Source organism: Ranitomeya variabilis, chromosome 3 (genome assembly GCF_051348905.1).
Source record: "Ranitomeya variabilis isolate aRanVar5 chromosome 3, aRanVar5.hap1, whole genome shotgun sequence".
Classification (NCBI taxonomy): Eukaryota; Metazoa; Chordata; class Amphibia; order Anura; family Dendrobatidae; genus Ranitomeya; species Ranitomeya variabilis.
The window spans coordinates 677,656,703-677,728,791 of NC_135234.1; the positions used below are offsets into that span (position 1 = coordinate 677,656,703).

Sequence of the window (72,089 nt, forward strand, 5' to 3'; positions counted from 1 at the left end):
TTTCCCACGCTGCAGAGTTCATTGCAGTTCAAGCCGGAAGGGAGGGCAGACTATGTGACATCAGCACTAGTCTCTGTAGCTGCGCTGGCAGCATCTCCTCATTCCCCAGTAGTTTGCAGCCATGGCGGTTGCATTTCAGCACCGCTCCTAGTTGCAAACTGTATTTTCCCCAGATATTGATTACTGCGTGGGACAGAACGACTGACAGGTATGGTATATTGTTGGGTTTTTGTTTTTGTTTTTTTTTAATTACAGGAGAACAAGGGCGTTGTATGTATTAGCTGGATAATAAGGATGAAAAACTGTGTTTAGTGTTTTATTTCATTAAAAGACTTTATCCTGGCTGCGTCTTTATTGAACCTGTAACAACTATAGGATTAGCAATGGATAGGTGTCTTCTTGACACTTCTCCATTACTAAGCCGGGCTTGATGTGACCTTACAATATAAAGGTCACATCAACCCCCAAACTATTACCCCATATACCACCGATACAGGGCAGCGGGAAGAGAGAGGCTAAGTGCTGAAATTGGTGAATCTTAAAAATGTGACATTTCTGGGGAGGCTGAGAGCTAGTGTTTGTAGCCATGAGGGGTCAATATCCATGGCCCCTTCCTAGGCTATGAATATCAGCCCGCAGCTGTCTGCATAGCTTTTTCTGGAATTTAATTATAAGGGTACCCCATGTCATTTTTGGGGGCTACCCTATTTTAATAGCCAGTAAACACTAAAAATACAGCTGTGGGCTCATATTCATAGCCTGGGGAGATCCATGGGTATTAACCCCTTCTTAGGCTATAAACATTGGCCTCCAGTCGCTGGCTTTCCCTCTCTGGATTGGAAAATTATGCGGGAGCCCGCAACATTTTTTCCCCCCAAAATAATCTTTTATTAATTACATACATGTCCTCTAATTTGCACACACACTATACTAATTGTATTGATCACTGACATATACAGTACATATCTAACTATTCTGCATCTACTTAGTGTATGTAAACCATGTCTTCTATCCTGTCGGCTCCAGCAGTGATTTTAGAGAGGCTGACAAATGAATTACCGGCTATTCTTCTATGTATCTCTCTCTGCAATATAAAGACTATATATATACAGTGTATATATATATATATATATATATATATATATATATATATATATATATATATATAACCATATGCAAGAAGAAAGAGAAGGCACTCACCGATCTAAATTTCCCAACTTTATTTCATCTTAATGTTAAAAAAATTCCATGGCCGGGGGAGTGAGGAGCGGAGTTCTTGTGAGCAGGGATAGACGACGGCCGTTTGTGCTTGCGCTTCCACGGGTCAGTATTTTGTTAACATGAAGATGAAATAAAGTTGGGAATTTTAGATCGGTGAGTGCCTTCTCTTTCTTCTTGCATATGGTCATGGATTTTCGTGTATTTTCAGAAGAGCACCTATGATCTTGATGCATGGCTGATGCTAGGACTATTATTCATTAATACCTGAACCCGAAATTTTTGGATAACCTCGTTTCACAGACAGTGCCGTTCGTTTTTGGTCTTCTTGGCGTTATATATATATATATATACACACACACCCACTAGCTATTGAACCTGTTCTACGCCCGGGTGGCGAGCATTTGTATTGGTATATGGTCTCCATCCTGGTATGCGCCTCTTCCATCCTGCCCCCTAATCTTGTCATGTGCTGCTACCATCTTGCACCCCCATCCTGTCATACGCTGCTCCCATCCTGCGCCCCCTTCCTGTCATGTGCAGCCCCATCCTGTGCCCTCATCCTGTTTTGTGCGCCTCCATCTTGTCATGTGCTACTCTTTTCCTGTGCCCTCATCCTGTCATGTGCTGCTCCCATCCTGCGCCCCCATCCTGTCATGTGCTGCTTTCATCCTGCGCCCCATCCTGTCATGTGCTGCTCCCATCCTGTGCCCCCATTCTGTCATGTGCTGCTCCCATCCTGCGCCCCATTCTGTAATGTGCTGCACCCATTCTGCGCCCCCATTCTGTCATGTGCTGCTCCCATCGTTGATGGCCCCCATAAGATGCTCCATAGCATAATATGCCCCGTATGCTGATGCTGCGATTTCAAAAAAAAAATGACAGACTCACCTCTCGTCGCTGGGCGCCGAGTGCCTAAGCAGGCGGGAACACCAGCGCACTATGGGGGTCAGGTGCTGGAGTCGCCGCTGGCTAAGGCCCCCGGTGTAACAGCGTGTCCCTCCCCCGGCCTGTGTCCCTGGACTGCTATGTAATCAGGCTTGAGTCAACAACCAGAAGGGGGAGCTTTCCCTCATGGAGGGATGGATCCCAGGACACAGAACAATAGACTCATGTGTTGGCTGATTCAATTGTGTGGTGACTTGCGAAGGGCTGGGATCGTATGCTGAGGCGAGATCCTGGTGCCCGTGTGTGGAGGATTAAAAGCTGCCACGTGGAATGGTGTTGTGTCCCTCATCTGCTGGATCCAGTAAACCCATCCCAGGATTATTTTTCTTTTCCCTGGCTTCGGATTGCCAGGTGGCGCCCCCGGATCTGCTCCCTTTGTGTGGACTCATTGTAGACTAATTACGGACGCTGCAGAATTACTTTGATTTGTGTTGTCCCAGTTCCCTGTTCCGATAAATTTTATTGGATTGATTACTGGCGTGGTGTCTCTTCCTGCTCTGTCGCATGCCCCGTCACACCCGGCACTTGCGATATTCACCTGTCTCTGTTCCACCGCCGCGCGCCACTCTGTCATCCGTGTCCTCTGGCTGTGACTGTTGAGGCAGGGGGCGCGCACTGACCACGTCATCGCGCCCTATGACCTGAACGTCACAGCCAGAGGATGCGGAAGACCCGGCGGTGGAACGGGGACAGGTGAATATAGCATGGCTCACCCTCCCCCTTCATACTCACCCTCCTGGTGCGTCTCTGCTTCTCCGTTGGAGATAGCGGTATGCGTTCAGTGCTTACTCATACCGCGATCTCCTGGGCCACAATCCTCCTCCCCGGATGCGTCACACTGTGGGATCCAGACTGTGCAGACGCGTCGCGCTTGCGCAGTCTATAAAGGCTTTGGACAGAGTGACGCTATCAGCGTTATAATATATATATATATATATATACTGTATATATATATATATACAGTATATATATACTGTATATATGTATACACACACACACTCCACACATTTATTCTATGTGTATATCTCTATTCTATCGTAATCTAACCTGTCACTCTGATTAAAATGTACGTGGCTGATCATTTGCCGGCTTTTAATCTATCTTTCTAGAATATATACGGTATATACATTTTGAAGAATATTACGTTTTAAAACTATGTGTAAATGATTAATAACATTTCTGTATGTAAAATCTCATGTTAAAATCGCACTGCAGTCGGATGTAGATCGGGTGTTAGGTGTGAAAAGTCAGATTGTACTCGCACAAAAACCGCCTGACACTCACATGACACTTGCATTGCACTCGTCAGACTTTCCTAGTGTGTAAATCGCTCGTGTGTCTCCAGCCTGTGTATGTCATAGTGGTGTGAGATCAGTGGCCAAGGTCATTTAACCCCTTAAAATTCAGTTACTTATTCAAATCATTAAAATCAATGCCAACTTTGATGCCAATTCTCACGGCCAGAACCCATTTGGGAAAAGCTAAAGTGACATGAATTTCATGCAGGGCATCAAAATGCATGTAATAAAGGTGTCAGATCAGTGGCCCAAAGTCATTTAACCTCTTAAAAAATCACTTACTTATTCAAATATGTGAAAATGGGCTGTTTGCCCACTTTGATGCCAGTTCTGATGCCCAGTACCCATTTGGGCCAGGCTGAAGGGACCTGGGTTTGATGCAGGGCATCACTTTCTGTGTATTTTAAGTGTCAGATCAGTGGCCCAAAGGCAATTAACCCCTTAAAAACATCAGTTACTTATTCAAATCTGTGAAAATGGGCGATTTGCCCACTTTGATGCCAGTTTTGATGCCCCGAACCGATTTGTGCCAGGCTGCAGTAACTTGGATTTCATGTGGGGCATCAGTAGGTATGTAAATCAGGTGTTAGATCAGTGGCACAAAGGCATTTAACCCCTTAAAAATAGCTGTTACTTATTCAAATCAGTGAAAATGGGCGATTTGCCCCATTTGATGCCAGTTTTGATGCCCAGAACCCATTTGTGCCAGGCTGGAGTGACATGGATTTCATGTGGGGCATCAGTAGGTATGTAAATCAGGTGTTTAATAAGTAGCACAAAGGCATTTAACCCCTTAAAAATAGCTGTTACTTATTCGCATGTGTGAAAATTGGTTCTCTGCCCACTTTGATGCCAGTTCTGATGCCCAGAACCCATTTGTGCCAGGCTGGATTGACAGGAACTTGATGTGTGGCATCACAAGGTATGCAAGTCAGGTGTCAGATCAGTGGCACAAAGCCATTTAACACCTTTAATACCATACCTCAGTGCCCACTTTGATGCCCATTTTTGTGCCAGCCTTCTAATATTTTTATCTGTTTTTAAGTGTATTCACAAGAGGGCACATGACCGCATAATATTATATACTTACAATGGTTTATTTTTATTGAAAAACCTGAAAAAAAACAGAAAATAAAAAATAGCCGAATAAGAAACTGAACGAATAAGAAACCAACTTCAGCATCGTCCCTCTGGTGAAATTTCTGGGCATGGATACACTCCCCTTCTCGGCATGTAGTCACTCCCCGCTGCTTTAATCACCCCCCTTTGCAGAAATGAAGACGCCCTGAAATTTCTGAGCATAGTAACGCCCCCCTCCCTTTGTCACGCCCCCTCCCTCACTATTGTGGTTTTAACCAGGCCCCCAGGTGGCATAATCACGCCCGTCCCTGAAATTTTCAGGCATGTTGCCGCCCAGAGCCCCGCCCAGAGCTCCTCTTCTCTCCACCCTGCATCTTCAGCTGTTGCTTGGCCGTGATTGGTCAGTTTGCGGCACGTGACTCCGTAGCCTCGCCCATCCCTACTATCTACGACATGCCGACAATTTTCAGAACACCGGGAGTCACACAGGTCACTATCAGGCGCCGTCTCCCTCTGGGCTCCCCTCAGTGTACACTGCCCAGGCGCTCGGCTTCCGTATAGAAAGTGCAATCACGTGACCGCTGACGTCACGCCTCCTTCTAGCTCCTCCTCCCACAAGATGGCGCAGACGGTGAACATCACGGATCTGTCTCTGCAGCAGCTCGAGGGATTGAAAAGTCAGCTGGACCAGGTAGAGGCGCTGCTGCCGAGCGGCGAACGGCTCATGTGGGGGAGGATGTGCGCTGCATGCTGATACTTCTAGTTCCTCCTGCACGAGTTGTACTATGTCCCTGCATAGCCGCACCCTCTACACATTATACCCCAGCGGTAGTTTGCACCTCCCGACATGCTGAGCGTTATAGTTCTATAGGGTGTGTGGGTGGCACAATGTCCTGCTGTGCTGCGGAGGAGGCGGCGCCCTCACTTTGCAGACTCTTGTTTCCTAGCGATGGGGCGGTGAGGAGACGCGGAGATCAGGGCAGGAAGGAGGAGCTACAGGGAGGCAGTCACGGGGCGGGGCTTAGCTGTACCACGTGCCTCACACCTGAGTGATGGCTGCAATCAGTGATGGGTGTCAGCAAGTGCAAGACAGTGCCTGAGATACCAGACTATGGTGTCTGTATATGTAAGGTGTGCGCAGGGAGCGTGCTGCGTACGTGCAAGGTGTGCGCGGGGAGCGTGCTGCGTACGTGTAAGGTGCGCGCAAGGTAGGGTGCTGCGTACGTGTAAGGTGTGCGCAGGGTAGGGTGCTGTGTACGTGCAAGGTGCGTGTGGGGAGCGTGCTGCGTACGTGCAAGGTGTGCGCGGGGAGCGTGCTGCGTACGTGCAAGGTGTGCGCGGGGAGCGTGCTGCGTACGTGTAAGGTGCGCGCAAGGTAGGGTGCTGCTTATGTGTAAGGTGCGCGCAGGGTAGGGTGCTGCGTACGTGCAAGGTGCGTGTGGGGAGCGTGCTGCGTACGTGCAAGGTGTGCGCAGGGAGCGTGCGGAGTCCGTGCAAGGTGCGCGTGGGGAGCGTGCTGCGTACGTGTAAGGTGCGCGCGGGGAGCGTGCTGCGTACGTGTAAGGTGCGCGTGGGGAGTGTGCTGTGTACGTGTAAGGTGCGCGCAAGGTAGGGTGCTGCTTATGTGCAAGGTGCGCGTGGGGAGCGTGCTGCGTACGTGCAAGGTGCGCGTGGGGAGCGTGCTGCGTACGTGCAAGGTGCGCGTGGGGAGCGTGCTGCGTACGTGCAAGGTGCGCGTGGGGAGCGTGCTGCGTACGTGCAAGGTGCGCGTGGGGAGCGTGCTGCGTACGTGCAAGGTGCGCGTGGGGAGCGTGCTGCGTACGTGCAAGGTGCGCGTGGGGAGCGTGCTGCGTACGTGCAAGGTGCGCGTGGGGAGCGTGCTGCGTACGTGCAAGGTGCGCGCAGGGGAGCGTGCTGCGTACGTGTAAGGTGCGCGCAGGGTAGGGTGCCGCGTCCGTGCAAGGTGCGCGCGGGGAGCGTGCCGCGTCCGTGCAAGGTGCGCGCGGGGAGCGTGCCGCGTCCGTGCAAGGTGCGCGCGGGGAGCGTGCCGCGTCCGTGCAAGGTGCGCGCGGGGAGCGTGCCGCGTCCGTGCAAGGTGCTCCCGGCAGTAGTTTTCCCCCACATAGGGTATTGGCATACTCAAGAGAAATTGCACATCAAATTTTGGGGTCTATTTTCTACTGTTATCTTTGTGAAAATAAAAAAACTGGTTCTATAGTAAACATTTTGTGAGAAAAGTTTATTTATTCCTGTGAAGCACGTGAAGGATTAATAAGCTTCCTGGATATCTTTTTGAGGGGTGCAGTTTTCAGAATGGTGTCACTTTGTGTCACATAGGACCCTTCAAGTCACTTCAAATGTGATCCCTAAAAAAATAAAAATAAAGGTTTTGTAAATTTTGTTGGAAAAATTAAATTGCTGATGAGCTTTGAGCCCTTCTGACAAAAAAAAAAAAAAAATTTCAAATATGATGCAGATGTAAAGTAGACATGTGGGAAATGTTGTTTCGTAAGTATTTTGTGTGACATAACTCTGATTTAAGGGCACAAGAATTAAAAAGTTCTAAAATTGCAACATTTTCTCAGTTTCTGATATTTTCACAAATAAATGCAAGTCATATTGAACAAATGTTACCGCTATCATGAAGTACAATATGTCATGAAAAATCAGTTGTGGGAATCAGTAGGATCCGTTGAAGCATTCCAGTTATTACCACATAAAGTGACAGTGGTCAGAATTGTAAAATTTGGCCTGGTCAGGAAGGTGAAAACCTGCTCAGGGGGAAGGGGGTTAAAGGGTTATTGCTATTTGTAGAAGTTGAAAACGTGATTACTTGTTAATTGCTGTCCCCACTTAGGCTAGGTTGACACTGCGTTAGTGCAGTCCGTTCAACATATCCGTTAAACGGACTGCACTATTTCAAGTGCCGGCGCTTGCACAGCACTAGCGCAGATGGAGCTCCTGCTAGCTCCATCTGCGCTAGCAGTGACGGACCCGGAAACGCTGCAGCCCGCGTCTCGGGTCCGTCACTCAGATGACGGCACATCGCTAGCGCACGCCCATTGTGGGCGTGCGCTAGCGATGCGTTCGCCATTGAAAGTAATGGCGGCGTTAACGGACTACGTTACACCGCGTTATGCTGCGGTGTAACGTAGTCCGTTAAACGGGTTCACACAACGCAGTGTGAACCTAGCCTTATCCCGAGTACGGGGCTGTGAGATACCCAGTCTGAACTGAGTATTGGCCAGACATGCCCACCACTGCGCTACTCATTTTCTGTGGGATTACTCGAGATCGGGTAGGTTATAATATCCAATGATGGGAATAACCCTTTATGGTGCAGCTGCTAGAAGGTTTGATTGTGGTGGTTCCAAGGGATGAGCCCCCACAGATCTGGAATATGAAGGAAGGGGCTCGCTGAATGCTAATGCTCCCCACGGCTAGTCACTTTTAGTACCGACTCTGCTTGGTTTACCAGCTTTGTCCTATTACAACAGATTTTCAGAACTGAGTAATAGATGATATTACTGCAGACAAATGTACAGAAACCCTGTAGGGGAGAACCGTGCTGTAGGGATGGAAGACATTACTGTCTTCTAATAGTTGATGCGACATCGCATTCCATCCAGGACACTACGCTGTATTTGGAGTGGAGTACATGTCCAAACCAAGTATTAAAAATATAATTTTATTAAACAATCTTTAAGCACATCATAAACATACATTACAACAGCTTATCTTGGATGGAGTACATAGGGAGCTTCTGTGTAACAACTAGGGACACACAAACACCAAAACAGGACTAAATGGGCCAGCTGACGTCAAAAAGTTAAAGCCCATTGAAGCACTATACTATGGCAAGAAAGTGCATAGTGCAAAAAGTTAAAGTACAAGTCATACAAGCCAAAGATAAGACTGGGGAGAGGGGCTTGGTATGGAAGAGTATGTAACTCTCCAACTGTAACTGTACCCACCAGCCCAACTACACTGACAGCCTCCCCGAGGAAGCCCTATGCAAAACGCGCGTCGGGGCTGTGAGGACCCACACCAGCAGGCCTTATGGGTAAGCAAGCTGCCGTCTGAGCTCCGTTAGCTGCTAGGGTAATGTAGTTGGACTGATGGGTACAGTTACAGTTAGACAGAGTGTTACATACTCTTCCATACCAAGCCCCTCTCCCCAGTCTTATCTTTGGCTTGTATGACTTGTACTTTAACTTTTTGCACTTTGCACTTTCTTGCCATAGTATAGTGCTTCCATGGGCTTTAACCTTTTGACGTCAGCTGACCCATTTGGTCCTGTTTTGGTGTTAGTGTGTCCCTAGTTGTTACACAGAAGCTCCCTATGCACTCATCCATGATAAACTGTTCTAATGTTATATGTTTGTTATGTGCTTTAAGATTGTTTAATAAAATTATATATTTTTAATACTTGGTTTGGGCATGTTCTCCATGTTTTCTGTAGGAATTATACTTACAGGAGTGGCCTTGATCGTACTGATCTAGACGCTATGTATACGTATTGGACCTAATTTAGCATTTAATATGCATCAGTGGTTTTTGTTGCTAACTGTATTCGGAGTGAGTCTGCCATCTCTGCCCATGTATGTAGTCAGTAATCGGAGAGCCTCACATGGTGTAACTGAGGACCAGGGGCCTCTTTTAAGGTACCTTCACACGAAGCGACGCTGCAGCGATAGCGACAACGATGCCGATCGCTGCAGCGTCGCTGTTTGATCGCTGGAGAGCTGTCACACAGACCGCTCTCCAGCGACCAACGATGCCGAGGTCCCCGGGTAACCAGGGTAAACATCGGGTTGCTAAGCGCAGGGCCGCGCTTAGTAACCCGATGTTTACCCTGGTTACCAGCGTAAAAGTAAAAAAAAACAAACAGTACATGCTCACCTGCGCGTCCCCCATCATCTGCTTTCTGACACTGACTGAGCTCCGGCCCTAACAGCACAGCGGTGACGTCACCGCTGTGCTTTCACTTTCACTTTAGGGCCGGCGCTCAGTCAGTGTCAGGAAGCAGACGCTGGGGGACGCGCAGGTGAGCATGTACTGTTTGGTTTTTTTACTTTTACGCTGGTAACCAGGGTAAACATCGGGTTACTAAGCGCGGCCCTGCGCTTGGTAACCCGATGTTTACCCTGGTTACCAGTGTAAAACACCGCTGGTATCGTTGCTTTTGCTTTCAAACACAACGATACACAGCGATCGGACGACCAAATAAAGTTCTGGACTTTATTCAGCGACCAGCGACATCACAGCAGGATCCTGATCGCTGCTGCGTGTCAAACGAAACGATATCGCTAGCCAGGACGCTGCAACGTCACGGATCGCTAGCGATGTCGTTTCGTGTGAAGGTACCTTAAGACTACTCCATCTTTTTGTGACAAGGTGTCATTGTAAGGTGATCCTCAGATGCAAATTCCCCTGGCATTACCAGTGGGGAAGCCACCTTGATAAAATAATCTGCTCTAGTGCTGCTGCAAAGATCTCTGCTGGACCACAAGTAATGAAGTCACGACCACCGCTGAGGCCACTGATTGGCTGTAGGGTTAGGGATGTCAATTCTTCCGGTCCACTGCAGAATCTAGATGTGACATTGCTGGGAGTGGATTCTGGTGGTAATATTAGCTTCTTGTAGGAGGAAAGCTTTTCAATGGTAATTAAAAAACAAAACAAAACTGGGAATACCCCTTTAATGCTGCATTTGACCTTATTGATCCTGTTTTCACCTGTAGGAGGTAGAGTTCCTGTCCTCCTCCATTGCTCAGCTGAAAGTGGTGCAGACCAAGTATGTAGAAGCCAAGGAAAGCCTGAGCGTGCTGCATAAGAGTAATGAAGGTGGGTGCGGTGCATGTCATAGCCGGACATCGGTTTTGGATATTTACGCTGAATAACATTATACCTTTGTTTTGGACAGGAAAACAAGTGCTTGTACCTCTGACCAATTCTGTATCCTTTTCACTGGTTGACAATAAGAGCTTGAAGGGATGTGTCTGAAATACGACCGTCTGTCTACGCGCCTATAGTTTTCCTCTGATTGTGCCACTCCTGGTTTTGGCTTAAAAATACTGAGATAAAAAACTCACCAAATACAGGATGTGTGATTGTGAATCTCCTCTGGTATCTCCAGTATGAGTGAGATCAGCTAGAAAGGGTGGCCAGCAGTGTGAGCTGCCTCTTGTTACCTCTGGTATTCCAGTATAAGATCAGCTAGAAAGGGTGGCCAGCAGTGTGAGCAGCCTCTTCTTACCTCTGGTATCTCCAGCATGAGATCAGCTAGAAAGGGTGGCCAGCAGTGTGAGCAGCCTCTTCTTACCTCTGGTATCTCCAGTATGAGATCAGCTAGAAAGGGTGGTCAGCAGTGTGAGCAGCCTCTTCTTACCTCTGGTATCTCCCGTATGAGATCAGCTAGAAAGGGTGGACAGCAGTGTGAGCTGCCTCTTCTTACCTCAGCACTCACAGGGAGCTCCACATGAAGCACATGTTCCTTAACATGTAGGGAGGGGGGCAGCGCTGCCCACTACTCCTATCCTAGAGTCTGGAATGCCTCACTTCTGCCTCAGAGGTGGACAGCTCTGTTGACATCACATCGATATATACCTGGCTATTCATTAGAATAGGACACTGGCAACAATTCCGGGTGATCGTGGGTGTGTCATGGACGCGACATGTCCTGCACCACCTGTCTCTGATGCAAAAGTAAGCGGCGTTGGAATACCCCTCCAACAGTATAGCACTGTAACAAGGGGGAGGTCATTTTAATGTTCTATGGTGATATGCGCCTTAGACAAAACTAAGAGTGATTTTTTGATTAATGGTGTTTTGTAATCTATAATGATTTTCTTTTCTATTCCCGATAAACCCCTTTAAATAGCAAACAAAGTGCAGCTAGTCTAAAAAAAAAATATATAATAGATAAAAATAAAAAACACTGCAAAATAAATGAGGTGCCCTACCAAAGTAAGTCTTTGGGTGTACCTGCCATATGTTGCACTGTGTACAGTAATCTGCATGCTCTGATACAGTTACACTATGATTTCAGCTCTGAAGCTGTAACAAAAATATATTTATATATTACATTTATATGTTATTTTTTGGAAAAAAAACAATGAGTTTGTATATATTTCTTGTTTCAAAATAATTTTATTAGATTTTGATCTTTAAACATAGGTAGGATGAGTTAGGGTGGGGAGGGGGGGAGGGGGAAGAGGATAAGAAGCAAGGGGTAGGTGAATCCCCTGTAACATTTGGGGATTCTAAACAGGAACTATGTACAATTTTGAACAGTTCAGACTGACAACATTACTTTTATGTATAACATTGTATAAAGTTTGTTAGTTAGTTCTGCATTTATTAATGACATTCATAGCTATAATGAATATTACATGACGTAACATGGATAGAGATGGAAAACACAGTTTAACTAGTGGTTCTCGCTGAAAGTTTTGATAGATCCGTGGGAGAGTAAGGCAAGTGGGAATCTAATTTGATTGGTTGGTGAGTGTGAGTTTGGCAATTATTTTATGTGATAGGAGTAGGGAATTGTTGATCCCATCTTGCCCATTTCTTTGTGAATTTTTTGCATTGGTCATTGGCTATAGCAAAATGGAATTCGTGGGATCTGTGTAAAGATATTCTTGTATATATTTGTATATATTTCTTAACCAATTATTCCTGCAGATGTATGTGCCTGGTACACTTAGCGATGTGTCCAATGTGCTCATAGATGTGGGTACTGGGTATTATGCGGAGAAGGTAAGTCATTCCAGTCTCTGTAGATTCTGGTGACTGGCTATTTGTCAGAGAGTGGACAAGGCCAGGCTGAGATGTTTATCTTCATGTCGGTGAATAGAATATACCAACATCTCTTGTGCTCTCTGTCTCTTCTGTTTTTTGCGATGTCTTTGTCACATCTTCTTGTTTTCGATGTCTGTCCAGACTGCAGATGATGCCAAAGATTTCTTCAAGAGAAAGATTGATTTCCTTACGAAGCAAATTGACAAGATTAAGCCAGCACTACAGGAAAAACATGCCATGAAACAAGGTGATGCCATGTTTTGTATTGTGCTAGGTTAACGAATTCCCTAAAATAGGCTAGACTAGGAATGTAAACATGCTGGCTACATTTGGCAGACAAGAAGGTATCTACATGATGCTGCTGTCCACTAAGGTGCACTTTTAAGGTATGTGCAAACAATCAACAATTGCTGTGGGTTTGATGCTGCGTACTTATTTCAAGAAATCCCATGTCCGCTATGTGTCCACAGACACCCGCGGACACTGACGTGCTTGTCTTTCCAGACCGCAGCATGTTAATTTCACCCATTTAATGTATTGAACGCTGTGAAATTGCACAGTTCAGTGAATATATGTGCATCTGCCGGCATTCAGTAGACACAGCGAACATGCGCTGCTACTTCTGGATCGTTGGCACCGGGCCTTAAAAGTTCCATAACCACCGCATGGACATGATCCTGTGGGTGAACAATGACAGAACAGATGTTACGAGATTTGAAACGTGATCTCACTGTGTCTCAAATACATTGCATATATCTGTAAATCCTATTATTACATACAGTTTTGTGCAAACGTTGTAGGACCGGTGTGGAAAAACACGTGCTGCAATGTGATAAATAGAAGTGTTAAAAATAAACTATTAATTTTCTGACTGCTGTGAAATGAAAGTTGTTTGTAATCCCACTCCTCTCTTCTCTACTCGTGGCACTTTGTAATCACACACAGCCACTTGTGCTGCCCGTTGTTCTGAAATACATTAGTACACTATTTTGGACATGAAGTCCACTTTAAATATTTCAGTGTACTTCTTTGATTTAAACGCTGATCTCCAGGTTTGAACAATTTGTTTTCTTTTTTCACAAATGGGTGCTTACCCATTGCTAATAATTTTGGGGTGAAAAACGGTATTTATTATGTATGTGGGCATTAAAGGATGTGAGCATTGATAAATCAGATATACAGACGCTTCTCGCAAACTTAGAATATCATCAAAAAGTGAATTTTTCAGTTCTTCAATACAAAAAGTGAAACTCATATATTATATAGAGTCATTACAAACAGAGTGATCTATTTCAAGTATTTTATTTCTGTTAATGTTGATGATTATGGCTTTCACCAATGAAAACCCAAAAGTCATTATCTCCGTAAATTAGAATTCTTTATAACACCAGCTTGAAAAATGATTTTAAAATCCGAGATGTTGGCCTACTGAAATGTATATTCAGTAAATGCACTCAATACTTGGTCGGGGCTCCTTTTGCATCAATTACCGCATCAATTCTGCGTGGCATGGAGGCGATCAGTCGGTGGCAATGCTGAGGTGTCATGGAAGCCCAGGTTGCTTTGATAGCAGCCTTCAGCTCGTCTGCATTGTTGGGTCTGGTGTCTCACATCTTCATCTTGACAATACCCCATAGATTCTCTATGGGGTTAAGGTCAAGAGAGTTTACTGACCAATCAAGCACAGTGATACTGTTGTTTTTAAACCAGGTATTGGTACTTTCTCCTACGCCTCATTGGGGGACACAGGACCATGGGTGTTATGCTGCTGCCACTAGGAGGACACTAAGTAAACACAGAAGGAATAGCTCCTCCCCTGCAGTATACACCCTCCTGCTGGCTCTCAGTGAACCAGTTCTTGCTTAGTGTCTGTAGGAGGCACTTGGGTCTGTTTCAGACCCCACCATTTTTATTTTAATTTTTGATTTTTTGTTCTATTTTTTTCCTTTAACGGAGCGAATGGGGGCGACGGATCCTTTCTAGGCTCCGATCTCCCCCGAACCATCAACAGGCAAGTACGTGGAGCGTTCCTCCCGTATCCTTTCCTGCAACGTTGGATGCCAGCCCTGAGCTCACCATACGGTCGACGGTTCCTTCACGTTCCGATCTCCCCCCTCCATAGCAGGTGACCACATGGAGTAGCCCTCCATCTACCTCTCCTGGAGCCAGGTGCATAGCCGGACATGATATATATGGCGTCCGTGCAGACCCCTTCTGCATCACCACTGATATAGCGGATGACGCATGGCGGCAGAAACTCTCCCTGACTATGGCGACGGTGGATTGAGCACCGGCCCACTGCATCTACCGTGAGTGCACTGCGGGGGCCGAGGCGCTGGGGGGTCCTGTTCCCCGGGGTATGGGAGGTCCGCTCCTTAAGCCTGTGTCCATGGGTGGTCCGTAGTGCGGCAACCCCACGAAGGAGGGCAGCTAATGATGGCGCTAATAGCGGTCGCGGCGCTGCAGGCCGCAACCGTAGAAGAAAAAAAAAATTCCCTCAATACAGGCCGGAGTTTTGGCCACGCCCACCGGCAGTTACCCCCACCCACTTTTTCTGGCGCTTCTCGTTCCCTGTGATGAGCTCCCACTTCCTGGTCTCGACGGCCATCTTGGGACACCCACAGCCCTGATGCTGCAGCACTGCTCCACCGTTTCCTAGATCACAGCCCTCAGGACTAGCGTTTTTCTCTGCCTACACTGCGGACCTGCCCTGGGGACTCAAGACACAGGACCTGGGTAAGCTGCAGACACATAGCTTAACCCTTCCCCTGCTAGTAAGCGCTTTCCTCCAGGCTTTACTATGTCAAAACCAAAGCCTCACAAAACGTCTGGGAAAACCCACACTGTTTTTCGCTGCATGTACCTCTTGTAAGGTATCATTACCCCGGGGGTCACAATACTGCATTGTGCACAGCTTGTGAACCGGTGACGGCTCAGGAACCACCTGTTGCTGATACTGAACCCAGTGAGCCTAGTCCCCCTGAGTGGGCTACCTTCCTTACCCGGTCTATGGCATCCCTGGCAAAAGCATTAGACTCGTTCCGAGACCCTTCCTCTAACCAGGGCACTAATACGGACGACGCTTCCGATGGTCAGAACCCCTCGTACTCCAGGGGTCGTACCTTGCCAAGGAGTTCTCACTCTTCTAGGAAAAGGACTCATGCTATATCCCCAGACCATCAGTGGTTTTCTGGTTCTGAGAGCTCCATTTCTCGCTCTTCTTCCATTGGGGCTAGTAGAGAACCTGTTTCAGAGGATGATTCTGATACGTCCCTAGATCAGGAATTTCATCATGATCAGGAGACTCTCGACTCTCTAATTGAGTCAGTGAATAAGGCTTTGAGACTTGAGGAGGAACCCTTATCTAAAACGGATCATGCCGTGTCCTTTAAGAGGACCAAACGAGCTCACAGAGTGTTCGCCACTCATCCCAAGTTTAAGCAAATTGTTGAATCTCACAGGATCCGTCCAGATAAACGATTCACAGGGCAGAAGCCCATGGAGTCCAAATATCCCTTTGCCCAGGATCTAAGAAAAGATTGGTCACAATCTCCCCCAGTAGATCCTCCGGTATCACGCCTGGCTACGAAATCTGTTTTATCCTCCTCGGAGGGCGCCTCTATCAAAAATCCAACCGATCGTCAGATCGACAATTTGGCGCGTTCAGCCTTTGAAGCCTCAGCGGCCGCACTCTTTCCATCTTTTGCCGCTACGTGGGTGGCTAAGGCTATGACCCACTGGGCTGAGGTCTTGTCTTCACCAGTACTGGATACCAATCTTCCCCCTGAGATAGCAGACCTCGCTACTCAGCCAGAGCTGGAGATTTTGTAGTGACCGCGTCCCTGGATGCCGCTAACTGTGCTTCTCAAGCAGCAGCAAATGTCATCACCATCCGGAGGTCCTTATGGCTCAGGGACTGGCGTGCGGATTCTACTTCCAAAAAGTCATTGACTTCTCTCCCATATCAGAGCGGTCGCCTTTTTGGCGAAAAGCTCGACCAGTTAATTTCTGACGCCACTGGAGGGAAGAGTAAATTTCTTCCACAACAAAGACCCTCTCAGCCCTTTCGGAACCTGCAACCACAGGCTCGTTTTTTTTTTTTTTTTTTGTTACAACTCAAACTGGTCCTCTACTTCCACATCTCCCGGTTCCGGCCGGGCACAACGTGGAGACAGAGGTTCACAGGCCTCTTGTAAGCCTTCCCCTTCATGGAGAGGCAGGCCAAGGCAGCCGGGATCCAGAGGTGCCAGAACGGGCAGACCTTCCACACAATGACTCCCTGCGGTATCCGGGGGACACCCTCAAAGTAGGCGGCCGCCTGCTTTCCTTCAGTGCCGCGTGACTCTCTGTCGTTCACGACGAGTGGGTCCGCGATCTAGTGTCCTCCAGATACAAGATAGATCTCTTATCTCATCCTCCAAACCGTTTTTTCCTGTCTTCTCCTCCCAGGGCAAAAGCATCAGAGTTCTTCAAAGCTATAAGCTCTCTGAGAAAAGACGGAGTTATTATTCCGGTCCCTCAAAGCGAAAGGTTTCAAGGTTTTTATTCAAACCTCTTCATTGTTCCAAAGAAGGACGGTACAGTACGGCCCATACTGGACCCAAAACTGCTGAACAGGTTCGTCAGGGTACGACGGTTCCGGATGGAATCGCTTCGTTTTGTCCGCCTCCATGGAAAAAGGCGAGTTCCTGGCGTCTATAGAAATCCAGGACACATACCTCCACATTCCTATTTTACCTTCTCACACACCCGAGGAGTGGTGGCGCTCCCGTATTTAGACGATATCCTCATCAAAGGCCCCTCTTTTCGCTCCTGCAAGGAAGCCGTGGCCATCACAATAGATACCCTTTCTCGCCTGGGTTGGAAGATAAACTTCAAAAAATCTTCCCCAGTACCGGCTCAGCGAATTTCCTTTCTAGGAATGATACTCGACTCGTCCCGGGGGTTGGTTCTTCTTCTCCTGGAAAAGATCTGTCTTACAGCGAGAAGCTCAGAAGCTATCTCAGCATCGCTCTCACTCTCTCGCTTCAGTATGAGAGTCCTCGGCAGGATGGTAGCAGCTATGGAGGCCGTTCCATTTGCCCAACTACACCTCCGTCCTCTACAGCATGCCCTCCTGGCTGTTTGGGACAGGAACCCGTTCTCCCTAGACCGTCGGTTCCTCCTTCCTCAGTGAGTCAGACAGTCTCTCAGGTGGTGGACATTGAAATCCTCCCTGAATCAAGGGAAGTCTTTTCTTCCAGTACTCTGGCTGGTTGTGACGACAGACGCCAGTCTTCTAGGCTGGGGAGCGGTGTTCCTTCATCACACCGCTCTGGGCCGCTGGTTCCCCCAGGAATCACGCCTTCCAATCAACATCTTGGAAATCCGGGCGATCAGGCTGGCACTTCTCCAGTTCCATCCCTTCCTAGCAGGTCGCCCAATCAGGATTCAGTCCGACAACGCCACTGCAGTGGCATACATCAACCGCCAAGGGGGAACCCGCAGCAGGGCGGCCATGACAGAGGTAGGCCACATCCTCCGATGGGCCGAGGAAAACCGCTCAATGATCTCTGCGGTTCACATCCCGGGAGTGGACAATTGGGAGGCAGACTTCCTCAGTCGGCAATGCCTCGACTCCGGGGAGTGGTCTCTCCATCCGGAGATCTTCCACCTGATCTGCTGTCGTTGGGGAACCCCGGACGTGGATCTGATGGCCTCACGGCTGAATTCCAAGGTTCCCGACTGCATGGCTCGGTCCCACAATCCGGCAGCCATCGGGACAGAAGCTCTTGTACTCCCGTGGCATCATTTTCGGCTTCCGTACATATTTCCCCCGCTTCCTCTCCTACCGAGAGTCATCAAGAAAATCAGAGCGGAGAGGGTACCGGTAATCCTGATTGCGCCAGATTGGCCGCGCCGGGCGTGGTATGCGGAACTAGTTCAACTAGTTGCCGACGTTCCCTGGCGATTACCGATTCACGCAGATCTGCTATCTCAAGGCCCCTTTTACCACCAGAACTCAGAGGCCCTGTGTTTGACGGCATGGCCTTTGAGTCCTGGGTCCTAACCCAGGCAGGTTTCTCTCCAAAAGTCATAGCTACCATGATCAACGCTAGAAAGCCTACGTCTATGCGTATCTATCATCGCACTTGGAAGACTTTCTTTTCATGGTGTAGCGACCGAGGACGTTCTCCTCTACATTTTTCCATCCCTTCCATTCTCGAGTTCTTACAAACGGGTTTGGACTTGGGACTCGCCCTTAGTTCTCTCAAGGGGCAGGTTTCAGCCCTGTTTGTTCTCTTCCAACGCAGGATTACCAACAGATTACAGGTCAAGACGTTTATTCAGGGAGTCTCCCATCGGGCGCCCCCCTATAGGATGCCGTTGGAACCATGGGATCTTAATCTGGTCCTCGGAGTTTTGCAACAGGCTCCTTTCAAACCTCTACAGGAGGTTTCCCTGTCTCTTCTTTCATGGAAAGTTGCTTTTCTAGTTGCGGTCACCTCTATCAGACGAGTCTCCGAGCTGGCGGCTCTGTCCTCTCAAGTTCCGTTCCTGAATTTTCATCAGGATAAGGTGGTTTTGAGGACATCCCCGTCTTTTCTACTGAAAGTTGTATCCTCTTTTCATCTCAATGAGGAGATTGTCTTACCGTCACTCTGTCCTGCACCAGTCCATCGCATCGAGAAGGCCCTTCACACACTGGATTTAGTGAGAGCTCTTAGGAGATGCATCTCGCGGACAGCGTCTTTCCGCAAGTCAGATGCCCTATTCGTGCTCCCGGAAGGACCGAGGAAAGGTTTTCCCGCTTCCAAGGCGACAATAGCCAAATGGATCCGTTCGGCTATTCAGGAGTCCTACCGAGTCAGAGGTCTTCCTGTCCCAGCAGGGATTAAGGCTCACTCCACTCGGTCAGTGGGTGCGTCTTGGGCCATCCGGCACCAAGCTTCGGCAGCACAAGTTTGTAAGGCTGCGACTTGGACCAGCCTGCATACCTGTACAAAACATTACCATATTCACTCTCAGGCCTCGGCAGATGCGACCGTCGGCAGACGAATTTTGCAGGCGGCTGTGCCGCATCTGTAACTTGTGGGTGCAAGTAGCAATTGCAGTTAATTGTTTCCCACCCAGGGACTGCTTTAGGAAGTCCCATGGTCCTGTGTCCCCCAATGAGGCGTAGGAGAAAAGGACATTTTTGTGTACTCACCTTAAAATCCTTTACTCCGAGCCAAGCATTGGGGGACACAGCACCCACCCTGTTAGCCTATTGGCTTTGGTTTTTGTTGAGTTAACTTGGTTTTTGACATAGTTCATCCTTGTTAAATATTAAGCTCCTACTGCTTTGTTACCGAACTGGTTCACTGAGAGCCAGCAGGAGGGTGTATACTACAGGGGAGGAGCTATTCTTTCTGTGTTTACCTATTGTCCTCCTAGTGGTAGCAGCATAACACCCATGGTCCTGTGTCCCCCAATGATGGGCTCGGAGAAAAGGATTTTACGGTGAGTACACAAAAATCTCCTTTTTCGCAGTGTGGACAGGTGCCAAGTCCTGCTGGAGAATGAAATTTACATCTCCAAAAAGCTTGTCAGCAGAGGGAGGCATGAAATGCTTTAAAATTTCTTGGTAGACGGCTGCGCTGACTTTGTTATTAATAAAACAGTGGACCTACACCAGCAGATGACATGGCTCCCCAAACCATCACTGATTGTGGAAACGTCACACTAGACACCAAGCAGCCTGGTTTGTCTGTCTCTCCACTCTTTCTCCAGACTCTGGGATCTTGATTTCCAAATGAAATGCAAAATTTACTTTTATCTGAAAACAACACTGTGGACCACTGAGCAACAGTCCAGTTCTTTTTCTCCTTGGCCCAGGTAAGTGGTTTCTGGCATTGTCTATTGGTCATGAGTGGCTTGACACAAGGAATGCAACACTTGTAGCCCATGTCCTGGATACATCAGTGTGTGGTGGCTCTTGAAGCAATGACTTTAGCAGCAGTCCACTCCTTGTGAATCTCCCCCAAATTTTTGAATGGCCTTTTCTTAACAATGCTTTCAAGAAAAGACAACTCAACAAAGATTGTGGTACCAATATCAATCATTCATTAAATTTTATTGCAAAATCTTATTCATTGTGGTACACTTATCATGGACAAAATCATGGGTCGATCATTAATATTATAGGGACGAAAACACAAGGAAAAAAACGATCTCTCAACCCAAAGTTATATGAAAATATAGAAATACTTTATTATAAATTTCATAGAAGAGGTTAAAAATGGAAAAACCACAGTGCTTATGTGCAGTTACAAACATGGGACGCAACTGTGCTGCAATGACAGTCCTTCAAATATTATATACATTCATAATGGCTAACATGCCATAAAAAACTTTTATATTAATTAGGGGACAGTGCCCCAGAAAAGCCTTCAATGATAGACTATTCTATCATGCACGATACATGGTTATAGTCCATCCTAAAAAAATGTATGCAACATAGTAGGATCACAATGGATTAACAGACACTCATGCGCCCAGTAATTTTCACATTAGCATACTTTAGACAGCTGGACAGTAGTCTAATAGCCTATCATGCACAATATAGAAATATAGTCTATCCTAAGACATATGCAGACAGATTGTATGGCAATAAATAAATCAATACTCATGCAGGGGGCATGACGAAGGTTCTGCCAAGACGCGCGTTGGGGAGATGCGTGTGTTGCTGGGTGCCCCCCTGCCTCCTTACACGGTGACTATCTAACGTATGCCTACTTGAACATTACCGTACACATGAGTATTGATTTATTTATTGTCATATTGCCATACATCAATCTGTCTGCATATGTCTTAGGATAGGCTATAATTCTATATTGTGCATGATAGACTATTAAATTACTGTCCAGCTGTCTTATCTAAAGTATGCTATTATGAAAATGACTTGCTAAACGCATGAGTGTCTATTAATCCATTGTGATTCTACTATGTTGCATACTTTTTAGGATGGACTATTACTATGTATTGTGCATGATAGACTATTATATTACCGAAGGATTTTCTGGGGCACTATGTCCTAATTAATATAATTTTTTATGCCTTCTGGACATCTGTCAAGTTAGCAGTCTTCCCCATGATTGTGGAGCCTACTAAAACAGACTAAGGAACCTTTTCAAATGCTTAGGAAGCCTTTGCAAGTGTTTTTGATAATTTTTCTAATTTACAGGGACTTTTGGGTTTATAATCATCAACATTAACAGAAATAAACACTTGAAATAGATCACTCTGTAATGACTCTATATAATATGTGAGTTTCACTTTTTGTATTGAAGAACTGAAATAAATTAACTTTTTGATGATATTATAATTTTGTGAGAAGCACCTGTATTACTATTATTCTTTATGTGCAGTTTTTAATCCCATTTATATCTTTCTCTACAGCGGTAATGGAAATGATGAGTATAAAGATCCAGCAGTTGACAGCAGCTCAAGCTGGGACATCCAAGGCCTAGCCCAGTCTACAGAGAGCACCCCCTACAGATTCTATTTCCAGAAGATGCTGCAACATCTTCCAGCAGTGAAGGCTGATCACTAGCATCTCTGGTCATATCTGCCAATGCAGTAAACACCCCTCCTCCACAGACACCAGCCGAGCATCGCCTCAGAGACTGTGTGACACAGATCTACTGTTTCCTCTATCAAGGGGTTAATTTATTCTTATTTTTTGTTTTCTTTTGTATTTGAACGATATAAAGGCATCCAACAAAAAGAGGCAATTCATGTCTTTATTTATGCTTCAGTGAGTCCATTAGTCTTTATTTTGTTGTTGTTTATTTTTGCAATCAACTTTTGTAGAAAAAAAAAAAGTTCATCCTTCAAACATGCCAAGATCACCCCGATCCTCAAAAAGCCCTCCCTCGACCCATCCTCTGTGTCTAGCTATCGCACGATATCTCTTCTCCCTTATGCCTCAAAATTACTGGAACAACATGTCTATCTTGAACTGTCCTCCCACCTCTCCTCCTGCTCCCTCTTTGACCGGTTACAATCTGGCTCCGACCCCATCACGCAACTGAAACTGCCCTAACTAAAGTCACCAATTACCTACTAACTGCGAAGAGCAAGCTGTCCTCCTTCTCCTGGACCTGTCTTCTGCCTTTGACACTGTGGACCACCCCTTCTGCTACAGATCCTCTCATCTCTTGGCATCACAGACTTGGCCCTATCCTGGATCTCGTCATATCTGACAGACCGAACATTCAGTGTCTCCCTCCCCCACACCACCTCCTCACTTTGCCCCTTGTCTGTCGGTGTTCCTCAAGGCTCTGTTCTAGGACCCCTACTCTTCTCCATCTACACCTTCGGCCTGGGACAGCTCATAGAATCCCACGGTATGCAGTATCATCTCTACGCCGATGACACGAAGATCTACCTATCCGTACCTGACCTCACCTCCTTACCAAAATCCCACACTGTCTGTCCACTATCTCGGTCTTCTTTTCTGCTCGCTTTCTAAGACTGAACATGAACAAAGCAAAATTCATCATCTTTCCCCCATCTCACTCTACCCCTCCACCAGACCTATCCATCAATGTCAATGGCTGCTCACTTTCCCCAGTCCCACACGCCCGGTGCCTCGGGGTGATCCACGATTCTGCTCGCTCTATCAAGTTACATATCCAGGCCCTTGCCTTCTCCTGCCGTCTCAAACTAAAAAATATTTCCCGTATCCGCGCATTCCTTGACTGCGACACCACAAAAACACTAGTGCATGCCCTTATCTCCCACCTTGACTACTGCCCGCCTTGACTACTGCAATCTCCTACTCTCTGGCCTCCCCTCTAGCACTTTGGCACCACTCCAATCCATCCTACTCTCTGCTGCCGACTAATCTACCTGTCTCCCCGCTACTCCCCAGCCTCTCCCCTATGCCAAGCCCTTCACTGGCTTCCTATCGCCCAGAGACTCCAGTTCAAAACCCTTACAATGACATACAAAGCCATCCACAACCTGTCTCCTCCATACGTCTGTGACACGGTCTCCCGGTACTTACCTACACGCAACCTCCAATCCTCTCAAGATCTCATCTCCTTCTCTACTCCCCTCTCTTCTTCCCACAACCGCATCCAAGACTTCTCTGGAACTCTCTACCACGACACATCAGACTCTCGCCTATCATAGAAACCTTCAAAAAGAACCTGAAGACTCACCTCTTCCTACAAGCCTACAGCCTGCTGTGATCCTCGACCTACTGAACCGCCGCACAACCAGCTCTACCCTCTCCTAGTGCATCCTCACCCATCCCCTGCAGACTGTGAGCCCTCGCGGGCATGGTCCTCCCTCCTTATGTACCTGTGTACCTTGTTTTTTGCTCATGTTTAATGTATTTATATTTGCCCCCCTTTTTCACTTGTAAAGCGCCATGGAATAAATGGCGCTATAAAAATGTATAATAATAATTACACAACAACCTAGATCAAGCTGAAAATTATTGCAGATGTGCTGGTCCCCCCGATTGTTTTGAAGTTTGCAATAAACAGTTCAAACAATAATCATTTGAATCGCTCAGTGTAACTAATAAAACAAGTGGTTCAACACAAAATGCCACTTTTGCTGACTGCTGCAGTCTCCAGACTTATTCACTCTCTTTCTGGCAATTGTCTTGAGTACATAGTAGAGCACCTTTTGGCTTTTACGACCTGTTGCAAATGTGATAGTCATACCTGAGCTTCTGGCTGTGTTCCAGAGGCGTGTTTGTTGATTATTCATGAGTAACTGCCTCTAGTTCAATAATATTGTTGGGTTTAGGTTCTGCAACCGCCTTCAAATCCAAAGACTTTCTATTGGTTCAAGTCTCAACTGTGACAGCCATTCCAGATTCCTAAAGTACTTCTGAAACGAAGGTGAACTCTGAGGTAAACTTGGAATAATTGTCTTTTTAGAAGGTCCAATAAGGCCAAGATTCAGCGTCCTCACCAAAGATATTACGTTTCTCCTAAGGTTTCCTCATACTTATTTGAATCCATATTTCCACCCACTAAAAGGCAAGTATCAAGTGCACAGCAATAAAGCGACCTCAGAGCATCACCATGCTGCCGTCATACTTCATTATAGGCATCACCAACCCACCACTCTACTGTAGGCAGGGTGTTTTTTTTTTAGCATAGGCTTCCTTCTTTGTCATCCTCACTGATCCAGAGGCCTGTAAAGTTCGTTTTGCTTTGCTGCTACTCAGTGCAGAATACCAAAATTTCTGTGGCTTTATTTAGTTTTGAGCATACTGGAGCTGACTAACCTTGTACTTTTTAGTCAGTAGTGGGCTATAGCTTGGCGCTCGGGCATAGAGACCTTCAAAGTTTAGATCGTTTGCAGTCACTTGAGGGTTTTTGACCAGCTGCCTCCTTAGGAATCTGGTGGCAATCTGTGATAGTTTTCTATTGTGCCACATCCAGTTAGTGTAGCTGGTGTTCCTTAACTTTGCACTTGTGAACTATGCTTCTAAGGCAGGGTTCACATTGCGTTGGTGCAGTCCGTTCAACGCATGCGTTAAACGGACTGCACCAACGCTAGTGATTTTCAAAGATTGCATTATGCGATTGCGCAGATGCTCCACCTACGATAGCGGTGAAAGACCCGGAAACGCTGCAGACCGCGTCCGAGGGTCCATCACAGAATGACGGCACATCGCTAACGCATGCCGATTATGACATGCATAGCGATGTGCTACATAATGGCAGTCAATGAGTGCGCTGAAGCATCCGTTACATAGCGTTAGTGCCGCTGTGTAAGGGATGCCCTCAGCGTATTGCCATTGACGCAATGTGAACCTAGCCTAAGGCTGATGTCACACTAAAAGGATAAAAAACTGCTCACACAAGTGTAAGGCTGCTTTCACACATCAGGTTTTTTGTTTCAGGCGAATTCCGGCTCTTCCGCCAAAAAACGGAACTGAAAACCGGAGAAAACGGATCCGGCTTTCCCCCCGTTGAAGTGTATTGGCACCGGATGGCCCAGCGTTCCTTCCGGTGTGATGCCGGATCCGGCGTCGACTAGATTCCGGCGTCTGGAAAAAACGTCTACTGTAACGTTTTTTGTCTCCGGCGAAAAAGCCAGAAAGGCCGGATCCGGCCTATCCGGCTTTTTGCAAAAATGCATGTCTATGGACGCCGGAAAGCGCCGGATCCGGGAAAAGTCGGATCCGGCGGCCGTTTCCAGCTTTTTACACTGAGCATGCTTAAAAACCTAAGGTCAGCCCCCTGGACTATATATAAAGCAGGGCCATGAGGCCTTCATCCATTTCCAGCCGAAAAGCAGAAGAGCCAACACCCTGCCAAGACGGAAGGAGCCAGAAACCTGCCAGAGAGCCTGCCAGTGAGCCGGGAGCCTGCCAGAGAGCCTGAGGCCTGCCAGAGAGCCGAGAGCCTGCCAGAGAGCCGGGAGTCTGCCAGCGAGCCATGAGCCTGCCAGAGAGCCGAGAGCCTGCCAGAGAGCCGGGAGCCTGCCAGAGAGCCGAGAGCCTGCCAGAGAGCCGGGAGCCTGCCAGAAAGCCGGGAGCCTGCCAGAGAGCCGAGAGCTTGCCAGCGAGCCGGGAGCCTGCCAGAGAGCCTGAGGCCTGCCAGAGAGCCGCGAGCCTGCCAGAGAGCCGCGAGCCTGCCAGAGAGCCGGGAGCCTGCCAGAGAGCCTGAGGCCTGCCAGAGAGCCGAGAGCCTGCCAGAGCCGGGAGCCTGCCAGAAAGCCGGGAGCCTGCCAGCGAGCCGAGAGCCTGCCAGCGAGCCTGAGGCCTGCCAGAGAGCCTGAGGCCTGCCAGAGAGCCGCGAGCCTGCCAGAGAGCCGCGAGCCTGCCAGAGAGCCTGAGGCCTGCAGTCATGTCTTCGGGGAGCCCTCCTCCTCCTCGTCGTCAACGCACAGAGGTAAATATGAACATAAGTTCTCTTGCTCCATTGTTGGTGAGTGTGTGTGTGTGTGTGTGTGTGTGTGTGTGTATCTATAATGTTTTTTTTTTATCTTTCATCGTAGGAAGCTGATGAAGCTGACTTCCCAGTAGAAGAGGTGCTCCCCGAAGAAGAGTGAAGGGGTGGAGAAACACACGGAGAGGGCTCACAATTGGTATGTATCTGTCATGTATTGCGGAAACACACCCTACACTACACACAAAACATAACACGAGATACTTACAACAAAACATAGAAACTGATACTTTCAAACCTCACACAAAACATACAAAACTTATTATAGATATCACATGGCAAACAACACATAGAATGGCTACCAACAAGCGCATCATTTTTTTCATTTCTCTTCTAGAGTTCGGAATCTGGTGCCCAAGCAAGAGGTCCTTCCAGTGGCTCCCAGGGTCGTCGGCGTGAATCTCGTGGCGGTCGTCGCCGTGTAGTTTTTTTGTTTTATTTTTTGGGGGGAGGTTAGCGCAGTTTCAAATTTGGTGTTAATTTTTCTTTTTTTCCCCTCTTTTCAAACAGGTTTCACGGCGTGCTCAAGATTCTGACGGTGAGGAGGTCGGTCTTGATATTGACCTCCTCATCGATCTTGTCCGAGACAGGGAGCCGCTGTGGAACATGGCTGACCGCCGCCATGCTGACCTGTCAGTGACCCGTCGACTCTGGGAGCAAATCTGCCGCGAACTGATACCGAGATGGTAGGACCTTGATGTTCAGGCCCAGATTCAAGAACGTAAGTATCCTCAGTTCAGTTTTGGTGATGCATTCTAAAATGCTGTTTCTAACCAAGTTGTCTTTCTCCTTTTCTAACAGGTGAGCAGATTGTGAAAAGGTGGCGGTCGATCAGGGATCGCTTTAAGAAGGAGTTCAACAAAGAGATGCGGGCCTCGAGTGGATCTGGAGGACGCAGGAGCACGTGCAAATATGCAAGGGCCCTGTCGTTCCTCAGGTCAACGATGGTCACCCGAAGGTAAATATTACCCACCACATGCACAAATGTTTTACATGTCTAAACCTCTTTTGCTCTTTCAGCCAGGGCCATGTAATGACAGTATATTAATTGTTTGTTTTTATCTTTTTTTCCACAGTACCGTCGGGAGCACTTAGGAGCCTGCAGCACAGTTGAACCCTTCTGGGGCGATCCCTCAGGAGGCCGCCACCGAGGTACACTTTGACAGTGAGGAACCCTCTGCACCTTCCCACTCTGCACCTTCCCACACATCGGATCCCTCTGTCCCATCCACGAGCGCTGGAGCATCCTGGCCGGTTCCATTGCATGTATCTGCTGGTGAGGATATATCGTTTCCTGTACCTCACCCCTCTGCTGCAGCCACCTCTAGTACACCTGTAGCATCGGGGCGATTTCGGCAGAGGGGTCAGGTACATGGTTATGCTCCCGAGTTCTTGCACCTGAACGCATCGTTCCAGAACTGTCTGAAAGTTTTGTCCGAGCAAATGGCTGCAGGTTTCAATTTCATAAATAAAAGTATGCTCGAGATGCATACACTTCTGGTAACGATGCGTTCAGAGGCAAGACAGTCACCGAACAACACTTTTTTTCAGTCGGTGCTTGAGCAAATGGAGGCGCTATCTACTTCTCGGCAGATGCAAGTAATGGAATCCTGCCAGTCTACTCTAGCGCTCATTGCCTCTAGAGCAGATAGTCTTTCCAACCATCCTCCAACTGCCCCCCCTTCCTCCACTGTCCATCACTACAGCCAGTACCATCCTCCTGACCCGTACCGCCAAACTGACCGTGCCCCATCCCGCCCACCTCACCATCATCCACATCGTGCCCCGTCCCAACAGCCACAACACTTACAGCGTTCCCGTGCCCCTTCCCACCAGCCACACTACCAGCCCCGTGCCCCTTCCCACCATCCACACTACCATTCTCCCGCCCGTGCCCCTTCCCACCCATATGATGATCCCGACCCATACAACTTCCCATCTACTTCATCCTCGCCTCCTCTCCCTGCCCACTTCCAACAGCCTCTATCACCCTCTTCCCAAACATCTTCTCCACACATCACTCCTTCTGCCTCACAAAACATTACCTACACCCCTCCATCCTACCAAATTCCTAACCCAAATCCCACTTTCTTGTCCACCCTCTCAATAGCTTTCTCCACTCCTTCACCCCTAACTATAGAACATTCCTCTCTCCACACTCCCACTGTCGGTGTCCCTATCCGACAGTCCCTCCGACAGTATCTCCACCCCGACGTATGAAAACCTTTAGTTGCCTGTATGTTTTTTTGGTTGTTTAATAATGTTAATAAAATTTTTGGGTTGAAAACTCTCATGTATTTATTCATTAGGGACAAATAACACTTTTGTTAAACAAGGTTTATTGGTAACAGCTAAAGTACTTTGGGTAAAACCCAAACAGATGCACATCTTGGTTAAAAATTAAAATCAAACAGGTACCCAACAGTGCTAAAAGGAAAACCCAAACAGGTACACAACATGAGTAAAAGGTAAAAACCAAACAGGTACACAACATGGGTAAAAGGTAAAAACCTAACTGGTACACAACATGGGTAAAGGTAAAAACAACAGGTACACAACATGGGTAAAGGTTACAGTTATTACTAGGTACATACAAAGTGTTTAAACTCATCCTGCCAGTGTATTCTTCCTTGGGGTGAAATAAAATATTCTGCAAAGTGATCCCGTATTCTGGAAACTGTGGCAGAACTTCTGTATGTTTGGTTGCTATAATCCGTCAAGGTGGTTTCGGAAGAGTGGTCCTCAATGGAAAGCTGTTCCTTCGATATAACATAATTGTGTAGGACAACACACACTTTCACCACCTCATCCACAGTGTCTGTCTTCAAGTTAATGGATGTGAGTAGAACTCTCCATTTGGCGGTTAGGATCCCAAACGCACACTCCACCATTCTCCTTGCACGTGTGAGTCTGTAGTTGAAAATTATTTTAGTATTGGTTAAACCACGGCTGGAGTAAGGTTTCAAAAGATGCTCGGAAAGCTGAAAAGCTTCATCCCCAACACATACAAATGGCATTGGTGGCTCAGAGGTTTGAGGCAGTGGTCTTGGGGGGGGAATTGAAAGGTTTGTCCATATAAATGCCGCCCCATAGACTGGACTGAAAGCTTGCGAATCATTGGAACGGCCATACGCCCCAATGTCCACCGCTACAAATTTGTAATCCGCATGAGCAATGGCCATCAGCACTATGGAAAAGTACTTCCTGTAGTTGAAATACTGAGATCCAGAACCAGCCGGTTTCACGATACGGATGTGTTTCCCGTCCACCGCACCCAAGCAATTGGGAAACTGGCACACTTCCAGGAATCTGTCAGCTACTTACAACCATGTCTGCATTGTGGGATGTGGAATGTATTCTTCATGCAGAGAGTCCCACAGTGCACGGCAAGTGTGCCTCACTATTCCTGATATGGTTGAAATGCCCAGTCTGAACTGAAAATGTAGCGAAGACAGGGATTCACCAGTTGCTAGGAATCTGTGGACAAAAGCAAGGCTGAAATTAATGTAAATTCAAAATATCAACGAAAGTGCCCTACAAGAGTTGATTCAAAAAGAATGCTTACCGAAGAGTGACCATCAGACGCTCGGCCGGGGTAATGGAGAATCTGCAATAGGTATCACTCCTTCTTATTAGATGTTCAACCCGCTCCACCAATACATCAAAGTTCTCAGCTTTCATCCGAACATAGCTGAAAAACTTGTCAGGGTCACCTCGAAGCTCCATATACAAAGTGGAAAAGACTCCCCGGGTCATTTTCTGTGCCGTGATGGGGTGGATCCACAAACGGCGTCGTCGCAGACGCATGACACGCAGTCTCTCTCGCTCTTTCTCAATAACAATTGCTTTCAATCGATTCGCCTCTGCGATGAAATCCACGTTGTTCTGCAGAATCTTTGCAATAATGCCGGCCATCTTGCTCTGTATCTTGCCCCTCTCCAACCCGTCACAGATGTTAGGAACACTGTGTGTATATATATATATATATATATATATATATATATATAATATAGTTTTAAGCCGGCCAATCAAAGTTTTTAGCCTTTTAGGGGGCGTTTTTAAATGCCGGATCCGTAGAAAACCGGAAAGAAAACCGGATGAGACGGATCCGTTTTTTTGCCGGATCCGGTGTCCGGATCCGGCAAAATACCGGATCCGTCTCATCCGGTTGTCGTCCGGTTTTCAGACAAAAAAAACGGATCCGGTGATGCGGCGCGACGCCGGAACCGGCATCCGGCAAAAAACCTGATGTGTGAAAGCAGCCTTATGTGTCGTGTTTGCGAATACAAGCTGATTTTTCACACCTAGCATCCGATTTACATCCGAATGCAGTGCGATTGCTATCTGATTGCAATGCGATTTTTAACATGAGTTTTTACATTTGGCAATTCTGTCATTTACACATCGTTTTCAAAGTAAGTATTCTTCAAAACACATAGATATACACATGTGGTCAAAATTGTTGGTACCCCTCCTTTATTGACAGAAAAACACACAATTGTCACAGATATAACTTGAATCTGAGAAAAGTAATAATCAAAAATCTATGAAAATGAAAGGCTAACATTGCTTTTCAACCATGCTTTCACAGAATTAAAAAAAAATAATTTAAAACTCATGAAATAGGCCTGGCCAGAAATGATAGTACCCTTAACTTAATATTTTGTTGCACAACCTTTTGAGGCAATCACAGGAATTGTTTGATTGCAGTAACTGTCAATGAGACTTCTGCACCTCTCGACAGGTATTTAGGCCGACTCCTCAAGAGCAAACTGCTCCAGCTGTCTCGTATTTGAAGGTTGCCTTTTCCAGACGGCATGTGCCGTGGTGCCATTTACCCAGCGACTCCGGTCGCATTACACGTGCGCCCACCGTGGACAGGACTTCTTGCTGCATCCAGGCTACCCTACCAATATTGGAATTTATAGAGACAGGATTAACATTTCTCCCTGCACCAGATCTCTTATATTTGTTTTGATGAAGGTCCGGATGTGGACCGAAAACGTTCGACTTGCCTTTATGGATGCACATCAATAAACCTTTTGCATATGATAATTATTCATCTAGAGTGCCAAGTTTTTTCAGATTTGAATTGGAGCCGAGTGTCACTTGCATTATTGGGTCTGATTCTGTCGCATGAGTCAAAAGACGCTTGTGTGACTCCTCTTAAAGGGGATATCCGGGACTTTGTATACAAAAAAAAAAAGTGCGTAAGCACTAACAGGTAGACAAGTGCTACCTGCCTGCCTGTTGTGCTCGGCGCTGTTCTTCTCTGGCAGAGCTGTCACCGACCGCTCCCGCTGGCGATTTGTCTGCCTCTGCTGACATGGTACCGCTGAAAACGTCATCTTGTCCCGCAAAAAAAAAGCCGCCATACAGCATCATCAGCAGAAAAATATAAAAGTTACAGCTCTCAGAATAAAGCGATGCAAAAACAATTATTTTTTTTATATAAAATAGTTTTTGTGTAAAAGCGCCAAAACAAAAAAATTACATAAATGAGGTATCGCTGTAATCCTACTGACCTGAAGAATAAAGCTGCTTTGTCAATTTTACCACACGTGGAACGGTATAAACGCCCCCCCTAAAAGAATTTCAGGAATTGCTGTTTTTTGTTCATTCCGCCTCCCAAATATCGGAATAAAAAGCGATCAAAAAATGTCATGTGCCCGAAAATGGTACCAATAAAAACGTCAACTCGTCCCGCAAAAAACAAAATCTCACATGACTCTGTGGACCAAAATATGGATAAATTATAGCTCTCAAAATGTGGTGATGCAAAAACTATTTTTTGCAATAAAAAGCGTCTTTTAGTGTGTGATGGCTGCCAACCATAAAAATCCGCCAAAAAAACGCTATAAAAGTAAATCAAACCCCCCTTCATCACCCCCTTAGTTAGGAAAAAATAATAAAATTTTAAAAAATGTATTTATTTCCATTTTCCCATTAGGGTTAGGACTAGGGTTAGGGTTAGGGCTGGGGTTAGGGCTAGGTTTAGGGCTGGAGTTAGGGTTTCAGTTAGAATTGGGGAGTTTCCACTGTTTAGGCACATCAGGGGCTCTCCAAACGCAACATGGCGTCCGATCTCAATTCCAGCCAATTCTGCTTTGAAAAACTAAAACAGTGTTCCTTCCCTTCCGAGTTCTCCTGTGCGCCCAAACAGTGGTTCCCCCCAACATATGGGGTATCAGCGTTCTCAGGACAAGTTGGACAACAACTTTTGGGGTCCAATTTCTCCTGTTACCCTTGGGAAAATAAAAACGTGGGGGCTAAAATATCATTTTCGTGGAAAAAAAAATATTTTTTATTTTCACGGCTCTGCGTTATAAACTGTAGTGAAGCACTTGTTGGTTCAAAGTTCTCACAACACATCTAGATAAGTTCCTTGGGGGGTCTAGTTTCCAATATGGGGTCACTTGTGGGGGGTTTCTATTGTTTAGGTACATCAGGGGCTCTGCAAATGCAACATGACACCTGCAGACCAATCCATGTAAGTCTGCATTTCAAACGGCGCTCCTTCCCTTCCGAGCTCTGCCGTGCACCCAAACAGTGGTTCCCCCCCATATATGGGGTATCATCGTACTCAGGACAAATTGGACAACAACTTTTGTGGTCCAATTTCTCCTGTTACCCTTGGGAAAATAAAAACGTGGGGGCTAAAATATCATTTTCGTGGAAAAAAAAATATTTTTTATTTTCACGGCTCTGCGTTATAAACTGTAGTGAAACACTTGTTGGTTCAAAGTTCTCACAACACATCTAGATAAGTTCCTTGGGGGGTCTAGTTTCCAATATGGGGTCACTTGTGGGGGGTTTCTACTGTTTAGGTACAAATGCTCTGCAAATGCAACATGACACCTGCAGACCAATCCATCTAAGTCTGCATTTCAAACGGCGCTCCTTCCCTTCCGAGCTCTGCCGTGCGCCCAAACAGTGGTTCCCCCCCATGTATGGGGTATCAGCGTACTCAGGACAAATTGGACAATAACTTTTGTGGTCCAATTTCTCCTGTTACCCTTGGGAAAAAAAATTGCAGGCTAAAACATCATTTTGTGGAAAGAAAAAATTGTTTTTTAATTTTCACAGCGCTACATTCTATAAACTTTAGTGAAACAATTGGGGGATAAAAGTTCCTTAGGGGGTTTTCTTTCCAAAATGGGGTCACTTGTGGGGGGTTTCCACTGTTTAGGCACATCAGAGGCTCTCCAAACGCGACATGGGTTCCGATCTCAATTCCAGCCAATTTTGCATTGAAAAGTCAAACGGCGCTCCTTCCCTTCCGAGCTCTTCCATGCGCTCAAACAGTGGTTTATCCCCATATATGAAGTATCAGCGTACTCAGGACAAATTGCACAACAAGTTTTGGGGTCCAATTTATCCTGTTACCCTTGGGAAAATAAAAAATTTTGGGCAAAAAGATCATTTTTTGTGAAAATTAATATGAAATTTTTTTTACGGCTCTACATTATAAACTTCTGTGAAGCACTTGGAGGTTCAAAGTGCTCACCACACATCTAGATTAGTTCCTTAGAGGGTCTACTTTCCAAAATGGTGTCACTTGTGGGGGTTTCCACTTTTTAGGCACGTCAGGGGCTCTCCAATTGCGACATGGGTTCCGATCTCAATTCCAGCCAATTTTGCATTGAAAAGTCAAAAGGCGCTCCTTCCCTTCCGAGCTCTGCCATGTGCCCAATCAATGGTTTACCCCAACATGTAGGGTATCTGCGTACTCAGGACAAATTTGTGATCCAATTTCTCCTGTTACCCTTGGTAAAATAAAACAAATTGGATCTGAAGTAAAAATGTTGTGAAAAAAAAGTTAAATGTTCAATTTTTTTTAAACATTCCAAAAATTCCTGTGAAGCACCTGAAGGGTTAATAAACTTTTTGAATGTGGTTTTGAGCACCTTGAGGGGTGCAGTTTTTAGAATGGTGTCACTTTTGGGCATTTTCTGTCATATAGACCCCTCAAAGTCACTTCAAGTGTGAGGTGGTCCGTAAAAAAAATTTTGTTGCAAAAATGAGATCGCTTGTCAACTTTTAACCCTTATAACTCCCTAACAAAAAAAATTATGTTTCCAGAATTGTGCTGATGTAAAGCAGACATGTGGGAAATGTTGTTTATTAACTATATTATGTGATATAACTCTCTAGTTTAAGGGCATAAAAACTAAAAGTTTGAAAATTGCTACATTTTCATAATTTTCGTCAAATTTTTGTTTTTTTCACAAATAAATGCAAGTCATATCGAAGAAGTTTTACCACTAACATGAAGTACAATATGTCACGAGAAAACAATCTCAGAATCAGCAGGATCCGTTGAAGCGTTTCAGAGTTATGACCTCATAAAGTGACAGTGGTCAGAATTGTAAAAATTGGCCCGGTCACTTAGGTGAAAACAGGCTTCGGGGTGAAGGGGTTAAGAGGCGCCTAATCCAATTCACAGCCTTCAGTAGTGCTCCTCCGCTCAGGGACAGGAACAGATCTCTGGCGTCATTTACACCGATAAAGTGGCGTCAATTCTGATGGATTTCTTGTGTGGGCTTCACTTTGGTGGAGAAATGACAAAAATTACTTTCTTTCGCACAAATTTTAATTGGGCAAAAACGTCACCTTGATGAATCGGGTCCCTCAGCCCCCAGACAGCATTTTAAAATACGTTTTATTTCCGGGAAAAAAAACACGGGCCTGCAAAAACGCAGAGAACAGCGGCTTCCTCCGGAGAGGAGAGAATTTGTCAGATGGCTGATGCAAACAAGCCATAGAGATAGTAAATGTAACCTGGCCCGGCCATACAGTGAGAGGGCAGAGCAAGCAGCCCTAAAGTGACTCCAAAGGATTTGTCCCAATATTATAGACTGCAGGAAACCATGATATTAATAAGGTGCAAACATCCTGCTTGGTAATCAGGGCGCCATTAGAGCTGCACAGCAGTCAGTTGCACTAGCATGGGCAAACGCCCTCACTAACAATGGTAGCCGCGGCTCCCGGAAGTGCTATGTCCGCACTTTTATCCTTTCCGCCTCCAAGTCTATCTGGTTCCACATGGTGTGGCGGGCCCTGCAGTCCCGCGCCGTCCATTTGCTCTGCCGCGCCAGCTTCTCCATCACTGCAGGCGGATTCACTCCACTCTTGATGCCTGAAGACCCAAAGCGGCCCCGGCGGGAGGAACGACTCATGGCGCCGAGAATTGGCACCCACAACGGGACCTTCCATTGCGATGAAGCGCTGGCGTGTTACCTGCTGCGGACGCTGGAGCCCTACAGAGTAAGTCATGACATATCGTGACATGTGTGGGGAGCCCGGCGTGACTGCAGAGCGCTCCTTGGGACTTCTTGCAATGAGCAGTGTATGATTCGGGCTGTGTCCCGGGTGCTGCTGCCTCGCCGTGGTGCGGCCCTCTCCTGCAGCGCAGCGCCCCCTGATGTCCCGTGTAGTAACTACAGCAGTGTGCGCCATGAGGACACCACAGGTGGAGACACTGGTGATGTTGGGGGCTACAAGGTGTCCTTGGGAGACATGGTTGGGGTATACAGCTTGTCCTATATAGTGGGCAATACCTTATACCCCCTACCACGTCATCCGTACAGGTACAGAAGGTGATTGGAGCGGAGCATCTGAGCGCGCTCCGCACATGACAGCTGCTGGCTGTGTTATACTGCAGGCACCCACCGCTAACAGCAGCGACCAGAATGAGCTCTGATTACTGCTGTTCCACTATTAAAAGTAGCTGTCAATCACTGGCCGTGGCGCGATCCCACCCCATCACCTCCGTCAGGGCGCCAATTCGGCATTATTCTTCTCTTGACATGGTTTTTCATGCATTATATAGGGAAGTGAATGGTGTTTTGTTTTGATTTTTTAAAAAAGTACAACTCATCCTGCAAAAGAAAAGCTCTCCTTGGGCTATTTCGACAGGGACATAAAACCATTAGGGTATATTCCCGCGGTCAGTAAACGCTGTGGGTTGGGTGCTGCGTACTTGCGCAGCATCCAACCTGCGGCGTCCAGATGTTAGAGCGTAGTAGATGGGATTTCAAGAAATCCAATGTCCACTATGCATCCACAGACGCCCGCAGATCACCCGTGGAGACGGACATGTGGCACATCTTTCCAGACCGCAGCATGTCTATCTTGCAGAGATGCGAGCCTCAGTAAGGTAAATGTCACCCATACAATCTATTGGACGCGGTGATTCCGCACAGTTCAATGAACACATGCACAATCCCTTGCTTTCAAAATCTGGCAGTGTTTTGGACGCAGTAGACATGTGATGTGCTGCGTCCGAAGCCCTGCCAATTACTGAACATGTGCACCTACTTATGAATCTGAATAAAAAAATGAAATTCCAAAAAATGAGAATTGACTGCATCATTAAGGGGTTAAAATTGTAAATCCTTGGCGTACAGTGGGACTGGGAAGCTGAAGGTTGTCGATACAGGTGTCTGGCCTTAACCAACGTGGCATTCAGAATCTACGTCTTACTTCACCGTGCAATAATGCAACACAAGAAGCTCGTTCTCTTTAAAGGGAACCTGTCGCCCCCAAAATCGATGGTGAGCTTAAGCCCACCGGCATCAGGGGCTTATCTACAGCATTCTGTACTGCTGTAGATAAGCCCCCGATGTAACCTGAAAGAGGAGAAAAAGACGTTAGATTATACTCACCTACGCGGGCGGTCCGATCCGATGGGCGTCGTGGTCCGGTACGGGGCCTCTCATCTTCTTACGATGACGTCCTCTTCTTGTCTTCACGCTTCTCCTGTTGAGGGCAGAGCAAAGTACTGCAGTGCATAGGCGCCAGGCCTCTCTGTCCTTTCCCGGCGCCTGCGCACTGCAGTACTTTGCTCTGCCCTCAACAGGGCAGACAAAGTACGCCTGCATCGGAGCCGCAGCGTGAAGACCAGAAGAAGACATCATCGTAAGAAGATGGGAGGCCCCGGACCGCGACGCCTATCGGACCGCACCAGCAGCGGGACCGCCCCTGGGTGAGTATAATCTAACCTCCTTTTTCTCATCTTTCAGGTTACATCGGGGGCTTATCTATTTTTTTTTTTATCGATTTTGGGGGTGACGGGTTCCCATTAAGGTGGTCGTCATGTGAAAGAAATATTTTTATCTACTGTAATTCTGACTATATAGATCTTACTAACATACTTGAATTTCCAAAAGTGCCCTGATCTTCAGATCTCCGTAATGGATCTGGGTCCCAATATGAAACTCTCCTGTTCCCATATCTGTACCTAAAGGTACCGTTACACTAAAAGACTTACCAACGATCACGACCAGCGATACGACCTGGCCGTGATCGTTGGTAAGTTGTTGTGTGGTCGCTGGGGAGCTGTCACACAGACAGCTCTCTCCAGCAACCAACGATCAGGGGAACGACTTCGGCATCGTTGAAACTGTCTTCAACGATGCCGAAGTCCCCCTGCAGCACCCGGGTAACCAGGGTAAACATCGGGTTACTAAGTGCAGGGCCGCGCTTAGTAACCCGATATTTACCCTGGTTACCATTGTAAAAGTTAAAAAAAAAAAACACACTACATACTCACCTTCTGATGTCTCTCACGTCCCCCGGCGTCCACAGGGTTACGCGCTGCTGCTCAGAGCTTCCTGCACTGAATGTGTCAGCGCCGGCAATAAAGCAGAGCACAACGGTGACGTCACCGCTGTGCTCTGTTTTACGGCCGGCGCTGACACAGTCAGTGCAGGAAGTTCTCGGCAGCAGCGCGTAACCCTGTGGACGCCGGGGGACGTGACAGACATCAGAAGGTGAGTATGTAGTGGTTTTTTTTTTTTTTTAACTTTTACAGTGGTAACCAGGGTAAATATCGGGTTACCAAGCGCGGCCCTGCGCTTAGTAACCCGATATTTACCCTGGTTACAAGTGAACACATCGCTGGATCGGCGTCACACACGACGATCCAGCGATGACAGCGGGTGATCTGACGACGAAAGAAAGTTTCAAACGATCTGCTACGATGTACGATTCTCAGCGGGGTCCCTGATCGCAGTAGCGTGTCAGACACAGCAAGATCGTATGTATATCGCTGGAACGTCACGGATCGTACCGTCGTAGCGACCAAAGTGCCACTGTGAGACGGTACCCTTAGGGGACTGATTTATTTCAGCAGCTAATCCAGTGTCTTTTTGCCTTGACTGCTGTATAGATATACTGTACAAGAGGCTGGCTTAGGTATTGAAATAAGTCAACCAGCCCCCTTTATAGACTTCTCTGCTCATGCAAGAAACAATTAGTTTAGTTTACTGGACCTCAACGATGGTGGCAGCAGCCTTCACCGGTCACCGCATTGACACCCCACTCTCGCTGACGGCACTGCTACAGCCAGTGACAGACTGGGGCCTTCTGTAGAAGTGGTGGGTGAGCTTGTTTGTACCAAACTTTGCTAAATAATGGTGGAAAATGTAGTTTTCCCCTTCACCATGACAGCACCGCACATGAGAGATGGCATCCGCCCCCAGGAACAGGAAACCTGCAGCAGAGATAAAAGAATGGGGCGGCCACTCTCTCCTCAGTTTGGTTTCCTGTTCCTGCAGGTGGACGCCTGTCGCAGAGCTCCTACCTCCGGAGGGATCCCCCTCTGATGATTCCGGTCCGGAGGCCGAGGTCCGCGGGGGGGACCAGCCATGCTCGGCGGCACTGCGTGCGGTGCTGTCCGGGTGAAGAGGCTGCTGTGCCGCGCCTGTTTTTCCCCTCGCTGGACTCCCCGGCGACCGCTCTGGGCAGGAGGCAGGTCCGGGGATAGGGGGCGTGTCCTTCACTGACACTGGCCGCCGAAGTGAAGGATGACGACTTCTGGTCGCGCCGGAAGTGACGTCACACACCGAAGGAGCCGGTGTGCTGGACACTTCCGGGCGGAAGCTGTTCCAGAGGCGCGCACACTGCTCTTTCTATATAATGGGAGCAACCGAGAAAATCGCTGGTCCTCTACAGCAAGCAATCTGCCTGCCAACATGACCGAACCAGCGATGGATCCAGAGATGCCTGCGCCAAGAATGTCTGAGGAGGCACAAGCTACCGCGGTATCCGGGGTCCTGGAGGGGTGAGTGCCTTTGTAAGGCAAACCACACATACTGATACCCTGTATACTGTGTCTTTTAGGGAAGAAAAGCCACCTCCAAACAAAAGAATAGGGTCTGTCCACTATGTAAGGAAACACTCCCTAGGCTATATAGCAAGAAAATCGGCCAGGCCTGTATAGACAAGACAGTTGCAGAAGAATCATCTTCCTTATTACAGAATATTAAAACAATAATACGAGAAGAAGTTAAACCTACGGTTAAACAGCAGCTGAAACATCATACAGCAAAAGAACCCCCCCTCCCCCAACAAGTGAACAGGGGTCGGACATAGATTCAGGGGATGAGCCGGGAGCATTAACCCCCTCTGATGCCTCAGACTTAGACTCCTCGGATGAGGAATATGGCCACCCGTATTTCCAGTCAGAGGTTATTGGGAAACTGCTCAAACTCGTTAGAGCAACTATGGGGGTAGAAACCCCAAAGGAGCCGCGGTCAATTCAAGACACCATGTTCAGTAACTTGGAGGGGAAAAAGCGTAAGGTTTTTCCCTTCCATGATAATATAGTTAATTTAATTAAAAAGGAATGGAAAAAGCCCAATAAAAAGATGTCCATCCCTCAAGCCTTAAAACGCAAGTACCCCTTTGATGAAGAGGTCTGTGAAAAGTGGGAAAAGGCTCCTAAATTAGACGCTGCCATAGCCAGCACCTCTAAAGGGGTAGCATTGCCATTTGAGGATATGGGAGCCCTAAAAGACCCCCTCGACAAGAAAGCAGATGCCTTTCTAAAATCGGCTTGGGAGGCATCAACATGGTCATTTAAACCCGGTGTTGCTGTCACTTGCACAGCACGTGCTATGTCAAGTGGTTAGAGGAGTTAAGTGACCAAATCAAAAATAAGTGCCCACGAGAAAGACTACTGGAGGCATTGCCCTCCCTACAAGGCGCCGCAAAATTCCTGGCAGATGCCTCAATAGATTCTGTCAGAAGTGCCGCACGTGCTTGTGCTTTATCCAACTCGGGTCGTAGAGCATTGTGGCTGAAAAATTGGACGGCTGACTTCCAATCGAAGGTCAAACTCTGTGGGGTACCCTGTGAAGGGCAATATCTTTTTGATAAAGCTCTAGATGAGATTCTTGAGAAGGCGTCAGACAAGAAGAAGCGATTTCCACCTCCTTCCTTTCCTAGGCGCCGATGGGAGACCTCTCGTTCGTCCTTTCGGGGATCTGGATACAGAGGGGCCCGCGGCCGTTCAGATGACAGGTCTGGTCGAGGCAGACCTTGGAGAGATCGAAAGGAAAAGGGATTCCTTTTCAACAAGCCTCCCCCTAAGTCTGATCCCAAACACCAATGACGCCAGGATTCCGGTGGGGGGAAGACTTCGATGGTTTGTCCACCACTGGGCAGCACTGCCGGCTTCTCAATGGATAACCAACTTATTGTCAGAAGTTCTCCAGCCTCCCACCAAATCGTGTGATAATGACCCAAGTGGCGGAAAAAAATCAGGCCACGCTAGAAAGAGAAATTCATCATCTCCTCATACAAAAGGAGGTATTAGTAAAAGTTCCTCATTAAGAAATGGGAAAAGGGTTCTACAGCACCTTGTTCCTAACACCGAAACCAGACGGCTCGCTGAGAGTGATATTCAACTTGAAGGCTTTAAATCATTATATTCAAACAGAGAAATTCAAAATGGAGACTCTAAGAACGGCGGTAAAAGTACTCAACCCAAATTGTTATATGGCAGTAATCGATCTTACAGATGCTTACTACCATGTGCCGATCGCTGTCCAACACCAGCAATATTTGAGACTAGTGGTAAACCTCGGAAAACCCCCCACCCACCTACAGTATCAATGTCTTCCCTTTGGGGTAGCCATAGCGCCCCGCGTATTTACCAAAATTATTTCCGAAGTGGCGTCCTTCATCAGGAAAGAAGACATAATGCTGGTACCTTATTTGGACGATTTTTTGGTGATAGCAAACAGCAAAGAAAATTGCGAGAAAACAGTCACAAGAGTGCTAGATGTGTTAACCAAATTAGGATGGATGATAAACCTGAAGAAATCAAGACTTATCCCAACACAGTCTCAAGAATAACTCTGGATCCTACTAGATTCCATCAAACAGGAGTGTATCCTCCCACAGAGAAAAATTCAATCTATCCAACAGAAAGTACAACTGTTCCAGCTACAACGGTCTATCTCTCTACGGAATGCAATGTCGCTCCTGGGAGTTCTAACGGCAACAATTCCAGCAACACGGTGGGCTCAAAGCCATACAAGAGAATTGCAATGGCAGATACTAGCCGAACAAGTGAGGAATCCTTACAATCTGAATCGGAAGATTCTCCTATCCCCAAAGGTTCAGGAATCACTAGAATGGTGGCTAAAAACAGAAAATCTAAGCAAAGCAGTACCGTGGTCAATACAAAATCCAGTAGTCCTCACTACCGATGCGAGTCCATGGGGATAGGGAGCGCACTTGGAGGATCAGGTCCTACAGGGTCAATGGGAGGCCTCAATAACAGCAGCGTCTTCCAATCTAAAAGAACTGTCGGCAGTGAGGCAAGCACTTCTTCATATAGGAGAGAGGATACAAGGAAGACATGTGGTGGTGTTGTCCGACAACAACACAACAATAGCCTATATAAATCGCCAAGGGGGCACAAGATCACCATCCCTTATGGCAGAAGCCAAAGAGCTTTTTATGTGGGCCGAAAGCAACCTTCTCTCTCTAACCGGAACATACTTAAGAGGATCAGAGAATCAAGTAGCCGACTTCCTAAGCCGTCACTCATTACATCAAGGGGAGTGGTCCCTGAACCAGGAAGTTTTTGGGGAAATATGTGCCAACTGGGGCGTTCCAGAAATAGACTTTTTCGCCACAAAAGAAAATCGGAAAGTGAAGAAGTTTTATTCTCTGAACCCAAGAGAACACCCGGAGGGAGTAGACGCGTTTCTATACCAGTGGAACTTCCATCTGGCATACGCATTTCTCCCAATACCATTAATCCCGACAGTCCTCAGGAAAATTCGGGAAGACAAGGCACGAGTGATCCTCATAGCTCCCTTTTGGCCGAAAAGGGCATGGTTCACGTGGCTCAGACGCATGTCTATCTCGGACCTGTGGATCCTCCCGGATGCCTTGGATCTCCTATACCAGGGACCAGTTCAACACCCTCAAGTACACAGGCTACATCTCACCGCCTGGAACTTGAGGAGACTTCTATTAGCAAAAGGATTCTCAAACCCTTTAGTGACCATATTGCTCGCTAGCAGGAAAAAAGTCACCTCAGAGAAATATCAAAAAATGTGGCAAAAATTCCTGGAATTCTCAGGGCGACAGTTGTCCGAGACAAGCCAAGAAGTCCCGGTAAAAGAAATTCTAGAATTTCTCCGAAAAGGGTTAGAGAGGGGGCTATCTACTAGCACCCTAAAGGTGCAGGTCTCCGCCCTGGGTGCGCTGTTTGATCAGAAACTTGCTGACCACCCTTGGGTCTATAGGTTCATCCGAGCCTCTTTTACATCTAGACTCTCAAAATTATTACCTAAGGTGGCTCCCTGGGATCTAAATTTAGTTTTAAATGCTCTAACTGTTCCCCCCCCTTTGAGCCTCTCGATTCCATTTCAATAAAGTCCTTAACCTTAAAAACTGTCCTCCTGGTTGCTTTAACTTCAGCCCGCCGTACTTGCTAGCTGCAGGCTATTTCGGTAAACCCCCCTTACACTACCTTCCAGGATGACCGGGTGGTTATCAAAACCGACCCGGCCTTCCTACCAAAGGTCAATTCTAAGTTTCATAGGGACCAGGAAATTATTTTACCCTCATTTTGTCCTCAACCAAAATCCCAGGGAGAGCAAACCTTCCATTGTCTTGATGTCAGACGCTGCCTGCTTCAATACATAGAAGCCACAAAATCTTGGCGTCAGTCATCAGCCCTTTTTGTCACCTTCCAGGGGACAAACGGGAAAAAAGGCCTCAAAGGCAACTATTGCACGGTGGTTGCGTACGGCTATTTCACTTTCGTATTCCTCTTCTGGCCAAGTCCCCCCACAGGGTGTTATAGCCCACTCCACGCGTTCTATTGCCACATCCTGGGCGGAAAGGGCAAACGCCTCGGTGGAACAGATATGTAGAGCGGCAGTATGGTCTTCACCCTCTACCTTCTTCCGACATTATAGGCTAGACTTAGGTCTATCAAACTTGTCTTTCGGGAGAAAGGTGTTACCTGCTGTTGTCCCACCCTTGGAGTCTTTTATTTCTTCCTCTCATGTGCGGTGCTGTCACGGTGAAGGGAAAAAATGCTAATTACTTACGGGTAATTTGATTTTCCAGAACCATGACAGCACCGCATTAATTCCCGCCCTATCTTGGTGATGGTTGTGTGATTCACAAAAAAGAAAAAAAAAAAAAAAGAGAAAAATTTATTATATACCTAAATATACTTTAGAAGATATATGTATAGATAGAAGCTAATAAACAGCTATGCAATGTAAATATGATATGAGTGTGTACTAACAAAGCGGTCATCTTCCATACTCTGAAACAAACTGAGGAGAGAGTGGCCGCCCCATTCTTTTATCTCTGCTGCAGGTTTCCTGTTCCTGGGGGCGAATGCCATCTCTCTCATGTGCGGTGCTGTCATGGTTCTGGAAAATCAAATTACCCGTAAGTAATTATCATTTTTCTTCACTAGTGATGAGCGAGTATACTCGTTGCTCGGTGGGTCTCCTAGTATTTGACTGCTCGGAGATTTAGTTTTCCTTGCGGCAGCTGAATGATTTACGGCTACTAGGCAGCTTGATTACATGTGGGGATTCCCTAGCAACCAGGCAACCCCCACATGTACTCAGCCTGGCTAGTAGCTGTAAATCATCCAGCTGCAGCAAGGAAAACTAAATCTCTGAACACTAACAAATACTCGGAGACCACCTGAGCGTGCTCTGGAAAACCCAAGCAACGAGTACACTCACTCATCGCTACTCTTCACATCAATGTTGTAAATCTATTTGATGACATGATGTCACATATCGGAGTGCTGTTTGTCCTTCGTTGTCGTAGATGACCGTGACTTCAGGGTTTAGAGGAGGATCAGTGTCTGTTTCCAGAATTGACTCTAACTTTACCATTGTCATGGACCCTCCATTTTTCCATACATACATGTTTATTTCAGTAGGGAGAGAGGAATTAGCTGATCGCAGGCTCCTTGCGGAAAAAATTGCAGAAATCTGTTTTATGAGCGAAGTGTTGTAAAATAAATGTTGTACATCCTTAATGAGTGGATCAAAATCGCCTCACTGCAGGACATGCATGTGGTTATTATGTAGCATTAGTTTTAAGCAAAAAAAACCTCGTAGAACTACTCCTTTGGAAGCTGCATTTGTGGATGAGCTGACGCTTTCACTGCCATCATCTGTACTCCAAGTGTGTATTCTGATTGAAGTGCAGGCAACTAGGCTGGGGGAAAATCTGCAGCAGATAGGTTTACTCTGCTATATGCCCTAACATTATATCTTGCTTTTTCTGTAAGTATTATTAATAAATAGTATTTGTCCTGTTTATTAGGAAGCGGAGATAGTCAGAACCCGGGACCCTCAAATTTTAGCCCAGTGTGATGTTGTCGTTGATGTGGGTGGAGAGTATGATCCTTCCCGGAATCGTTTTGACCATCATCAGAGGTAAATTTACATCTACAAGTCTTGTATTTTATTTTATTTTGCCTTTTTTCTTTTACTTTATCCATTGAAATGTTGCAGATCTTTCTGTGAAACCATGAACAGCTTATATCCTGACAAGCCATGGGTTACCAAGCTGAGCAGTGCAGGCCTGGTATATGCTCACTTTGGCTCACAGATACTTGCCACACTTTTAGGAACGGATGAGGAGGACCCCATTATACCCATTCTATATGACAAGGCAAGTGTTAAGTGTGTGGTGTGTGGTGTGTGGGTTTTTTTTTTTTCGTGTGCATAATTTCGATCAGTTACTATTGACATGAGGGCTTGATGACATGGCCCATCCTTATGAGATGGCTCTTGGCCGATCGATCGCTTATTTGAACTAGCAGTGTGGGTGCATCCAGGGTTGTGGAGTAATGGATAAGCCAAAGTTCTGACTTCTCTATTTCTTCAGACTCTGACTCCATTATACAGTGCTATGGAAAAGTGTTTGCCCATTCCTGATTTCTTATTTTGCATGTTTGTCACACTTAAATGTTTCAGGTCACCAAACAGATTTACATATAAAACAATGATAACGCAAGTAATCACAAAATGCAGTTTTTAAATGAAGGCCTTTATTACTAAGTGAAAAAGGAAATCCAAACCAACACAGCCCTGTGTGAAAAAGTGATTGCCCCCTACACCTAAGAACTGGATGGGCCCTTAGCAGCAACAACTGCAATCAAGCGTTTGTAATAACTGGCAATGAGTTGGGTTGTTTTTTTTTTTTTGTTTTTTTTTTTACAGTGCTCTTCAGAAATTTTGTCCCAGTCACCTCTGCAAAATTGTTGTAGTTCAGCCACATTGTAGGGTTTCCGAGCATGAGCTGCCTTTTCATAAGCCATTCAGAGATGGACTTGCTGATGTGTTTTGAGGTCATGAATAGACGGCCAGACGTTCTCCTTCAGGATTTTTTGGTAGACGGCAGAATTCGTGGTTCCATTTACCGCAGCAAGTCTTCCAGGTCCTGAAGCAGGAAAACAGCCGCAGACCGTCACACTGACACCGCCATTGTTTACTCCTAGTATGGTGTTCCTTTTCTGAAATGCTGTTACTTCTACACCAGATCTAATGGGACAAACACCTTCCAAAAAAGTTCAATTTTTGTCTCGCCAGTTCACAGAGTATTCTCCCAAAAGTTTTGGGGATCATCAAGATGTTTTCTAGCAAAACTGAGATGAGCCTTTATGTTCATATACTGCTCAGCAGTGGTTTTCATCTTGGAACTCTGACATGCAGGCCATTTTTTGCCCAGTCTCTTTCTTATGGTGGCGTCATGAACACTGACCTTAGCTGAGACAAGTGAGGCCTGCAGTTCTATGGATGTTGTTGTGGGGTCTTTTGTGACCTTCTTGGATGAGTTGGCGCAGCACTCTTGGGGTAATTTTCATCAGCACGCCACTCCTGGAAAAGTTCACCACTGTTCCGTGGTTTTCGTCATTTGTGGATAATGGCTCAATGTGGTTCACTGGAGTCCCAAAGCTTTAGAAATGGCTTTATAACCTTCTCCAGACTGATGGATCTCCATTACTTTGTTTCTAATGTGTTCCAGAATTTATTTGGATCGCGGCATGATGTCTAGCTTTTGAGGATCTTTTGGTCTACTTCACTTTAAGACCGTTCCTATTTGAGTGGCTTCTTGATTGAGAACAGGTGTAGCAGTAATCAGGCGTGCCTAGGGAATTTGAGCTCATCTTCCCAAAGATGTGAAATACCACAGCTAATTTATGTTTTAAGATGGCAATCACTTTTTCACAAAGGGCCTTGTAGGTTTGGGATTGCAGAATGCAAGTTGAAACATGACTATTAGATGAGGGGATCAGGCAAAATTCAAATTCACCTGTTCACATCTCTTTTTTTCCTCTGAAAATTTAATTTGCAAAGAAATTGTTCTCCATGAATTTATTAATGTCCCTTATTATGCTCTTGGCTCTCTCCCACATTTTGGAGCATAACAAATGTAATATGCAAAAAATAAAGAAAATACATGGCCACCTTTCCACTCCTCACCATCATTCATCTGGCCTATTGCCGACGCTCGCACTGAAATCGTTGGACTGGACCTCTCATGCTGGGTTAGGACTTCTGGCTTTCACAGCTGGGGATTAAGGATGTAAGGTCATGCCGCACAGTTGGACTCCTGGAGTTCTGTATTTTTGTATGGGCTGTTCTCAGTTGGTTACTCTCCACAGGTTTAAGAACCCTCCTCCTTGCTTCTTTTTTTTGCCAGTCATAGTTAACCACTTCCTGGTTTGGCGTTGGAGAGTTCAGTGTTAGTAGCAGGTGGTTGGAGTTGTTTTCAGAAGATTTCTGTGTGGATTTGGTTTGTGTGTTTCTCCTAATCCTCTTACCATTTGGATTATCCCAACTATCCCTCGCTTGATTCCCACTTGGTTCTTTTGTGAATGTATTTGTATGACTGTGGTTTTCTTTTATCCCTGTGAGGTTTGTTATTCCATTTGCTTCTGTCCCATACCTACTTGTGTGGGGGAGGAAACAGATAAGTTTGCACAAAAGAACATAGTGAGATATGAGACCCCGGAATCCCCACCATCAGAGCTAATCTGGTTTACAGGGATACCCTAGGGTCCTCCTAGCTTGAGAGACAGGTAGGAGCCTATTGTCCATGGAAATCCTACTGCAATATCGTGACGGATACAATGCAAAGTTACTTGTTTTTACTTGTTTAATATAGGGTTGAGCGACCTTTACTTTTATAGGATCGGGTCGGGTTTCACGAAACCCGACTTTTTCAAAAGTCGGGTCGAGTGAAATCGGCCGATCCTATAAAAAAGTCGGGGTCGGACAAAACGCGAAACCCAATGCAGTGCAATCGGATACTATGGTTCCCAGGGTCTGAAGGAGAGGAAACTCTCCTTCAGGCCCTGGGATCCATATTTAAGTGTAAAATAAAGAATTAAAATAAAAAATATCGCTATACTTACACTCTGACGGGCCCTGGTACTAACCGGGAACCTTCCTTCCTTAGAATCAGCCTTCCAAGACCTTGCGGTGACGTCGCGGCTTGTGATTGGTCGCGCGGCCCCCATGTGACCGCTCGCGCGACCAATCACAAGCCGCGACGTCACCGAAGGCCCTGGAAGGGCTGATTCTTAGGAAGGAAGGCTGCCGGAACGAAGCCGAGGGTGAGTATATTCCTATTAGGTATATACTCACCCTCGGACACGCCCTGCTTCTTTCCGACAGCCTTCCTTCCTAAGAATCAGCCCTTCCAGGGCCTTCGGTGACGTCACGGTGACGTCGCGGCTTGTGATTGGTCGTGCGAGCGGTCACATGGGGGCCGTGCGACCAATCACAAGCCGCGACGTCACCGCAACGTCACCGCAAGGTCTTGGAAGGCTGATTCTAAGGAAGGAAGGTTCCCGGTTAGTACCAGGGCCCGTCAGATGGTAAGTATGGCGATATTTTTTATTTTAATTCTTTATTTTACACTTAAATCTGAATTCCGATACCAATTCCCGATATCTTAAACATATCGGGAATCGGTATCGGAATTCCGATTCCAGATTCAGAAGATCGCCGACCTCATGGCCGACCCCACACAGGGGTCGGGTCGGGTTTCATGAAACCCGACTTTGCCAAAAGTCGGTGACTTCTGAAAATTGCCGACCCGTTTCGCTCAACCCTAGTTTAATAAGATGAGTCAACCCCCTTAAAATTCAACATGCCTGATTTTTTTATCGCCCTCAAAATCCTCTGTCAGATGACCCTAAATGCCCTCTTACACATCAGATATTAAGCCAATCCCTCTGAAATCTGTGTGTTCAGCCAACATTGCTCTAATAACTGTGGCCAATATAAAACTTTTGTTGAAGTCAAAACATGGATGTGTTGTGTAAACCCAGGACATTTCTATTTTCCAGATGTATGAGAATTTTGTTGAAGAAATCGATGCAATCGACAACGGTATATCACAGTTCGATGGGGAGCAGAGATACAACATTACCACCAACCTGAGCTCCCGAGTGGGACACCTGAACCCACGCTGGAATGAGCTGGACCAGGACACAGAAGTAATAACTTTCATAGGGATCCTTTATATGAGGTTACCTTTTGTAAACTGAGAAGCTGATGTCTGTATTCGCTGGTCTAAGGACCTCATGTTGTGGAGACATTTCTTAGAATGTATCCAATGTGGATGTAAGGTGACACGATCTTCCACTGTGATCACGGTCCAGAAAAAGGGAGAGGACGTACATAATGATTACAGCAACATTGTATGGAGTTATGTGACAGTTTAGGCGTGAAGCCAGTAACGATGCATGCAGTGATGTCACCGTTCAGGTATAATGCTCACCGTGATGTCATAGCGTGGCTATGTCACAGCTCAAATGTAACTTTCTTTCCTTGCTTGAGACATTACATTGTCCATGGTCCACTTCCATACCCCATAGTCATCGCTTCACCCCATATCTACCTTTTGCTGGGCTCACATGTTCAGCCCCACAGAAGTTTTTAAATGCATAGCCTTGCTCCCAGTAAGAATATGGCCAGGACATGGTGGATATATGTGCTGTAACTTTTCATAAAATTTGTGGCAAAATCTGTATGTGTTTCTTATGTACAGATTTTGGTTGAGGGAAGGTTGCCTCAGGGTTCATTCTTTGCAGTATGTTATGTTTGTTTTCATTTTGTTTTTGGTTTTTTTTTGCACAAGAATGAGAATGCTGTGGATTAATACACATTTGAAACCAGGTTATTTCTATGAGGATTTTTAGGACTTGCTCTAGAGGATTATGAGTTGCAGTAGATGTTTAGGCTTACAAAATTGATGACTTATCCTTAGCCTAGGCCCTCAATATAAGATCGATCTGGTTCACATATAGGGCACCCCCAAGTTCTTGGGTACGGCTACTAGATAAAAATAGTGAACTGAGCCAGAATAGTGCAGAGCTGTTCATTATATAGTGGAGGTGGCCAAAAACTGCAGTTCACTTCAATATCTGGGTTGGTGCTGGATGTCAGACCCCCACAATCGAAAGCAAATTTTGCCTTGCTTGGCTTTTGTTGGCTCATTGTATTGCCGCAAATTCAACTTTGATGAGGTCTGTGCCATAAATCAACTGAAAGAAGCTCAGAATAAAAACATACAAGTTACAATCTGAACTCTGACAAATTCTCAGATAACTCTTTCTATCACCAGCGATAGTGCAGTACAGGATACAGAAGGCAAATGACACATTTTTAATGAAGCCCAATTGCAAAATATAAACATAATTTGTATTTATTTTTTTTGCCCCAAATGCATGTATTTAAGTAAAAAAAAAAAAAAAAAAAAATAGTAGTAAAAAATGTACCCAAATGTGGGCAACTCCTTATTAACAGCTAAAGTGAACAAAAACCTTCCCTGACCGTTGCGGTTGCTGTGTCGGCACTGAGTCTCTTGGTAGTCACATGACACTGGCTGCAGCGGTCACGTGAAATAGTCCATGACGATGATCAGCAGCAGCCTTTTAGTACTCAGCAGATGTCCGCTAATGCTGCTTCCACTTCACTTGCATCTGGGGAGCGAGGGAGGAGGACTGCTGTGCGGGGAAAGTGGGTAAGAGGACACAGCGCTAACACAGAACTGTTACCCCCTTCGATTTTGCGATCTGTGTTGATGACGGTCTATAGGTCCTTGTACATGGTGTGTATGGGTACTTTATTACAGGCTCCTCTTTTTATAATTGCCCTTATGTCGGTGTCCGTGTGTTTTCTTATTTGTGATTCACAAATTTACCTTTCAGATTGGATTTAGAAAGGCAATGGACATGGCAGGAACGGAATTTGTGTCGCGCTTGGACTTCTACCACAGATCTTGGCTGCCGGCTCGTGCTTTAGTGGAAGAAGCCATCAGACAGCGATTCCAGGTTTAATAGCCGTGATTGTTGTAATTTGCTGAGGCTGAAAGAGACTACGGTCTCATTCACTCGTCCGTATTTTGCTTAAGATGGCTGTCCGTCTTCACGCATATCACTTATTCATGTGATAGTCTATGGTGTCATTCACATATCTGTGACTCTTAGCAGGCTGAGGGGTCCGGGGAAAATTGCGGAGACATGTGGGATCAAGATTTTTCCATCATACATGATGGCACCACGAGAAAGGGGATCCGCCCATCAAGGACAGGAAACCTTCAAGATAAAAGGGGCGGCTCCTCTCTCCACATCAGTTGGTTTCCTGTCCTTGATGGGGAACCCTCAAGATGGAAGAGCTCAGGATATAACCCTACCCTCCTTCTGTCCCAATCCTAGTAACAAGAAAGAGGAGAGACTCCATTGCCTAGACGTCAGGAGATGTATCCTACAGTATCTAGAGATGACAAAATCCTGGAGGAAACCGAGGGCTTTATTTTTTTCACTCCAGGGGTCAAGGAAGGGCCTTAAAGCCTCGAAACAGACTATGGCTAGATGGGTGAGAGAGGCCATTATTCTAGCGTATAGTAGTGCAGGCAGGGTTGTTCCACAGTGTCTGAAAGCCCATTCCACGAGGGCCATGGCGACATCGTGGGTGGAGAGAGCGGATGCTACCATCGACCAAATCTGTAAGGTGGCCACTTGGTCCTCTCCGTCTACATTTTTTAAACATTATAGGCTAGACCTATCTGCTACCTCTGATCTCACATTTGGGAGAAGAGTGTTACAAGCAGTGATCCCTCCCTAAAGAGAATACAATCTCTGTAACTCTCTCGTGGTGCCGTCATGTATGATGGAAAAACACGGGTATTACATACCTGGTAATGTGTTTTTTCATGAGACATGACGGCACCCTTGTATTCCCACCCTTTTCATCACGTCATTAGTTGGGTGCATTATTAGCATTATTTGTATTATACACTCCCTGGGGTATCGGTGAATAGAACCGTATAGGATGTATTATTTATGTGTACACTAACCAGCGGAGTTCCTCTCGTACTCTGTAAAACAACTGATGTGGAGAGAGGAGCCGCCCCTTTTATCTTGAAGGTTTCCTGTCCTTGATGGGCGGATCCCCTCTCTCGTGGTGCAGTCATGTCTCATGAAAAAACACATTACCAGGTATGTAATACCCGTGTTTTCATTGCAAGTCAATGAGTCTGTGAAAAAAAAAAAAATCAGACTGGAATCTGATGACATCCAAGTGCGGTCCGATTTTCACTGGCTGCCAGAATGGAGAAGGTTCAGAAAATGTTTCTCATACACTGAAAAATCAGATGAGTGAATGAGGCCTAATTCTGGGTCGGAGGGAGTTTGCGCTTGTCAGTCTGCCTCTCGGGGCAGTAATCGCTGCAATGTCTCTTGCAGGTGGATGGCAGTGGAGAAGTGGTGGTCTTGGCCCAGGGTGGATGTCCTTGGAAGGAGCACTTATTTCAGGTTGAAAAGGAAACCAGTCTGGATAAACAAATTAAATATGTGATCTATGCAGATCAGAGCGCTAAATGGAGGGTGCAGTGCGTCCCCACAGGTCCCAACACTTTTCAGAATCGGTTAGTATTAATTTCTCATACCCTAAACTGAACACCTGCATTCTGCAATCCTTCTTTATCTATCAATACATCACATAAACGGCAGAATCCTAAACTATACACTTATGTGATAAATCTCTTGGAAGATGGCCGTCATTTTAACATGCATGTCATCTAGACAGTGGTCAACTATTTTCAGTATTTGAGCCTTGTCTGTTTCATTCTCCAGATGGTCACCACCATTGTAATGGCGGAGTATGGTAGACTAAACAGAGAATACTTTTGGGGTATTCTAGAATAATAAATCGTTAAAGGGAACCTGTCTCCTGATTCGTGCTAACCCAACCATAGACGCCAGAAGCCGATGGTGCACAGGGTTTGGGTAGAGTGAATCGACTGACAGCTTCCATTTAAAGGTTTAGTCTAATGTTCCCTTTTCAGGAGCGCATTTCTTTTGCCTCCCGACTCCATGCTTATCTGGGGGCTGTACACCTGATGTGTGACAGTTCGGACCAGTGGCAAGGCTGCCAGCAGATTCAGCATAGGAGAAGTGTAGGGGGACTGATGCTGGTGGCATTCACAGCCTCAGAGCTGTGTGAGGAGGCTGTTAAGAATGGAGTCTATGCAGAAAAAGAGGAATACGGTGATTCCGAGTCCACGCTGCCCAAGGTTCAAAGGTGTAGTCACACACAGGGTTAAAGCATGAGTGCGGTTTATTGTCAACGCGTTTCAGCATTTCCAAACCTCTTCATCAGGACCAAACCACAATGAAGAATGCAGCCTACATGTTGCGTGCTCCATACCTAGGTAACCAGCCACTCAGACTTTGGGTTGGCCAATAACTTGGGTAACGAGCTTTGCACTATAATATTGAAAATCCTCTACCAAGAACATAAGGATTTTTAAATAAGGGTTAAATAGCAAAGTTGCTTGTACCCACTCGATACAATACTTGAAGGTTTATTCTAGTTGTGGTATTTTGGGGGGGAATAATAGGTAACCTTGTTTCTTCTCTTTTAGGCTTTCTTTACCAGAGGACTGGCGTGGGCTTCGAGCTGATGACCTCTCCTCTGTCAGTGGCATTCCTGGTTGTATTTTTGTTCATGCCAGTGGCTTCATTGGTGGAAATGAGACACAGGAAGGAGCTCTGGAAATGGCACGGAAAGCACTGACGTCCTAACGCTGTTACTTTGTGTTTTAAGGCGAGGTTCTAGGCACATTCATCATGCAGAGCGGGGAGTCTGACGATTTTGTATTTATACCATGCAACATCAGTAAATATTTTTGTATTGAACGCTTGTCTGTAGTATCAATTATTTTTACCCACTCATCTACATGTCATTGACAGTCTACTGTACAGTATTACATAATCAGTTAGGAAACCAGACTTAAAGGGGTTGTCCCGGCTTTGGGCACAAGTCTCCGTGACTGCAGACTTGCGAATCCTCACAGTATGCACGATCTGTATTCTTCAGTGCCGGGACTAGATACATGACCACAAGTATGTGACTTGCATTCATGCGGTCACATGCCAACAAGACGTGCAGCCTTGCTCAATAGAAGTGTATTGAACGAGGCCGGACAAGTCTAGTCGGAACGTGGACGGAAATATTCAAATCACATAAAGTGACTGTAGACTTGAACCCTAAGCCTGGACAGCCCCTTTAACGTTCAATTAGTGTGCCTTATGTTGTAATGTAAAAGCATTATGTCATAGCAATAGTACATTCAAAAGTGTGGCCAAGGTTAAAAGGCATGAAGTGTCTTTGAAAGCCCTTTCTTGCTATGATCCTGGCCTAAGCGGCTACTCTTCTGTTTTGGATTAGTAGTAAGATTGAGTTTGTGAAACTCTGCTGCGCTCACTATCCCTGCGCCAGCTACTGTATAAGTCCATCATGTGCCACCTAAGAAGGCTTAACTTGTGAAATCTCTGAAGATGTTCTGTGGTATTTGCTCTAAAGATATTAGCAGCCTTTAACCCCTTAATGACCGGACGATTGTTGAAATGGGGGATAAATTCATAGTGCAGTGAAAATAACATTCTTTTGCTATTGGTTTTACGGTGTTCATTTTGTGAACAAGTTTTTATCCTCGTTATATAGCAATCCTCATATTTCTATAGCACTGTGCAATTACAATTGCTCATTTTGCCTTTCTACTCAGCTAATTCTCTTTTCTATGTCGAAATAGGAAGTCTCTCTTCCCTGCCTAAATCATTCCCCTCTGCAGCAGCTACCCCTCCCCCCTGCCAGGGACTATTACAGAGAATTATGACTCCTACAAGGAAAATTGACCTCCTATTTCTACATAGAGCTTAGAAGGATTAAGCTAGTCAGTTTTTTTTAATCACATGATGGCATAGACCTAATGGAAAATAGAAGAATTAATTTGGTTGAAGGGCAAAATGAGCAATTGTAAGTACACAGTGCTATATATCATGGTTGCAATAAATTAAGCGGATACAAATTTTGATGGACGTGCTTATTTAAAGTGACGACTGTGTCTTAGTCTGTAATCTTCATTCCTTCATTCATTTTCAGAACCCCTGATACATAGTTTGTTCCACATTTTAGATTTTACTATTGTGGCAGTGTCCCTCTCGGTAATATAGACAGGATGTGAAGTCTGTGAATACAATGTGCTCTTGTCTTTATATATCAGCTCAGCTTCTATCCTGCACATATTAGATCCTCACAGGATCGGATTTACTCATTGTTACGTGCTAGGCCAAAGCACAAAATTCTGCGCCCTCAAAAGTTGATTTAATTTTCAATTTAATATGTAGTACGGTAATTTATGTTTGTATTAGGTGCTTATATGCTTCAATCTCTGAACCATATTATATTTTCAATTAAAAACTACACTACTTATACTATTGCATAACATGAAGGCCACCTTCAGTATTTGGTCAGTATTTTACATCCGTATTTGTAAGCCAAAACCAGAAGTGGAGAAAAATCCAGAAGTTGTGACGCTTTTCTATTATACTTTTGCTATGATTGTTCCACTCCTGATTTTGGCTTTCAAATACTGATGTAAAATACTGACCAAATATGCAATGTGGGAATGAGGCCTTATACCAACAGAAAAACATTAGACATTGAATGTCTTCAAGTCATCTTAAATATCTACTAAAATGTCTTCCTTTGCACTTATGTCCATGAAAAGGGTCCCATTGTTTCATTAAAGTCAAGAGATCTTGTTAAATCTGCTTCAATGCTAAGAAGTATAGGGACATCCAGCTTATTTTGCTGCATCATAGATCTTAAATGATCCTTGATTCTTTTCATAGAACAATTGCCGCCCCCCCCCCCCCCCCTTCTTAAAACAGAAATTACCTGTGGTTTATCACATCCTTGGGTAGCTGTGTTCAAATTCCCTAGCCACAGCCAGGCCTAATTACTGCCACACTTGTTCTCAATCAAGAAATCACTTAACTAGGACCTGCCTGACAATGTGAAGTAGATCAAGAGGTCCTCAAAAGCTAGACATCATGCTGCGATCCAACAGAAGTCCTGGAACAAATGAGAAAGTAATTGAGATCTATCAGTCTGGAAAAGGTTTCTCAAGCTGGTCTCCAGCGGACCACAGTGCGAGCAATTATCCACAAATGGTGAAAACAAGGAACAGTGGTAAACCTTTCAAGGATTGGCTGTTAGGTCAAAATTACCCCAAGAGCGCAGCAATGACTCATCCAAGAGGTCACAAAAGACCCCCACAACAACATCCAAAGAACTTCAGTCCTGAGTTAAGGTCTCTGTTCATGACTCCACCATAAGAAACAAATTGGGCAAAAATGGCCTGCATGGCAGAGTTTCATGACAAAAAAACGACTACTAAGAAATAAGAACATAAAGACTTAATTCAATTTTGCCAGAAAACATCTTGATGATCCTCCAAGACTTTTGGGAGAATATTCTGTGGACTGACGAGACAAAAGTTGAACATTTTGGCAGATGTATGTCCCATAACATCTGGCGTAGAAGTAACACGGCATTTCAGAAAAGGAACATCATACCAACAGTAAAAGTGGTAGTGTGATGATCTGGGGTGGTTTTGCTGCTTCAGGACCTGGAAGACTAGCTGTGGTAAATGGAACCATGAATTCTGCTGTCTACCAAAATATCCTGAAGGAGAATGTCCAGCCATCTGTTCTTGACCTCAAGGTGAAGCACACTACTTGGGTTATGCAGCAGAAAAATGATCCAAAACACACCAGCAAGTCCACCTCTGAATGGCATCAGAAAAACAAAATTAAGACTTTGGAGTGGCCTAGTCAAAGTCCTGCCCTTAATCCGATTGAGATGCTGTGACATGACCTTAAAAAGGCGGTTCACTCATGGAAACCCTACAATATGGCTGAATTACAACAATTCTGTACAGATGAGTGGGCCAAAATTCCTCAAGAACATTGTAAAAGACTCATTGCCAGTTATCCCATTGCTGGATTGCAGTTGGTGCTGCTAAAGGTGGCCCAACCAGTTATTAGCTTTAGGGGCAATCACTTTTTCACACACGGCCCTGTATGCTTGGCATTCTCCCTTTATTTATAAAGACCTTAATTTAAAAACTACATTGTGATTACTTGTTATCCTTCTCTAATATTTGAATTTGTTTGGTGATCTGAAACAAGCGTGACCAACATGCAAAAGAACAGGGAAATCAGGAAGGGGGCAAACACATTTTCACACAAAATGCCTAATTTTTTTTTTTTAATTCGTTTATTAATTTCAGAATAAACAAATAATGCACACATTAGCATGTATCATCATCAATTATACCATCAGATACAAAAGGTCATAGAATATCATCATATCCAGAACTTACAGAGGTGATAAACTGTGCATGTTAAATCACTAGCATCTAAAATCTACCTACTATACAGCTTTAACCATTAACATTAAACAGTAAGTCGCCAAAAGAAAAAAAAAAAAACAGAGTTGAATCCTACTCCACCAGCGATGTCCCAGAACCACAAGCCCATCCTCCCGTGCATGTATCTAATCAGCGCAGACTACAGAGTATGATGAGAGGAGTTCCATCTACCCCAGATTTTTTCGAATTTACCTGGGCATCCTCTATTTTGGTACAGTGTTTTCTCATATGGGACGACCGAGTTCACCAAATCGATCCAAGCTCTGAGAGACGGGGAGGAACCACCCATCCACCTCAGCGCCAGTACCTTCCGTGCCAAGAAGAGCGTCTCTCTAAGAAAGATCCCAGTATAGTGATCCCAGGCCTCTGCATCCCACACCCCGAATAAGCAGGTCAATGGCTCAAGTGGAACAGGGATTGACAATAAAGATGTTAATAATGTCGTGACCTCTTTCCAATAGTGCGAGATTACCGGGCACCTCCAAATCATATGGATAAAATCTGCATCTTGTGCATGACATCGCAAGCAATCTGATGAATGGAGGCGACCCATTTTAAAGAGCCGCGTTGGGGTCAAATAGGTCTGATATATAATATATAGCTGGGTCATCTTGTTATTAACTGAAGGAGAAACTTTAGTTGGAGACTCTAGAATATCTTCCCATTCCTCTCCCATTGTATCGGGAAGAAGTCCCTCCCATTTCTCTTTAAGAGAGCTAATAGTGGATCCATCTCCCACGGACAACAAATATGTATATAAAGAGGAAATGAGTCCCTGAGGGCCTTGTGAGTTGAGAATGCCCATTAGAGGTAGAGATGAGATCGCTCGACCCGCACCCACATTTCGCATATGTGATTGGAAAGCTGACCTTAGCTGTAAATAACGGAAGAATTGGGATCTTGGAATATTGTAAGTATCCCGTAATTGTTCGAAAGATACAAAAACCCCTTGGTCATGTACATTGCCCACTGAAAGAACACCGTATGAGATCCAGAACTCAGTAGATGGGTGATTTAGTAGTTCTGGGAAATAACTATTATGCCATAGTGGCATTTCAGCTATTACATCTGCAAATGTGATAACTTTTTTGATCTGTCTCCATATCAATCTCGCCAGTTGAAGCAAAGGCAGCAAACGAGGAGCATTGACTCTCTCTGTTTCCAGAAATCCCAATGGGCAGTCAATCCGGGCAGAGTGAAGTAAATGGCTCTCTGAATTAGGTATAGAGTTATTAGGCATCCATTTGCTTAATGCCTTGGCCTGTCCGGCAAGATAGTACAGATAAAAGTCTGGCAAAGCCGCCCCACCCCCCCTTTTTGGTCTCTGTAAAGTAGATAGTTTAAGTTTGGGTCTAGTCTTTCCCCATATAAAGGATGTGGTTAGGGAATTTAAATTTGCGAAGAAAGACTTGGGTATTGGCACTGCACTGTGTTGGAGGCAATAATTAAGTTTGGGGAGTAATATCATTTTAATTAGATTAATGCGGCCTGCAACAGAGAGGGGGAGTTTGCTCCAGGCTATAAATTTAGATTTGACCAGGTCCAATAGTGGATAAATGTTAAGTTGTAGGTCTAGCCGACTATATTGGGACACATGAATACCCAGATACTTGAAACTGGAGACTACAGGTAACGATGAGAGGTTTTCGAGACAGGGCATCGGAGCATGAGACAGAGGCATTAGGGTAGATTTGTCCCAATTTATATAGAGACCAGAGACTTTACTAAATTTGTCGATGGTCGTTATTACTTGCGGTAACGTTTCTTCTATTTTATCCATAAATATAATCATGTCATCGGCATAAAGACCAATGGTATCCACACGATCCGCAATATTAATTCCTTTGATATCTATAGATGACCTTATACGTATTGCTAACGCTTCTATCGCGAGGGCAAAGAGAGCCGGGGATAGAGGACATCCTTGACGGGTTCCTCTGTGCAAAGTAAAAGAATCAGAGATCGAGTTATTCACAATTACCCGTGCCCTAGGATTCCTATATAGCGTATCTATCCCTCTAATAAATTTATCCCCAAAACCGTATCTCCGTAGGCATGCGGAAAGGAAAGACCATTCAAGAGAGTCGAATGCTTTGGCTGTATCTAGTGACGCCAATGCCCAGTTATTGTCCAATTCTAAAGAGCTATATTGAATCACTGATTGGACCCGTCTAATATTGATGGAGGTACTCTTCCCGGGCATAAAGCCAGTTTGATCTGGGTGTATAAGGTCTAGTATGATCATATTTAGTCTGGTGGCCAAGATTTTAGTGAAGATCTTATAATCTACATTCACCAATGATATGGGGCGATATGACCCACATTCCAGGGGGTCCTTTCCCTCCTTCTTAAGTACAATAATATTTGCATCGTAAAAGGTTTCAGGCATAAACTCTCCCTCCCATATACCCCGGAGCACCTTCAATAAATGTGGTGCCAGATGGCTCCGATATTTTTTATAGAACTCAGCGGGAAACCCGTCAGGTCCAGGGGCCTTCCCGGAAGCCATGTCCATTATAGCATGTTCCACTTCCTCTAGAGTAAACTCGGCCTCCATAAAGGCCTGTTGGGTTGGACTCAGTGAGGGGAACGCTATGTCTGATAAATAGTCCACACATTCAGGGATACCAAAACCACCATCAGATTTGTACAATGACTTATAGTAATTACAAAAACATTGAAGAATCTCTTCAGTTGAGGATACCAACGAACCATCAGGTGCCCGAATCTGTAATACTGTATTAGAGGTATTATGTTGGCGTACTAAAAAGGCTAGGAGTGTACTGGCCTGATTCCCCAATTCGAAATAGGATTGACGGGTAAAAAATAGTTTGCGTTTCGATTTAGTGTCTATATGTTGGGTGTATAATCTTTGGGAAGTAAGCCATTCCACCCTGTTACCACTGGTCTGATTGGCCACATAGGCGGCCTCCGTATCCCTCAGTCGCCGCTCCATTTCATCATCCTCCCCCGCCGTCACCCTTTTAATGTAGGAAATTGTGGAAGACAGACATCCCCGTAAGTATGCCTTTAGAGTGTCCCAGAACAGATTAAGATTCGAGGGGTCTGGGTGAGTAGAGACAAAACAGCTCAACTGATCAACCGTTCTATCACTAGAATCTATCAGCTTCAACCAGAAGGGATTCAATTTCCAAGGTATATAGTTGTTTGGCTGACCGTATTTAAATTTGAGAATGATTGGACTGTGATCTGATATCCCCCTATTACCATGTTCGATATTATCTACCCATAATGCCAGATCACTAGATCCAAATATGTAATCTATGCGAGATAGAGACTGTCTAGTTGACGAATGACAGGTATATTCTTTTATTTCAGGGTGGCGTGCCCTCCATAAATCCAACCATCCGCTATTACTCATAAATAGCGCCAATTGAGAGGGGGATTGAGGAGAAGGTCCTCCAAACGTCCCCCCGTCTAGTCTCAATCTGTCTTTAAAATTATCCATAACCAAGTTAAAATCTCCCATACAAATAACACTAGCATTAGGATAATTTAGGGAGAAACCCATTGCCATGCGGAGAATCGATATACTAGCCGGGGGTGGGTTATAAACACATAGTATCACATATTCTCGCGTATTAATAAAGGCATGTACAAAAACAAAGCGACCTTCGGGATCACGTCGTGCTTCCCTAGCCTCCCACCTAACATTTCTATGTATCAACAGAGAGACCCCTCTGGAGTAACTGGTATGGAATGCATGAAGGGACCACTGCACCCACGGCTTTTGTATACATTTAACTGTGTCCCTGGTCAGATGTGTCTCTACAAGGGCTACAATATGGGGATGATACCTTTTAATCTGAGAGAATACCTTAATTTTCTTATGGGGGGTTTTAATACCCCGTATATTCCATGTCATAAATATAATCTCAGACCCCATATCCACGCCTAAAAAAAAGAATAACATACATCGCAATTCAGGCAGGGATCAGGAACATCACGTAGAGCACAAAATTATCATTGGCGACTAGCAAACATATCAAACAGTCAAAACTGGTGTAAAAACCCAAACAAAACAAAACTCGAACAGTGGAGGAGTATAATCTTACACTCCTACAGTCAGATAGAAAAGGGGATACCCTCACTGGAACCAGCGTCCGGTATTGTAGATTAGCTCAGCACCAATACGGAGAGCTCCAATTTATGTTGCCATGGAGTAAGGAGAGCAGCTTAGGAGTTCGGCACACTGGACCCCTTATATGACCGCAACCATTCGGTTGCCTCCGCCGGATCAGTAAAGAACAGGGAGGAGCCTTCATGGACAATGCGGAGCCGAGCCGGATAAAGCATGGAGTAGATGATGTTCTTATCCCTGAGCTGCTTTTGAAGTTCCATAGAAAAGTCCGGGAAGATTGAGATAGTAGCATTATTAAATTTAATGGGGCTCTTCTGCCTCGCCAAGCGAAGGATCGCATCTCTGTCTCTGCAGTTGAGGAGACGCGCCAAGAAGGGCCGAGGTGGGGTTCCGGGGGGTAGAGGTCTCGTTGGGACCCGATGGGCCCTCTCCATGGAAAATGTTGAGGAGAATCCATCTCCCAGAGAGGTTCTAAGCCAGTCCTCTATAAATTGCTCAGGTTGCTGACCCTCCGAGCGTTCTGGTAGGCCAATAATGCGAATGTTATTGCGGCGCAGTCTGTTTTCCAGGTCATCTGCTTTTTGCTTCCAAGCATTCACAGAGCCAACGGCTTTCGAGAGCTTAGCCTCCATTGGGGTAATGGTGTCCTCTATCTGAGACACTCTTGTTTCAACCTCAGAGATACGCCCTCTCATAGCCTGCATATCATGTCGCAGGCGGCCCACCTCAGTATGTACGTCTTCTATTTTCTCAGTGAGAGAGGACCTAGTGAGGGATATAGCTTGCATCAATTGCTCAGATGCTTGCTTAAGAGTTAGTTCGCCTTGTTCCCTTTCCTCATTACTGTCAGAAGGGCGATTTTTGCGTTGATTCTGTGAGGAGTTATTTCTGAGGGTACGTACACTGTCAGGAGTATCGTCTCTGGCATATTTCTTTAACTTTTCAGCAGCCCCCCCTCCTTTAGAAGATTGCATGGCGATTAACAGAAGGTCCCCACAAAAGGATCAAGCTTATGGTTATGGCAGTCTATTCTCCAATAGCAGGGCAGAGTCAAACTAGGATATACCTCAAAGAGGCAGCCAGGCAGGGAATCACCAAGTATGAACAGGAGCAGCAGCTAAGAATTTATCAGGCACAGAGTCTCAGAGCAGCCCACAGCCCCCACAGGCAAAACAGTAGGGAGGGGGGATAATCCCTCCAAAGTTATGGCGCAGACAGGAGCTCGTCTAACAAGGTGGGTGCAGGACCCAATTTTCCAGGGCACACGCCGCACCACCCCTCTATTAATGCAGGGTGTTGGCTCACCTCCTGAGCTGCACCGCAGCTGTATAGTATAGCGCCGCTCTCCTTGCTGTTGGAGTGCGCGCTGTAATAATGGCTGCAGCCTTTTTAGGGACCGCCCGCCGCCCGGACCCGGCACCTGCTCCTCTCCTCGGTGACTCACTGCGTCCCCGCTGTGTGCTGATGTTCGGGGAATGCACCCGGCCACGGCTGCCGCCGGCGCTGTGTCTTTCCCGCCGGCGCTGTGTCCTTCCCGCCGGAGCCGCACTCAAAGATGGCCGCCGCAGCTCAGAGACTCCGTCGCTCGTTCAGGGCGCCGCTGCCACCGGCGTCCTGGGGCTCCAAAGTCGCCGTTCAAGGGGGTTACCGGGCTCCCGGGGTCCAGAGGCACCGCTCCAGCCGGTGCAGACCGCAAATCAGGGGGATTAAAGGCAGGATTAGAACCAGGATAGCAGGAGTCTCCAGAAGGTGCGTCTTCCCTCACAGCTTACATAGCCACGCCCCCCCAAAATGCCTAATTTGATTACCTTGGCTTATCTTTAGGAGGCGTCACACTTTCCCACCCCCCTGAACAAATGTCCTGCTGTAGTATTCTCTAAGGCCATGTGCGCACGTTCAGTATTTTTCGCGTTTTTTCGCTATAAAAACGTGATAAAAACGCGAAAAAAACGCTAACATATGCCCCCTATTATTTACAGTGTATTCCGCATTTCTTGTGCAAATGTTGCATTTTATTCCGCGAAAAAATCGCATGGCGGAAAAAAAAGCAACATGTTCATTAAAAATGTGGAATTGCGGGGATTCCGCACACCTAGGAGTGCATTGATCTGTATACTTTCCGCACGGGGCTGTGCACACCATGCGGGAAGTAAGCAGATTATGTGCGGTTGGTACCCAGGGTGGAGGAGAGGAGACTCTCCTCCACGGACTGGGCACCGTATAATTGGTAAAAAAAAAAAAGAATTAAAATAAAAAAATAGTGATATACTCACCTTCGATGTCTTCCCGCCTCTCAGGTGCATGCTGCCGCTTCGGTTCCTATAGCTGGTGTGCGGTGAAGGACCTGCGATGACGTCGCCGTCCTGTGATTGGTCGCGAGACCGGTCATGTGACCGCGACGTCATGGAAGGTCCTGCGCACACACACCAGCTATAGGAACGGACGCCGCTGAGGAGATCAGCTGTCTGCAGGTGAGTATAAGCATTTTTTTTTTTTTTTTATTATTTTTAAACATTCTATCTTTTACTATAGATGCTGCATAGGCAGCATCTATAGTAAAAAGTTGGTCACACTTGTCAAACAGTATGTTTGACAAGTGTGACCAACTTGTCAGTCAGTTTTCCAAGCAATGCTACAGATCGCTTGGAAAACTTTAGCATTCTGCAAGCTAATTACGCTTGCAGAATGCTAAAAAAACGCAAAAAAAAAAAATGCGGATTTCTTGCAGAAAATTTCCGGTTTTCTTCAGGAAATTTCTGCAAGAAATCCGGACGTGTGCACATACCCTCAATGTTGTGCTTGTTTCTTATTAATCTATTTGTAATCTTGCCTGAAGGAGCCACTGTGCTCTGAAAGCTTGCAAACATATTATTTTCTGGTTAGCCAATAAAGGTATCACTCCTAGAATACTTCTGTCATCATTAACCCCTTCATGACCTTGGGATTTTCCATTTTTCCGTGTTCGTTTTTTGCTCCCCTCCTTCCCAGAGCCATAACTTTTTTATTTTTCCATCAATATGGCCATGTGAGGGCTTATTTTTTGCGGGACGAGTTGTACTTTTGAGTGACATCATTGGTTTTAGCATGTTGTGTACTAGAAAACGGGAAAAAAATTCCAAGTGCGATGAAATTGCAAAAAAAAGTGCAATCCCACACTTGTATCTTGATTGACTTTTTTACTAGGTTCACTAAATTCTAAAACTGACCTGCCATTGTGATTCTCCAGGTCATTACGAGTTCATAGACACCTAACATGACTAGGTTATTTTTTATCTAAGTGGTGAAAAAAAATTCCAAACTTTGCTAATAAAAAAAAAAAAATTGCGCCATTTTCCGATACCCATAGCGTCTCCATTTTTCATGATCCGGGGTCGGGTGAGGGCTTATTTTTTGCGTGCCGAGCTGACGTTTTTAATGATACCACATTTGTGCAGATACGTACTTTTGATCGCCCGTTATTGCATTTTAATGCAATGTCGCGGCGACCAAAAAAACGTAATTTTGGCGTTTTGATTTTTTTCTCGCTACGCCATTTAGCGGTCAGGTTAATGCCTTTTTTTTATTGATAGATCAGGTGAATCTGAACTCGGCGATACCAAATATGTGTATGTGATTTTTTTATTTTATTTTGATTGGGGCGAAAGGGGGGTGATTTGAACTTTTATATATTTTTTATTTTTTTTATATTTTTAAATACATTTTTTTTTTCTAATTTTGGCATGCTTCAATAGCCTCCATAGGAGGCTAGAAGCATGCACAACTCGATCGCCTCTGCTACATAGAGGTGAAGTACAGATCACCTCTATGTAGCAGAAATGCAGGTGTACTTTGAATGCCGACCACAGGGTGGCGCTCAAAGCAATCGGCCATCAACAACCATAGACGTCTCGAGGAGACCTCTGGTTGTTATGGCAATGCACCGATGACCCCCGATCATGTGACGGGGGTCAGCGGTGCGAGCACTTCCGGCCGCGCGGCCAGGAGCGCTAGTTAAATGCCGCTGTCAGCGCTTGACGGCGGCATTTAACTAGTTAATGGGCGCGGGCGGATCGGGATTCCGCTCGCACTCATTGCGCGCACATGTCAGCTGTGCAAAACAGCTGACATGTTGCGGCTTTGAGGTGGGCTCACCGCCGGAGCGTACCTCAAAGCAGGGGATCTGCCAGCTGACGTACTATTCCGTCAGCTGGCAGAAAGGGGTTAAGGGTCGCTTACCATTCGATCCTGAAGAAGTCAAGCTATGGGAGGAAGTACCTAAGATTGATGTTCCTGTGGCAAAGGTCGCCAAAAAGACTGCCATATCCTTTGAGGACTCATCCAACTTGTGCGATCCTATGGACAGGAAGGCTGACATACTTCTTAAAAGGGCCTGGGAATCTTCTGCGGCCAATATTGCCTTGCGCAGGCATGCACTCCAGAGGACAGAGAATGAACTTCAATATTGCGGCCAGCATGCAGCCAGCGGGTAAGTAAAGGGTGAATCAAACACCCGAAAACCCCGCCCATACGACCCAAAACCGGTCCCGCCAAATTCAGGTGACAGGTTCCCTTTAATTAAGACTAACATAGCAGCCACTTCGGTGGCCAGATCTATGTACCTATGGATGGGGCAGTTGGAAGAGCATCTATCCAATAAAACCCCGAGGTCTGACATTTTGAGTTCCCATCCCATTATGAAATCAGCCATGGCGTTTCTATCTGATATGACGGCGGAGTCAGTTAGATAAAGAGCCACTTCTGGCTGACAATCTAACGCGGCTAGAAGGGCGGTTTGGATCCTGGTCAGGAGATAATGCCTCCAAGACCAAGCTCTGCTCAATCCCCTTTTCAGGGTCAAGAGTATTTGGACCTTCTCTAGATACTATTCTAGAATCTGCCTCTGATAAAAAGAAGGGGTTTCCAGAGGACAAACCTAAAAAGCCTCAGTTTTTTCGGAGAGGATTCTGCTTCAGGAAACTATGATTTCAGATGGGGTAGGTCCAATAGAGGATCCTACAGGGGTTCCCGTAGCCAGGGCAATAAGAACAGGAACTTCTTCAGCCCATTCTCTAGATCCAAAACACAATGACGCCACATATATCGAGGGAGGCTTCGCCACTTTGCAGAGAACTGGGTCCAGATCACTCAGAATCAGTGGGTCCTCCGAACCGTGGCAGAGGGATACAGCATCGAGCTCTACTCCCCTCCTCCAGAAAGATACATTGTTCCTACCGTTGTCACGCAGTACACTGCCATGCTGATAGACTTGCAAAACATGCTCTCTTCAGCAGTCATAATTCCGGTCCCTCCATTAGAGGTAGGCCAGGGACACTACTCTTCCCTATTCTCCATCACAAAACTGTCCGGCGACTCCCGCACGATAATAAATCTAAAACCTTTGAACGCCTGGGTCAGGTACAAAAGGTTCCGTATGGAATCCATACAATCAGCAAATCACCTCATAGATCGGGATGCTGTAATGTGCACTCTCGACCTGAAGAGCTACTATTATCATACCCTGGTTTCTCAGGAAGGCGACAATCTCTGAAACCAGCTTTGTGAATATACGGGGCGCTGAGGCAAGCCCGAAAGGAAGGCATTGAAACTGGTAGTGACAGGTCCGGGACGGCAGAGCTACAGCAAACCTCAGAAGCCTTTGAGATGAGGGATGGACAGAGGCCTCTGTCCATCCCTCATCTCAAAGGCTTCTGAGGTTTGCTGTAGCTCTGCCGTCCCGGACCTGTCACTACCAGTTTCAATGCCTTCCTTTCGGGCTTGCCTCAGCGCCCCGTATATTCACAAAGCTGGTTTCAGAGATTGTCGCCTTCCTGAGAAACCAGGGTATGATAATAGTTCCATATCTCGACGACTTTCTCCTCGTGGCAAAATTGCCAGAGACGCTATCTGTTCACAGAAGCCAGACAATATCAGTAATGGAACAATTAGGCTGGGTCATAAACTGGCAAAAGTCTGACCGGATTCCGGAACACAGGAAGATCTTCTTGGGAGTGTGTCTAGACTAGACGCAGAATATCCCTATTACCAGAAGACAAACTGGAGGCAATCCAGATCAGGCACCTACTAGAACACAGAGTCTCCATAAGGATGGCCATGAGAGTGTTAGGCCTAATGATGGCTTGTATACCACGTGTCAGATGGGCACAGTCACATTCAAGACCTCTGCAGAGACTGATTCTCTCCAAGTGGGATCGCCGCCAGTCTTCACTGGACAGTACCTTGAAGCTAACGAATCCAGTACGAAGGTCTCTCCATTGGTGGACACAGCCAGAGAACCTAAGAGTAGGAGAGCTATGGTCCACTTCCCCTTATGTAGTGATCACTACGGATGCCAGCGCATGGGGCTAGGGAGCCCACCTAAAGGGCAAAATTCTACAGGGCAGGTGGCCAGCACACGTCAATCACAGCTCCTCCAACTTCAAGGAGCTGTATGCCGTCTGGGAGGCCTTGAGACGAAACCGACACACGCTCGCAAATTGTCATGTCAGGATATTATCTGACAATGTGACAAGTTTCATTCCTGAAACATCAAGGAGGCCCAAGACACCATCAGCTCCAGGATCTGGCGGGAAGAATATTCCGCTGGGCAGAAGATTCGGTCCTATCTGTATCTGCATTTCACCTGGAAGGCTCTCAGAATGTGATAGCAGACTACCTGAGCAGAAGGCGGGTGTGCCCAACAGAGAGGGAACTCAACCAGGATATCTTCCAGGAGTTATGTCGTCGTTGGGGAACTACCAGAATCGATCTGTTTGCAAACAGAAGAAACTCGAAGGTCTCAAAATTCTTCTCTCTAAACCCATTGGATCTCCCGGACTGGGTAGACGCTCTGAGCCAAGATTGGGTGGAACCTCTCTCATATGCATTCCCACCTTTAGCGCTGATCCCAGCCGTTCTCCGGAAGATCAAGGAAGACCGAGCTCAGGTCATTTTGATCGTTCCATACTGGCCAAGAAGGAGCTGCTTCCCTCTGCTAGGGGCCCTGGCAATCGAGAACCCAATAGAGCTTCCTCTCCGGGAGGATGTAATTCATCAAGGTCCGATTTACCACCCGAATCCAGGAAAACTCCATCTCTCAGCATGGATCTTTAAGGGGACATCTTAAAGGCTAGAGGCTTATCAGATCAGGTGATAGCAACTATCAAGGCCAGCAGGAAGCCAGTCACATCGGCAATCTATTCAAAGATTTGGAAACAATTCTGTCTGGAAGGTGGCAGGTCCGACGTTGCGGCAGACGCTCCTGACATACCTAGAATCCTAAACTTTCTGCAGGCTGGGTTCAACAAGGGCTTTAGACCAAGCACCTTGAAGGTGCAGATCTCGGCACTTAGCGCCTTCTTTGACTATCCTCTAGCATCACACCCGTGGGTAGTTAGATTTATCCGAGCTACTCAGAGATTGCGCCCCGCCATTAGGCAGTTGACTCCTCCCTGGGACCTCAACCTGGTCCTCAGATTCCTGTGTAAAGACGCATATGCCCTGGCCGATAATATGCCCATAAAAAATTCTCACATGGAAGACAGCATTTTTAGTGGCAGTCACCATGGCCAAGAGGGTGGGGGAAATCCAAGCCCTATGTACCAGAGATCCGTATCTACAGATTAGAGAGGATAGTTTAATCCTTAAACTCGATCCCTCATTTATTCCAAAAGTAGCCTCTGCAAAAAACATAAATCGAGATTGCATTACCTTCATTTTGTAACAACCCTGCCAACGCAAAGGACAAAACCCTTAATTCCCTTGATGTCAGGCAGGCGATCTTAGATTACCTAGCAGCCACCAGTTCTTGGCGGGTAGATCCAAACCTGTTTATCCTTTTTGGGGGGAAAAATAGGAGAAAAAAGGCCTTTAAGGCCTCGATTGCTCGTTGGATCACGTCTGTGATTTCTGAGGCCTACCAGTCTGAAGGGTACACTTAAAAAAACTGACGGTCACATCCAAACATAGGCCAAGTGTGAACAGGTGCTGAACCTAGAGTCACCAACTCATATACAGTCAAATAAGGCAGCACACTGCAGCGCTGAAACATGCAAACATGAAAACTGAACTGCATTACTGCACTAGAAATATGAAAAATGAGAGCGTTTAGCGCATAAAAATGGCCAATTTTATGTGTACTTGGTAGCCACTTTAGGGCATCTCTCGTGCTCTCATTTTTCATATTTCTAGTGCAGTAATGCAGTTCAGTTTTCATGTTTCATGTTTGCATGTTTCAGCGCTGCAGTGTGCTGCCTTATTTACTTGACTGTATATGAGTTGGTGACTCTAGGTTCAGCACCTGTTCACACTTAGCCTATGTTTGGATGTGACGGTCAGTTTTTTTAAATGTATTCTTTAGCCTTCTGACCAAGCACTCCGCCTCCTAGCCACAGGTGTTTTAATCGCAACAGGTCCATTACCCCTCCACAGAGAGAGAGAATGTTAGTCTAAGAAAAGGTTTCACAGGTACCCATTCAGATTGAGACGTTTATTCTCAGCGAGGAAAGGAAAGCGTAGGACCTGGTATACGAGAGATGCCCTAAAGTGGCTACCAGGTACACATAAAATTGGCCATTTTTATGCGCTAAACGCTCTCATTTTTCATAGTTCTAGTGCAGTAATGCAGTTCAGTTTTCATGTTTCATGTTTGCATGTTTCAGCGCTGCAGTGTGCTGCCTTATTTACTTACCAGTCTGAAGGGGTCCCCCCTCCGGAGGGTCTACGTGCACACTCTACACGGGGGATATCTGCCTCCTGGGCGGAGAGGGCAGGCACCTCTCTTGAGCAGATTTGTAGGGCAGCAACATGGGCAAGTGCCAATATCTTTTGTAAACATTATAAACTTGATGTCTGGTCAACAGACTGCATTTGGGAGAAAAGTTCTCCAAGCGGTAATTCCACCCTAAGGAGGTGCTTTGGTACTCTCCATGGTGCTGTCAGGAGGGACGTCCTGGAAAATAGGCATTAGACCTACCGGTAATTATGTTTCCAGGAGTCCATCCTGACAGCACTGGTTGTTCCCTCCCTGTCTTGATGTTATGACATATGATGTAATATGTTTCTGTCATTAAAGTATTATTTGCATTTCCATGAGGAGGTTCTTGTTACAACACTGAGGATTTGGGGGTGGGACATGACCTTTAAACTCTCGTGTGTTTCCTGTCCCAGCAAGGGGGAGGAGGACGTCCTCCATGGTGCTGTCAGGATGGACTCCTGGAAACATAATTACCGGTAGGTCTAATGCCTATTATTTTTTTTTTCTCTGAGCAAGGACCGCAATGCGCAGACTGGCCACGGCTTTTCCCACCCATGTGTCACAGCGTTTTAGAACTACAGGTGCTTCTCACAAAATTAGAATATCATCAAAAAGTTAATTTATTTCAGTTCTTCAGTACAAAAAAGTGAAACTCATATTGCGTGATCTATTTCATGTGTTTATTTCTGTTAATGTTGATGATTATGGCTTACAGCCAATGAAAACTCAAAAGTGATTCTCAGTAAATTAGAATAAGTAACAAAAAACATCTGCAAAGGCTTCCTAAGCGTTTAAAAAGGTCCCTTAGTCTGTTTCCGTAGGTTCCACAATCATGGGGAAGACTGCTGACTTGACAGATTTCCAGAAGGCAGTCATTGACACACTCCACAAGGAAAGTGAACTTTGCATTTCATTTTGAAATCAAGGTCCTAGAGCCTGGAGGAAGAGTGGAGAGGCCACAATCCAAGCTTCTTGAGGTGTAGTTTGAAGTTTCCACAATCAGTGATGGTTTGGGGAGCCATGTCATCTGCTGGTGTATGTCCACTGTGTTTTATCAAGACCAAAGTCAACGCAGCCATCTACCAGGAAATTTTGGAGCACTTCATGATTCCCTCTGCCGACAAGATTTTTGGAGATGGAAATTTCATTGTCCAGCAGGACTTGGCACCAGTCCACACTGCCAAAAGTACCAATACGTGGTTTAAAACAACAGTATCACTGTGCTTGATTGGCCAGCAAACTCACCTGACCTTAAAGGGAGTCTTTCACCTCCAAAATCGTATATGAGGAGCAGCCACCGGCATCAGGGGCTTATCGACAGCATTCTGTAATGCTGTAGATAAGCCCCAGATGTATCCTGAAAGATGAGAAATAAAGATTATATTATACTCACCCAGGGGCGGTACGGCTGCGGTCCGGCCCAGCGCTTCCTATCTTCATACGATGACGTCCTCTTCTTGCCGCGGCGTACTTTGTCTGCCCTGTTGAGGGCAGAGCAAAGTACTGCAGTGTGCAGGCGCCGGGAAAGGTCAGCGAGGCCCGGCGCCTGCAGTACTTTGCCCTCAATAGGGCAGAGTACGCCTGCGCCAGAGCCACGGCAGGAAGACAAGAAGAGGATGTCATCTAATGAAGATGGGAGGCGCTGGACCGGAAAGCGACGCCCATCAGACCGCTCCTGGGTGAGTATAGTATAACCTTTATTTCTCATCTTTCAGGTTACATTGGGGGCTTATCTACAGCATTACAAAATGCTGATGATTTTGGGGGTGACAGATTCCCTTTAACCCCATAGAGAATCTATGGGGTATTCTCAAGAGGAAGATGAGAGACACCAGACCCAACAATGCAGGTGAGCTGAAGGCCGCTATCAA

At 46.0% G+C, this 72,089-nt stretch overlaps 2 protein-coding genes across 2 annotated transcripts; both read left to right on the forward strand.

Moving 5' to 3' along the window:
- Positions 1–4,929: 4,929 nt before the first annotated feature.
- Positions 4,930–22,098, forward strand: PFDN5 (prefoldin subunit 5). Its single transcript, XM_077297994.1, has 6 exons — positions 4,930–5,235; positions 10,289–10,391; positions 10,471–10,502; positions 12,234–12,308; positions 12,492–12,597; positions 21,771–22,098. The coding sequence occupies exons 1-6, from the start codon at positions 5,164–5,166 to the stop codon at positions 21,839–21,841; spliced, it is 459 nt and encodes a 152-aa protein (XP_077154109.1). The 5' UTR covers positions 4,930–5,163; the 3' UTR covers positions 21,842–22,098.
- A 13,111-nt stretch (positions 22,099–35,209) lies between these two features.
- On the forward strand, positions 35,210–53,804 carry MYG1 (MYG1 exonuclease). Its single transcript, XM_077297995.1, has 7 exons — positions 35,210–35,563; positions 44,909–45,021; positions 45,100–45,259; positions 48,948–49,097; positions 50,814–50,936; positions 52,350–52,531; positions 53,531–53,804. The coding sequence occupies exons 1-7, from the start codon at positions 35,342–35,344 to the stop codon at positions 53,688–53,690; spliced, it is 1,110 nt and encodes a 369-aa protein (XP_077154110.1). The 5' UTR covers positions 35,210–35,341; the 3' UTR covers positions 53,691–53,804.
- Positions 53,805–72,089: the final 18,285 nt, after the last annotated feature.

Excerpts from the sequence above, each read along its gene's own strand:
- PFDN5 (XM_077297994.1), top strand. The coding sequence starts at position 5,164 with ATGGCGCAGACGGTGAACATCACGGATCTGTCTCTGCAGCAGCTCGAG. Across the intron at positions 10,503-12,233 it reads TTGTACCTCTGACCAATTCT|ATGTATGTGCCTGGTACACT; the intron begins GTATCCTTTTCA and ends TTATTCCTGCAG. Across the intron at positions 12,598-21,770 it reads AAAACATGCCATGAAACAAG|CGGTAATGGAAATGATGAGT; the intron begins GTGATGCCATGT and ends CTTTCTCTACAG.
- MYG1 (XM_077297995.1), top strand. The coding sequence starts at position 35,342 with ATGGTGTGGCGGGCCCTGCAGTCCCGCGCCGTCCATTTGCTCTGCCGC. Across the intron at positions 35,564-44,908 it reads GGACGCTGGAGCCCTACAGA|GAAGCGGAGATAGTCAGAAC; the intron begins GTAAGTCATGAC and ends CCTGTTTATTAG. Across the intron at positions 45,022-45,099 it reads CGTTTTGACCATCATCAGAG|ATCTTTCTGTGAAACCATGA; the intron begins GTAAATTTACAT and ends GAAATGTTGCAG.